Source organism: Megalobrama amblycephala, linkage group LG5 (genome assembly GCF_018812025.1).
Source record: "Megalobrama amblycephala isolate DHTTF-2021 linkage group LG5, ASM1881202v1, whole genome shotgun sequence".
In the NCBI taxonomy this organism is placed as follows: Eukaryota; Metazoa; Chordata; class Actinopteri; order Cypriniformes; family Xenocyprididae; genus Megalobrama; species Megalobrama amblycephala.
In genome coordinates this window covers 4,457,154-4,529,242 of record NC_063048.1, presented here as the reverse complement: position 1 = coordinate 4,529,242, position 72,089 = coordinate 4,457,154, and the positions used below count along the sequence as shown (strand labels likewise).

General features: G+C 39.5%; 2 protein-coding genes across 2 annotated transcripts; both read right to left on the bottom strand.

The window, feature by feature from the left end:
- Nucleotides 1-33,956: 33,956 nt before the first annotated feature.
- LOC125268131 (ribonuclease inhibitor-like) lies at nt 33,957-51,311 on the bottom strand. Its single transcript, XM_048190241.1, has 5 exons — nt 50,745-51,311; nt 50,198-50,371; nt 39,071-39,244; nt 36,990-37,163; nt 33,957-35,504 (listed from the first exon to the last, which is right to left on the bottom strand). The coding sequence occupies exons 2-5, from the start codon at nt 50,365-50,367 to the stop codon at nt 35,498-35,500; spliced, it is 525 nt and encodes a 174-aa protein (XP_048046198.1). The 5' UTR covers nt 50,368-50,371; nt 50,745-51,311; the 3' UTR covers nt 33,957-35,497.
- Nucleotides 40,973-43,280, bottom strand: LOC125268129. Its single transcript, XM_048190239.1, has 2 exons — nt 41,739-43,280; nt 40,973-41,466 (listed from the first exon to the last, which is right to left on the bottom strand). The coding sequence occupies exon 1, from the start codon at nt 42,399-42,401 to the stop codon at nt 41,754-41,756; it is 648 nt and encodes a 215-aa protein (XP_048046196.1). The 5' UTR covers nt 42,402-43,280; the 3' UTR covers nt 40,973-41,466; nt 41,739-41,753.
- Nucleotides 51,312-72,089: the final 20,778 nt, after the last annotated feature.

Below are 72,089 nucleotides of genomic sequence, written 5' to 3'. Positions count from 1 at the left end.
CAGAAAAAGTCCATGAGGGCACAGTCCGGTAGATCAGATAGGTAGGCAATATCCAAAAATTTCTGAATATGTGCCTCGAGGGTACAATCACCTTGACGCAGGCTGACGAGACACCATGCCGGGTCCATGCTGAGGCTGGACATGCTCAGAAAAGCTGCTGGATCTTGGTTGGCGAAGTCTTCTGTAACGAAGGCGGGACTCAGAGTGAGATCCAAATGCAGCGTTTATTAGAAGTAAGAGTGGTCGTACAGGCAGGGTCAAAACAGAAACAAACAGGAACAGTGAGGAACAGGCAGAGTTGTAGTCAGGGTACAGGCAAGGATCGAGGCAGGCAGCAATGGGTCGTAAAACAGGAATCAGGCAGGAACAGTAACAAACGGGTAAACAGGGATATAACGCTCGGAAATGTCACACTGGGTAAACAAGACTTCGCGGTGAGGTGGTGTGTGTATGAGTCTTTTATAGTCCAGGTAATGTGTGGCAGCTGGGTGTGGTGATTAGTGTGGAGTGATTGTGAAGTGAGTGCAGGTGATGAGCAATGGAGGATCATGGGAAATGTAGTCCGGGATGTGACAGGAACAGACGTGATCGTGACAATAATATATTCATATATTATATTAATTGACAATTAATATTAAACTTTGCTTTTAAATTGATATAACACATGAATTAATATATAAAGCTTTTAAAGGTCCCGTTCTTCGTGATCCCATGTTTCAAACTTTAGTTAGTGTGTAATGTTGTTGTTAGAGTATAAATAAAATCTGTAAAATTTTAAAGCTCAAAGTTCAATGCCAAGCAAGATATTTTATTTAACAGAAGTCGCCTACATCGAACGGCCAGTTTGGACTACATCCCTCTACTTCCTTCTTTAATGACGTCACTAAAACAGTTTTTTGACTAACCTCCGCCCACAGGAATACACAAGAGTTGCGTTTGTAGAGTGTGTTTGTCGCCATGTCGTCGAAACGCTGTTATTTTCATCCCACAGTCCAATCACCGGGTCTGATTCCGGCTCAAATTGATAGGGTAAAATTAAAGACATGTTTACAATAACACTGAGCGTATGCATCTCCACGTTATGGTAAGAGGCGTGACCTTTCCGGGCACGGTGCGCTCAGAGCTGTCGAATCACAACACAGGAACCGCTGGCACAATCAGAACTCGTTACGTATTTCTGAAGGAGGGACTTCATAGAACAAGGAAGTCATCAGCCCGTTTTTATGACAGTGGAAACAGCGGTATACAGATAAGTAAATTATGTGAAAAATACTGTTTTTTTACACGCGAAACATGAACACATGTTATATTGCACACTATAAACACAATCAAAGCTTCAAAAAAACACGAAAAACGGGACCTTTAAACAAATTAAGCTTATGTGTACTTATTTAAGCTCACTGTGAAACTCTTATATTAGGCCTACAATGTAAAAAATGAATGTAATTTTAATGGTAAAATATTGTAAAAACGCTACGGGAAAGAAAAAAAAAAGTTAACAGGTTAATAATACGTTCCCATAGTATATACAGGGAAAAACTGTAAAAGCTCTAACCAGACATTTTATGTAATTTTCACAGTAAAATGCTGTAAATTTTACAATTTTTAGAAGTAAAAAAGAACAAATCAATGTATAATTTACAGTCAAAAGCTGTAAACTGATATAATATTATGTGACACTCCATTTGAAAGTATTCTGTTTCAATAATCATGTTTCTTAATAGTTTTTGTTATCAGTTATGTACATTAGGGTTTTATGTTACATCTTCTGTTGTTTAATGAATGTTTATTGCATTATTTAAGTATTGTGGGTTACCATGATGGTATTTTGCGTTTGCTTGAATGACTCTGTTCTTTATATTTCTCGTGGAAAAGCTACTTGTGATGAACTCTGATTCTTCATGTGGCTTTCTCTTTTACCACCTCATTATTATGGTGGTTGTCAGTATATGTTAAAGTACAAAACAGATTTTAGTAGTAGTGTGCATTGTTCGATTTACAGGTTTACATTCAAATTTTATTGTTTGAAAATTACATTTTTATACTGTAAAATATACAGTTCGTTCTGTAAATGTGTTTACAGTTTTTCTGTATTTTTTACAAAATTATTCTGGTAACCACAGCTGCTAAAATTATTTTGTAAAAACTACTGAATTTTTTTACAGTGTATATGTAACCCAGAGTGATTACAAATAGAAACAAGATTAAGAAAAAAAATGGTAAGCCAGAGGAGTTACTAAAAATAAAAGAAAAAGAAAAAAAAAGTAAATTAATAACTAAATGCATAAATGCAAAGTTAAAACTTTTCATAAATGATCAAAAACAGTGTTTTCTTTTTTTGTTATTTTTCTTGTTATTTTGTTATGTTGAGAATGTAAAATTAATGTACATAGTTGAATGTTATGTTGCCTTTAAGAGAATGTGAGGTGGAGTTCACTGTCGACCTATCAGGAGAGAGACAACGTGAAGCAAGCGGATGACGTCACCAGCGCGCGAGAGAGGAAGAGAGAGAGGAGCTGGAAACAGGAAGATCGGCGGAGATCATTCTGACTGAAAATATTAGTAATTTCAAACCGAAACCAGATAAAACATCTAGAAAGATATTGATTTTTTTTAACTGAGCTTTATTTTGTTTCTTGAGTGATTTTGAGTTATTTTTGAGTGTTTTTCAACGTGAACACGGCGATGACGCAGTTTGAGCTCATCACCACAAGGAACATGGCGAGCCTCCCAGCGAATCTTGATTACGACGAAATCGTCGAGCGATTTCAGTAGATTCTCTGCAAGTTTTCTCCGGACGGAGGAAAACAATCTTTGAGTGAACAGACATTGAACTCTCTTTTCTTCCTATATGAGATATTCTGTTCAATACGACAGAAGAAGGCCTGGATCATTACATCTAACGTCTCATTCAGTTTTGGTTGATTGTTCAACACAACGGTAGGCCTGGATTATTGCATCTAACGTCTCAATCGGGTATGTACGATTGGTGTTCTTTTTGAATTCAGAGACATTACTGAATTTATTGGTGTTTGAACTGTTTACACATTAACAGTTGAACTGTATTTTTTTTTTATTATTTGTTTAATTATTCTATACCTGTATTTTAATTTGAAGAAAATATTTATTGGGTGAAATAGTTGAAATGCAAGTTGTTTTTTTGCTAAATTGTCTATTTGAATATCACATTCAAATTGAAAGTACAGAGTATTTAACCCATTGAAATAGACCATTGTAGGTTAAACTATAAGGAATATATTGAACTAGAAGTAATATACTACAAGACTAAATTTCAAAAAGATTTAAAAGGAATTAATCCTAAAAGGAAAAGAGATTAAAGAAGGATAAATAACAGATCATTCTAATAAGGAAACATACTCAGAGCCCAGTTTATTTATTTTCTTGCATTTATTGTCAATCAGTAATTTCATTGTTATTTTGTTGATCATCAATCTTTTCCATAGTTTCTGCTTTTACCTGAAAGAGAAACAGTTTTGTTAATTCATTTCATTTATCATTTGCTTTGATATAAATTTTATCTATATAATTTGAATTTACCTTTGTTGGCTGTCTGTTCTTTCAATCTCTCACCACTGCTCCTTATGAACCTAGAGGTACTGGTCCATGTTTCCTCTTGTTTAACTCACCTGGGTGTCCATTCAGCCGCGGTGTCCTGGTGACCTGAAGGAGGCGCTACAGTTTGGCGAGCCAGCCAGGAGTAGTGAGTAGAGAGATATCTTAATAACAGAACAGACACAATTAAAGAGACATTGGACTGTAAGAATGGAAGTCATTGATCAAGAGAATGTTAAGGTTCCAAACTCACTTATTGTGAGTGGTATTACAAATACCGAGAGAGATAACGATCTGACTGAGCATCTCAGTAAATATGGATGCATTGGCAGGATTGTTCGCATTGACAACCCTGAGTCCCCATATCACAAAAATGTGATAATTGAGTATGAGAGTGGGAGTGCACTGAAGAGCTTAGAGCCTCAGCTGCCATTCATTTTTGAAAGCCCACATCAGCCCAATCTCAAGTATGAGATTAAAGCTTTGTCCAGTATTTATGTGCAAACAGTCACTAGTAGCGCTACCAAGGGCTATATGGAGGAATTGAAGCGCATTGCAAAGCTGAGTGGTAAATCTTTTGAGGTACTCTTAAATGAGGAGCTTTCAAAATGCAGAGAACCTGTATCTCAAAATGAAGATGAATCTGGAAGAACTGTCCAACCACCTACTAATGCGAATGCCATGCCAGAGATCCAAACGGATTTTCCCAGGGTCAGTCCAGCTCAAGGGAACCGTGAAACACTCACTGATTCTGCATTTGTTCCATTAACCAGAATGCCTATTCCTAATGTGAATCCCCCAGAAGTACAGCGTGTTGTAGTTGAGCATATTGTGAAGAGTGAAGATGCTGCTTCTCACATGCATGCTCCTCTCAAACTTAAGTTCTTTTCTGGAAGGTCCCCTTGTCCAGGGAATGAGGTGGATTATGATACATGGCACAACAGCGTTGAACTCATGCTACAAGATCCTGCTGTTTCTGATCTAGTCAGATCACAAAAAATTCTTGACAGCCTTTTGCCTCCAGCAGCAGACATTGTGCGGACACTGGGTTCACATGCTACACCCAGAGCATATCTTGATTGATTAGATTCAGCTTTTGGAACCGTGGAAGACGGCGATGAGTTGTTTGCTAAATTCTTGAACACTCTGCAGGACGCTGGAGAGAGACCATCCCAGTTCTTACAACGTCTGCAAGTAGCTTTGACACTAGCCATAAGAAGAGGTGGTGTGTCCTCTAGTGAGGCTGATCGACATTTGCTGAGACAGTTCTGTAGGGGTTGTTGGGACAATGCCCTAATTTCAGAGCTTCAGCTTGAACAAAAGAAAACGGATCCCCCTCCTTTCTCAGAACTTTTGCTGCTGTTGCGTACAGCCGAAGACAAACAAAGCACAAAAGAGTTCCGTATGAGAAAGCATCTTGGTACATATCCAAGCAGCGCACTACATCTTACTCCTTGTATGCTTCCTCGGATGAGGTGGTGTCAGCTCAAACTTCAGTTTCTGACTTGAAGAAACAAATTTCAGTGCTTCAGGGACAGGTTGAGAGTTTAAAGAAGGCCAAAGAGCAAACCAAGGATTCTCATGAGAGTATGGTTCGTGATTTGCAAAAACAAGTAGCAGAGTTGCAAAGTCAGATTGTTGCTGTTAAGCCAACCAAGTCTGCAAATGTTAAACATGCTGCAAAGATGACCAAATCACAGTCTGTGCAAACAAACCTAAGTGAACTTTCCCACAGCTTTTCTTTTAAGCAGACTAAACCTAAACCATGGTACTGCTTCCGCTGTGGCGAGGATGGCCACATTGTCTCTACTTGTGATAATGCTGCAAATCCTGCTCTGGTAGCATCCAAAAGGAAGCTTCTGAAAGAAAGACAGGCTACCTGGGAGACTACTCGGGGGTCATGCCGTCCTGCCCCTTTAAACTAGAACCAGCTCCAGTTATGGGACAAACGGGGGCTGAGAAATGTATCAGGGGTCCCGATGATTATAAAAGCAGAAGCTCCAATTGGCACGTTCGCACTAGAAACAAACCATTTGTTCTTCCCAAAGGATTAGTTGGGGCAAAGTGCACAGCTGAAGTCATTATTGCAGGGCAAAATTGCAATTGTCTTCTCGATACAGGCTCACAGGTGACCACTGTTTCGCAGCCATATTATGAGAAGAATCTGTCCCACTTGGAAATTAAACCTCTTGAACATCTTCTTGAGGTGGAAGCAGCAAATGGTCAACTCGTACCTTACCTTGGGTATATTGAAATCGATGTTGTGTTCCCCAAGGATTTCTTTGGAGCAGAGACCAAAATTTCCACTCTTGCTTTGGTCACTGCTGATATCAGTGGTAGTGCGCAATCTTCTGTACTTATAGGCACAAACACTCTTGACTTAGCCTATGAGAGTCAATCTGAGTCAGAAATTCTGTCATCTTGTCAGACCTTACCTTATGGGTTCAGAGCTATTCTGAATGTACTTGGACACAGATTGAAGCAAAAGTCCAATAGCATTATTGGGTCTGTGCGAATTCTGGGTACAAAGCCTGAAGTTGTTCCCGCTGGATGAACTCTTGTTCTTGAAGGCTCAATCAGTACACGGGAGCTGTCTTCTGATAAATGGGTCTTAATGTAATCTCCTACTGAGTCTTCTTTGCCAGGAGGTCTTTTGTGTGCCTCTTGTCTTGTCACATTTCCTTCTAAGACAGCTCGGAAAATCCCAGTGATCCTGAAAAATGAAACGGAGCATGACATTTTAGTTCCTGCAAAAAGTGTCATTGCAGAATTACATTCTCTGCAAAGTGTGATCACGAAAGAAGTAGAAGCGGACAGTGGCAATCATATGAAAGCTGCCCGGCCTTTCGCTATTGATTTCGGTGATTCACCAATACCTGAGGAGTGGAAGGACAGGATTTCACAAAAACTATGGTCAATGCCAGAAGTTTTTGCCCTTCATGATCTTGACTTTGGTAGAACTGATAAGGTGACACATCATATAAGGCTACATGATGAAACCCCGTTCAAACATAGGGCTCGACCAATACACCCTCAGGATTATGATGCAGTTCGCAAGCATCTGCAGGAGTTACTAGATGCTGGTGTCATTCGGGAATCGGAGTCCTCTTTTTCCTCACCCATCGTAGTCGTTCGGAAGAAAAATGGGGATGTCCGACTTTGCATCGATTATCGTAAACTCAATCTGCAAACCATCAAAGATGCTTATGCTCTGCCAAACTTAGAGGAGACTTTTTCTGCTCTCACTGGTTCTCGTTGGTTTTCCGTTCTTGATCTCAAGTCTGGTTACTACCAGATTGAGGTAGAGGAGTCAGATAAGCATAAGACCGCTTTTGTCTGCCCTCTCGGATTTTGGGAGTTCAACAGAATGCCACAGGGGGTCACAAATGCTCCCAGTACTTTTCAAAGACTCATGGAGAGGTGCATGAGTGATATCCATCTGAAAGAGGTTGTTGTTTTTATCGACGATTTGATAGTGTTTTCGGACACATTGGAAGAACACGAGCGCAGGTTATTGAGGGTGTTGCAACGACTGAAAGAGTATGGATTAAAGCTCTCTCCAGAAAAATGTAAATTTTTCCAAGCTTCAGTAAAGTATCTGGGACATATTGTGTCTAGCAATGGTGTGGAGACAGATCCTGAAAAAGTCGAGGTGCTGAAATCTTGGCCAGTCCCAAAGAACCTGAAAGAACTACGTTCATTCTTGGGGTTCTCAGGGTATTACAGGAGGTTTATCCGAGATTATGCCATGATTGTGAAGCCTTTGAATGATTTGACATCTGGGTATCCACCACTCTGAAAGGGCTGTAAAGTCAAAGAAAGGAAAGACTACCATGACCCCAAAGAGCCCTTTGGGAGCCGTTGGTCTGTGAGTTGTCAGCAGGCATTTGAGGCTATCATTGAAGCACTTACTACTGCTCCAGTGCTTGGTTTCGCTGATCCGAAACTTCCATATGTCCTCCACACAGACGCAAGCACTGTAGGGTTAGGAGCAGCCTTATATCAAGAGCAAGATGGCCAATTGAAAGTAATTGCCTATGCCAGTCGTGGTCTTTCTCGCAGTGAGGCCCATTACCCAGCTCACAAACTGGAGTTTTTGGCCCTTAAGTGGGCGGTCACCGAGAAGTTCAATGATTATCTGTACGGTAACCAGTTCACCGTTGTTACCGACAGTAATCCGTTGACATACATATTGACCTCAGCGAAGCTGGATTCTACGAGCTACAGATGGCTCTCAGCTCTTTCAACTTTTTCTTTCAAATTACAGTACAGAGCTGGGAAACAGAATCTGGATGCTGATAGTCTGTCCAGACTTCCTCAGGGTGGATGGAGAAATGATGTCACGTCTCAGAAGGAGCAAGAGCGAATCCGTCAATTCACTTTGAATCACTTGCTTGATGATGTTCGCACTATTCCTGCTGAGGTTATTCAGGCCATATGCGACAAGCACATTGTCCATCACAGTTCAGTTGATTGTGGTGATCTTCCTTTTGCTTTGGTTGAATTCCTTGCTATGCATGTTAATGCAATACCATGCAGTTTTGATCAGAATCAGGGTTGTGATAATCTTCCTGAAGTCCCAACATTTGGAGAGAATGATTTGATGGAAAAGCAAAGATCTGACCCCATCATCCGTGAGATAATTCACCAATTAGAGACTGGTGAAACAATTCCTCCTCCTGTAAGGAAAGAACTTCCTACCCTTCCATTGCTGATGAGGGAGTTAAAGAAGCTGGAGCTGCATAACGGAATCCTCTATCGGAGAAGACAGGAGGGAGAGCAGATTCAATATCAGTTGGTTCTTCCTGAATCTTTGCGTGGATTGGTTCTTACCTTTACACGATGAGATGGGACATTTGGGCATTGAACGCACACTGGATCTTGCAAGGTCAAGGTTCTATTGGCCTAGAATGGTTGCAGATGTGGAGAGAAAAATCAGAACATGCCCCAGATGTGTGTGTCATAAGTCCTTACCTGAGAAAGCTGCTCCTTTGGTCAATATCCAAGTGACTCGTCCCCTTGAACTGGTGTGCATGGACTATTTGTCTGTTGAGCCAGATTCCAAGAATACCAAGGATGTGCTAGTTATCACTGATTTCTTTACCAAGTATGCGGTTGCTGTTCCTACTTCCAATCAGAAGTCGCGTACTGTGGCTAAAGCTCTTTGGGAGAATTTCATAGTTCCTTATGGGATCCCCGAAAAGTTACATAGCGACCAGGGAGCTGACTTTGAGTCAAAGACTATTAAAGAGCTTTGTCAACTGATGGGAATTCACAAGATCAGAACAACCCCGTACCACCCCAGGGGGAATCCGGTTGAACGATTCAATCGTACTCTCCTAAGTATGCTTGGTACACTTAAAGAGTGTGATAAGGTGCATTGGAGTAGTTTTGTGAAGCCCCTTGTACACGCGTACAACTGTACCAAACATGATTCTACTGGGTTTACCCCATATGAATTAATGTTTGGGAGGCGGCCGCGCTTGCCTATAGACTTGGTTTTTGATGTTCCTCAGAACAGAGAGCAGTTTAAGACACATTCACAATATGTGCGTGATTTGAAGTCTAGGTTGCAAGGAACTTATGACTTAGCAATGAGAAATGCTGCTAAAGTTGGAGAGAGGAACAAAACTCGTTTTGACAAGCATGTTCTTGAATCTACTCTGCATATTGGAGATAGGGTTCTAGTTAGGAATGTACGCCTAAGGGGTAAACATAAACTGGCGGACAAGTGGGAATCACTTGTATATGTTGTTGTGAACAGGGCAGGTGATCTTCCTGTATACACTGTTAAGCCAGAAGGTAAAGATGGTCCTTCGAGAACTCTTCATAGAGATCTTTTACTACCTTGTGAATTGTTGCAGTTACCTGAAGAGGTAGTCCAGGTCCCGTAAGCGTCCGCCAACTCGTAGAAATCCGAGCAATGAGGTACAAGAGCAGCCAAAATCTGACTCTGATGATGATAGCTGTTTGGAACTGCTGTACCGAGATCCTGTAAACTGCACAAATACCAGATTCATTGAGGTCTATGAAACTGAAAAAGGGTCACAGAATGATGTTCCCCCAATATCTGTAGTTCAGGACTCTGTTGATAACATTCCAACTGAGGATTTACCTGTCCAGTCATCTGGGCCAGAGCATTCTACAATTGAAAGTGTACCTACCTTGAATTACTTACCTGTTGATGATCCAGAGATAAATGAAAATTTACCTTCAGTTGCTTCTGACACGCCCACCGGTCAGAGCAAACCTGTAAAAGAAACAGAAAAGGTCTGTGAGCATGAATCTGCACAAGAGCAAAATGAAAATGATGGAAATTTCATCAGGAAGTCTAATAGAGTTAGACAGAAACCACGGGTGTTTACTTACCCCGAATTGGGTAATCCTTTGGTTTCAATAGTACAGTCTCTATTCCAGAGTCTTAGTACAGCTGTGACTGACTCTATTATGGAAAGCAGTTATACCAATTCACCTGAACCTGTGGTAACACAACCTGTTAGTTGCATGCACAGGGACGTGCATAGAGTTAACGGGGGAGGGTGTAACCCAGAGTGATTACAAATAGAAACAAGATTAAGAAAAAAAATGGTAAGCCAGAGGAGTTACTAAAAATAAAAGAAAAAGAAAAAAAAAGTAAATTAATAACTAAATGCATAAATGCAAAGTTAAAACTTTTCATAAATGATCAAAAACAGTGTTTTCTTTTTTTGTTATATTTCTTGTTATTTTGTTATGTTGAGAATGTAAAATTAATGTACATAGTTGAATGTTATGTTGCCTTTAAGAGAATGTGAGGTGGAGTTCACTGTCGACCTATCAGGAGAGAGACAACGTGAAGCAAGCGGATGACGTCACCAGCGCGCGAGAGAGGAGCTGGAAACAGGAAGATCGGCGGAGATCATTCTGACTGAAAATATCAGTAATTTCAAATCGAAACCAGATAAAACACCTAGAAAGATATTGATTTTTCTTTGAACTGAACTTTATTTTGTTTCTTGAGTGATTTTGAGTTATTTTTGAGTGTTTTTCAACGTGAACACGGCGATGACGCAGTTTGAGCTCATCACCACAAGGAACATGGCGAGCCTCCCAGCGAATCTTGATTACGACGAAATCGTCGAGCGATTTCAGTAGATTCTCTGCAAGTTTTCTCCGGACGGAGGAAAACAATCTGTGAGTGAACAGACATTGAACTCTCTTTTCTTCCTATATGAGATATTCTGTTCAATACGACAGAAGAAGGCCTGGATCATTACATCTAACGTCTCATTCAGTTTTGGTTGATTGTTCAACACAACGGTAGGCCTGGATTATTGCATCTAACGTCTCAATCGGGTATGGACGATTGGTGTTCTTTTTGAATTCAGAGACATTACTGAATTTATTGGTGTTTGAACTGTTTACACATTAACAGTTGAACTGTATTTTTTTTATTATTTGTTTAATTATTCTATACCTGTATTTTAATTTGAAGAAAAGATTTATAGGGTGAAATAGTTGAAATGCAAGTTGTTGTTTTTTTGCTAAATTGTCTATTTGAATATCACATTCAAATTGAAAGTACAGAGTATTTAACCCATTGAAATAGACCATTGTAGGTTTCAGTTTAGGAACTTAAAATCTAAAACGGTTCAAATAAATAATTAGAACACTAAAAGATAAATAGGAGAAAGAGAATTTACATTAGTAATACTAAATATACTAAACTATAAGGAATATATTGAACTAGAAGTAATATACTACAAGACTAAATTTCAAAAAGATTTAAAAGGAATTAATCCTAAAAGGAAAAGAGATTAAAGAAGGATAGATAACAGATCATTCTAATAAGGAAACATACTCAGAGACCAGTTTATTTATTTTCTTGCATTTATTGTCAATCAGTAATTTCATTGTTATTTTGTTGATCATCAATCTTTTCCATAGTTTCTGCTTTTACCTGAAAGAGAAACAGTTTTGTTAATTCATTTCATTTATCATTTGCTTTGATATAAATTTTATCTATATAATTTGAATTTACCTTTGTTGGCTGTCTGTTCTTTCAATCTCTCACCACTGCTCCTTATGAACCTAGAGGTACTGGTCCATGTTTCCTCTTGTTTAACTCACCTGGGTGTCCATTCAGCCGCGGTGTCCTGGTGACCTGAAGGAGGCGCTACATATAAATTATGAGGCATATTTGTTTGATTGGCATGCATTGATATAGTCAGATATTTTCTTTCACTTGCCTTCTCAATCTTTCACTGCAGCAGCAGTGTTTATTCCTGCATTGTAAATGCATTTGATTTCATTTTTAATCTTAATCTTCATAAGATACGTGAATTACACGGCTCTCTCATGAGAAGTGAATTAAACGGACACTCTGCATGTTGCGTGTGATTGGCTGTTTGCTGCACGTGTCACACTTAGTCTAGTTTGTTCAGCTAACTTCATGCAACAGGCCACTGAAGTGAATCGCTTTAATCCAACCTGCAAAAAGCCAACCTGCAGCTCCAAACAACTCAACCGCACGCACAACAACAGGAAACGGACCAGTAGACCAGTGTTGAATTTTTTTTGTCATGAGAGTTACGGTGGTTTTCCCTCTCGGTCTCATACTCACACGTCCCAGAAAACACGCCATATGCAAAACCACACTGACTAATACAGTAGCTTCTACATGTACCTGAGAGCATTCTGAAAGAATGATTGAGTTATCAACATGTCAGTTTAGTAAGATTTTAACAGCTAATGACATATTCAGACTGACTTTCTACTGTTTAGTGTCAATCACCATCTAATTCAGTAAGTTAAGCACAGGTTTGATCAGCTGGCAGCAGCAGTATTAACAATGAACTTTTGTGCAGTTCTGTCAGCAAAACATTCATTCATTATAGAAAATTATGAACTGAATTATGACACATAATTAGCAAATCAAATGATTTGCTCTCATCATCAGATCGTGGTTGTATCTCTCTATTAGTGTTACTAGATCTCAGTGCTGCTTTTGACACTATCGACCACAATATTCTTTTGAATAGACTTGAAAATTGTTGGCATTAGTGGAATTGCATTGGCATGGTTCAGATCATACTTATCTGACCATTATCAGTTTGTAGTAGTAAAGGAAGAGAGGTCATATCAATCACAAGTTCAATATGGAGTACCGCAAGGCTCAGTACTAGGACCGTTGCTTTTCACTCTGTACATGCTAACCTTGGGAGATATCATTAGGAAGCATGGCGTTAGTTTTCATTGTTACGCTGATGATACTCAGCTCTATATTTCTTTGCGCCCTGACAAAACTTACCAATTCACAAAATTAACAGAATGTATAGCTGATATAAAAAATTGGATGACAAGTAATTTCAAACACGGCATTGGCTTCCTGTTAAACATCGTATAGATTTTAAAATCATGCTGCTTACTTACAAAGCACTAAATGGTTTATCTCCCCAGTACCTGAGCGAGCTCTTAATGCATTATAGTCCTTTACGTTTATTGCGATCTCAGAATTCAGGCCAGCTGATAATATCTAGAATATCAAAATCAACCGCAAGCGGTAGATCCTTCTATTTGGCACCTAAACTCTGGAACAATCTTCCTAGCATTGTTCGGGATGCAGACACACTCTGTCAGTTTAAATCTAGACTAAAAACGCATTCTTTAACCTGGCATACACATAACTCATTATCAATTTATATTTTCATATCCATTAAAGGATTGTTAGGCTGCATAAATTAGGTCAGCCAGAACCGGGAACACTTCCTATAACACCAGAAGAAGGCATCTACGCTATTAGTCTCTCTGTTTATCCCGAAGTTTACTGTAGTCAGCTGGATCCGGGCCGTATCCAGGTGAGATCGAGCACCTACGCCTTGACATGACCACAACGCAGCCCTGAAGTATCAGCAGAGATTGAGTCGACTAGATCATCCATTGTGAAGGCCTCACAACACGACAGCCAGTGGCACAGTTCCTCAACAAACCGTCCATACCGGCGTGATGAATATGATCCTCAACTGGATTCAACTAGAATAAATGCGATCCCATCGGTCTTATGATAGCTGTCTGAATCGTAACAAAGCACTGTTCGCCAGAGGAGAACTGGCCCCCCGACTGAGCCTGGTTTCTCCTAAGGTTTTTTTCTCCATTTTTAACACCTGATGTCACCTGTTGGAGTTTGGGTTCCTTGCCGCTGTCGCCTTTGGCTTACTTAGTTGGGGACACTTGACATTTGACTTGACATTTGACTTGACATTTGATATTCAACAGTGCTTTGATCTGCCTGCATTGACACTATTGTATGTGAACTGAACTGTGCTGGATGATGACATCACTGTTTACTCCAGTGCTGATATAGATAAAATTAACTAAATTAATAACTATTGATTCTTACAACCGAATGAATCAATACTGAAATTACTGAAATGACACTATTTTCTTTAAGAGCAGCCAAAATTATACACCACTTATCACTGTAAAGCCGCTTTGACACAATCTGCATTGTAAAAAGCGCTATAAAAATAAAGGTGACTTGATTTGACAAAAAGTGGTTCACATCTCCTCAAGCACACTTTTGAACACAGGCTATGTGCTGTATCAGCTTAAATGCAGGAGAAACATCCAGGAACTGCTACAAGACAAATAAGCTTCAAATAAGAAAAAACAAACAAGGTTAATTTACCCTTTAAGCTCCAGTTTATCCAGCAAAGTGCTATAGCAAGGATTTTTTTTAGATAGATGGAGAGAAAGAATAGAAATAGAAAAAAGAAAGTGTTATTAAAGCTACAAGCAGTGATGAAAGGGCCCTCGCACCCGACTCACCGCCACCCGGTGCCCTCAGGAAAAGTTACACCATGAACGTGCAGTGTTCATGTTTCACTCGTTTCACTTGAAACAATCCTCTCAACAGAAGGGGCCTCCCCTTGTGCTCAAAAAGAGCCCCGCCATCACGCCGCACACGCCACAATTAACAGGGCTTGGGGCAAAAAATGCCACAGAAATTAATAAAATGCTACCAACATTTTATATAAAGATATATAGGGCAACAAATGTCCCTGTATGAGTTCTTGTTTTTAATATTTATAATAACCTATTATATAAAGAGTGCTGATTCATCATCTTCAATATATACTGAAATATAAAGAAAACATGATCATCAGAGCTGCCATTATGATCTCAGAACATCACCTTACATTTAATGAAATATAATATAGTTTCAGACATCCACACATCATTTCTTCTGATGTTCATGGTCTCAGCTCATGTTTGATCATATCTGATGCTTCAGATGGACACTTTACAGATCTGTGTGGATCAACAGAGACTGAATGAAGAAACTTCTGATTATCTTCAGTTTAAATATGGACAGATCAAACAACCACATACAACAATAAAACTCAGCAAGAAAATAATAAAGATGATGACTTGTTGCCAGCTGCAGTGTATGTAAATGGTTTACGTTAATTATCACTCAGAATACCAATATTGGAGCAATATTAATTTTTCCTCAGTATAATTTAAAATTTCTAATTTAAAAACCTTATACTCTCGTTCAGAATTGCTTTGTGTGGTTGTTCTGTGTTTTTGTATGTGTGGAATTATCATATCAGGGATCATTTATCACAATATTAATCAGAGCAACATTTGCAGAATTAACAGATGGACAAATTAAATGGCATATATATTTCATAAACAGATGATTCCCTCAATCATTTACTGTTTGAATTATGATTGATGGTTTTCACAGTTTGGTCTTACATTATTAAAGCTTCTCCATGTGACAATCTTCACAAAGGTCATTCTTTTCACTTGTTTGTCTCTTCATTTATTTAATCAAAAAATCCATCTGATTTAAACAATAAATAAAAAGAAAACAAACTATTAATATCTGAACAGATTAATATCTGTTCTCTCATGAAGAAATAAAGATCTTAATGGAAAGTTAAAAGTATTGATTTCTGTATAGGACACAGAGTATTGAATTAGTCATTCAGAGAAACGTCAATATCTGGCAGCTCTGACTCAGCAAGCAGTGTTGTATATAGTATAAAGCTTCATATTCAGCAACAATAGCAGCTCAAAAGATATATAAAAATATTGAAAACTGATGAGTATTTTTTAAAGCTTTTAAAATAAGAATTTTCACTGGAAAATGTCATCTGAACAGGTTGCAGGTTTTTAGGTTCTTTTAAGTCTTATCTAAATTCATATCATTTATATAGCAATCCTTATTAAAACTATTACAGTATTAATATTGTTACAAGAATAATAAACATATAATAATATTACCTAGCCTATAGTCAAGTATTAATAAATTGTGATGCAACAGAGAGAACGTACCCAAAGTATAGATGGCAAAACGTTTCAGACAAAATACCCCAGACCTCACTAATGTTCAAACCCTGCTCTCGTTTAGAGGGAATCTACAGATGCTTTGTTTTAGCTGTATCACTGCTGTCTGTCACCAGAACAGAAGAGTCAGTAGTTCATGCAGCTTATAGTTTTGTGGAAACAACCCAAAATATTGGGGAAATAGCGTAGAGAAATAGTGAAAGGAGCTTGTTCATAATCTGTCTCTTTCAAAAGGGTAATCTGGTCTTTCATGACATCACCAGCAATCCGCCTCTTCCTCACATTCTCGCTCAAGGTATTTGTCCCTTTCAGTTATGAACAACACAGCAATTCTGCCTTACCCTTTACTCAGTGATTATATGACTGAAATGAATTATTTTATTTATAATGTCTTAAAATATATGTAATGCAAGTCATATTCTATAGTTTAATTTAAAGGGACTGGATTGTTTTGGGGTGCACTTATAATGTTAGTATGCTTTTTACATCAAAAATTGTCATAATTTAGAAAAAAGCTATTTTTTCCTACTCTGATTTGAACGCTCTGTTTTAAGGGGCGTGTCTGATGTGAGAATAAAGTGTAAACACCCCCTGCTGTGATTGGCTGACATCTTTGCATATGAAAAAAGTATTACTCTTTCAAAAACTTTTAGCATGTTTTTACTATTATAGCTCTCAAGGTTAACTAATCGTGAAAAGTGCTGCATTACATTTAGATCTATGGCATCATATTTAGATCGTGGCATGAAAGGTTGCAGATATGAACACTGTAGTCGATCACAGACATGTTGTTGAGCTCATGAAAGCGGTGATCTCATCATTGCAACTCAATTTCTGCACACTAACAAATGCTTTCAACATAACTAACAGTGCAAACATGTTGTAACTAAGAGATTCATTGAATAAAATGTGAGTTTTGGCGCGAGTCCAGAACTTAGTCACTGATCAACTCACACTGTTTGAGTGACAGCTCCAGTTATTGTAAACACTCCCTTTACAATCGCTGAAGCTGTCAATCAAACAGTGTGAGTTGATTCTCTTATGAATTTTGAGGTTGTTTGACCCTTGAATTATTTAAAGACAAAAATATGTGGTATACATTCTAATAATAGAGTGTTGAATTAGTGTCAAACAGTCTACAATTTAATGCAAAATATTTAAAAAGGTCCACCATATAATGTTATAAAAAATGAATGTGTCATTAAAGACACTTTTACATAATGCTGGGGTAAAAGACACAACTCATGCTATATGAGGGAATCACATTAATCTATTATTATGAGAGTCACACACTCAGTGTCTTACTGTCACACATTTACTCTGTTACTCTTCTGAGAGACGCTGGTTAAACCGGTTCTTCTGCTGTTCTACACTTGTTCATGTGTGTTTACCTTGAGTAAAGTTCTTCACATCCAGCTCTCTTCTGTCTGACACACACGCACACACACACACACACACACACACACACACACACACACACAAAATCTTATCATATGTAATGATCTATTTCATGAATTTCATGAAGCTGATTATAGACTGATCCTGTAATATAATCTAAACCAGATGAGCTTCATATGTGACACATGATGATCCTGATTCAGCATCAGATCAGGTCTCTGATTTCACAGTCTCTGAATCTGAAACTAAAGGCCTTTGAGTTTCAAATCTCAAATCTACTTCTGACATCTAGTGGAGAAAGATGGAAACTGCACTGAATATTCTGTGTGTTATTATAAATATAAAACACATACTGAGACATATTCGTGTACAATGCCTTAAATGTATTTTAAACTAGTGACATTCTTTCAGGTTAATTCAGTGAATGTCATTCAGTTATCAACTCAAATAATAATGAGATTTTACATTTTGTGTTGAAATGACAGAACTTATAGCAAACTTATAAGTGTCTATCTTACCATAGTTTGTGTTGCATAATTTAGTTCCAGTTCTACACTGGGAGGCCATGTATCTATGAGTGTTAGGAGGTGTGGATGGCCTCTTGAGGTTTCTGCATGTTGTGTATCATGGCTCAATGTGGGACCAGACACCCTTGTGGAATCTGACCCTGATAATAGCAGCTGTCAGTCCTGAAAGAGAAACAGACACAGAAAAACAAATTGCATTAAGATAGATGGTGCCATCTTAATTGTTCTTGAATGGTCTTATCCAGACAGTTGTTGCAGATGGCTTTAATCTGTTAAGATTTTATGCCATTAGAAGAAACTTTGTTTTAAATTACAGAGACATAGATCATTATTATGATTATGTTTCTGTAAACAATAAAGGCCAGATAAAACTGAATGTTAATGGTCAGATCTGACTGCTGGTGTTTAAGCATTGTCAGAGAATCGTGCACCTTGAGTTGCTATTGCAGCTGTGCTTACACAGTCTGTTGTGTTGTGACCCCTGGTCTCCTGGGGGAATCTCACACTCCCCAGATCTGTGATTAAGGCACCAGATCACCTTTTGTGATGTTGTGCTGTTTGTTTAGCAATTGATATTTATGGTGTCATTCAAATACTTGACCATTTGGACCTCTGTGGAAAGACAGAGTTTCTGCCTGATATTAATATTGCACACAACTTTAATTACATGTCCAGTAAAATAACTTCCCTGATCAGATCCCATATGATCTAGCGCTCCCAGAGAGGAATTTGCTCACACTTGTCCACTCAAAACTTGTACCTCCCCTTGTCACTGAGTTACAGATCAATAGAATGTAATTTAAATCCTGTTTTAATCTTGAATGGATTTAGCCTATTCAAGATATGACAATCAGGTTGATTGTTTTAGTTGTTAAATACTGGGCATTATAATTTTTCTCATTGAAAATTCTTGCACAGATAGAAGATAAAGAAGCTGTTTCCCATTAGTTTGATTTTTGCTTCCGTTTTTCTTTCTTAATAATTTATTTAATGCAATTGTGAAGCACATTGTAGCCTTATGCCGATTCTGTACACGGTGTAACTGCAGCTATATGGAAGATAGCTGAGTGTTCCACTTAGGAGACAAACAAATTCAACATAGACACACATGCAACTTGAAATTGTTGTACAATTTCAGTACTAGTTATTCCAACTTACACAAGACACATGGTCTAGAATGCATAGCATCTACAACCTTAAGTGTCACGCATCACTTACAGTAAAGCAGTCATGTGTTTTAAAGAATAAACTCAACTAGTCTAGGTGCACATAGTAGCACAAACAACTAGAATGTGTGTTCTATGAGAACAATGTGTCTAACACAATTACAAATTTGAACAGTTCCATTGATCCCTTACAATTCTTCCAGCACTGATAGTGTTCCCAACTTCTATCTACATTCTAGTTCCTTCTTACTACATTCTACACAATTATTCACTAAAAATAGTTTATTTTTCCATGTAGTAGAAGCTTATTTTACGCACTGAATGTCGTGCTAAATAAATAAAATTACAGGTTTAAAAAACACATTTTTATGTGAGGATCGATCCTTTCGATAGAACATCAGTGTCGAAATTTCTCGATCGATCTATAAGTATCATCATCAACGAGCAGCGGGGTTTATCTAACGTCACTTCCCATCTGCTAGAACAACTGTTTATCAACATAACATACTGCAGCTTTCTGTGATTAATTCATTTGCCAATTATCAATCAGTCCTCCAATAACATTAATGAAGCACCATAGATTAAAAAAAGCTCCACAAACACAAATATAACGTTAGAATACAGAAACAATGTTTTTAATGACCACACCTGAAGAAATATTATGGCTTACAGTACCAACCGGACAGAATCAGACGCAGGATTTTTGGAAAATGCTCTATCCATGGGTTTCAAAGACGTCACTTCCGCTATTCCCGCCGCCATATTTGTGTCCGAGATGGCAACTAACACAGCAGCGCTTCATTGTACTGATGATCATCTTTAGCTTCAGCGCGAGCGCTCAGCAACACAAAACATTATTCTCTATGATTGTGGCTGTCATATTAAAAACATTATAATTGTATACACTATTGTACTAAAATATTGTGAATTCTAGTTGCTGTGTTTCGGCGTGTTGTTACAGGAAGAACAAATTCACGACACGAGCTATTCTGACTACGTTACTAGATCAAGTTCATGCGTGCATAATTTTGTGCAAATATAAGTTGTTATTTTATGTTTATCTTGTATAAATATATATGAACTACCCTATATAAGATGTGTTCCTTTGAGTTAATTAACCTGACTTAATCATTGCTGTTTGAGCTGCGCACGCTGAAGCTGAAGAGAATCAAAACCCATAAACAAGGTTAATTAACTCAACTGAACACATCCTATAGAAAATAATTCAGATATTTATACAAAATAAAAATAATATTACAACTAGTACTACTATTTGCACAAAATCAGGCACAGATGAACTTGAAGTAACGTAGTCAAAAAAGGAACTCCGAAACACAGCAAATAACCCCAAAGAATTCACAACGTTAAGTTATATTACAAGTATGATTATAATATCATGTATAAGAAGACAGTCCCAGTCATATTAATGTTTTGCCTTACTTTTTGACCGCTCGCGCTAAAAATATCGATGATCATCAGCTCTGCAGGTTATTTACCTCAACGAAACACATTCTTTATGAAATTAATCAGATATTTATACTTAATAAATTTAATATTACGAGTTTTATCTGCACAAAATGATACGAATGCACAAGTGAAGCTTGAACTAAGTTATGTAATCTGTTTAACTCCATTAGACGCGCTATTCCCACAACAACACGTTGAAACAACAACGTAGAGAATTCACAACATTTTATTACAATAGTGTTCTCGTTATATTGTTATGTAAATGACAGTCCCAGCAGTTATTAATGTTGTGCATTGCTGTTTGGCTGCCAGTGGTGTAGTCTCTTCTGAATGAAGCCAACAAGTCCGCCGATCTAACTCTTTTGGGATCAAATAAATTTGTAGTTCTGACGACTGTTAAAACGGCTAACAGCACCACATATCCCAGACATATTGTAAACTTGTTGTGAACCTTCTGAGAGTGTTTCGTTGGCCTTCTTCTTGTAGTTGTGGCTGCTGTCACCATAGACTTAAACAGGGTGTGCAGCTGTGACCGGACACAAATATGGCGGCGATAAAATACAGTGATGTTGTAATTAAGATTTGGTTTTCCTGCTCAGACAAAAACTGAGATCAAGCGCCCTGCAATAAAGTAATAAAACTCATCTGGAGAGAAGATCAGCAAAGGACAATGCCTTGCCCTAACCCCCCACACACACACACACACACACACACACACACACACACACACACACACACACACACACACACACACACAAACACAAACACACCTTCCCTTTCCCCCTGATTCAAGTCACTGAAAGTTTTTTTCCTTTCATGTTTGGTATCATTTTAAAGGTCTCAGTGCGATTGGTAAAATGATCAAAATTTCACATCAGTCACTTGTATTATGCAGAAGATTGAAAACTAAGGAGAATTCTGTCCTCCTTTTGGGGATTGAAACACCCACTCCACCCACTTCCCCCAAAACAGGTGTTGGTATAATAAATATTTACAAACCTTTTGTTCTGGCCTGTATATAAGGTAAAGTGCAAAGCAGTCAGGGGGGAACCTTTGTAGCCAGAAGCCCCCGTGCAGAAGTGTCTGAAGACATTCACACATCACTATGTGTATATGCATTTCTTTGATTAATTGATGTTATGCATTTATTATTTCTGAATTGGCTTTTAATTGTCTAACTGTAATGTAATTGGCATGATACATTTTTACTTGACAAATAAAATATTATATTTGGTTTATTCTGTATTATTTTTACTTCATTATTTCTAGTAGATTAAAGCAAAGGTATTACCACAAATCTGTGTTCAGGATTGATCATACGGAAGGTTTAATAGATGGAGTATGGGGCACATCAATTAAGTCTATTTCGATTTCTGACTATCGCTGCCTTAAATAAGTTGCAGTTTTCGTAAATATATAAAAACTATGCTTTTTGTTACGAGTAAGCAGAGCGCAACCGACTTAAAGGTAGATATTTACCCTGCATCCAATGTTTAAGGTCAGAACTGACGAGTTTGTGTCCGGGAAGAGCATTCAGTCGGCCGAAGTGACTTTGCTAAAGTGATACCGGGACCAGAGTGAATGAATAATTGAAGATATAAGGCAATCAGAATAATCAAAAATCTAAATTAATGCATAACCAATGATTAATTTCTAATTGGAAACACAACCTAAGAATAAGAATCATTTAAAATTGGAGTCAGATTAAACGAGTGAAATTAAGTGAACTTCACAGAGTCGCTGAAAAGGCATAGCCTACATGTGTTAACCTTCGCCCAGGCCGTCGGATTCCGTTTTTGGGCCGATGCGGGGTTCCTTGCAATGTCACATGAAACCCATCGCTTCTGTTCTGTGGGGATTGTTGACATTGAGGAAATTATCGCCCCCTGCTGGTACTCCAGCTTCATATCTGCGTGTCATTTTCACGCCCAGAGAAAGCAGATAGTGACGCTGACACACTTCCTCTAGTGGACCAGTGTGTGTATTACACGCTTTGGCGTGATTGAGGCTGTTAGACAGGTGGCGCTGTCTAAAGTACAACACCTGTTCTCCAACTATCATATTCAACAGAAAGTGCTGAGCAAAATGAATAACAAAATGAGGATTTGAGCCGATGGCTGTTGTGTCGACGAGGCCTTCACAGGCGGTTTGTCTCTAGAGCTCGTCTAGTTGTTATGGTCTCTGCTGACACTCAGGGCTGAATACATATAATGTCATTAGTAATCTTAAGCATTACAGTTTTTTAAGTGCATATGTTTGATAAATGTTGTTGCCAGAGTTCATGCAGCAGTTTAAAATATCTGTAAAAAGTTTTGCTGTCAGATTCCAACTCAGACAGCAAATGACAGCTGACCCAGCTGTGGTCCACGTCTCCCACATTCTTCTGGCCCTCATATCACAAGGAATGATAGTTTTCAGTTGATCTATTTAATAGACAGACAGACAGAGAATCCCAATACAGTATATACTCCATTCAACTATTCTCACTGAACTGATTCATTGTTACATTGTTGAGCCTGTCAGGATTTCGGCAACAGAGTCTGAGAAATGGAGAATTCAAATCAACAGTTTTATTTGATAACTAACTCTCCACCAGCAGGACAAAAGGGGAATCTGTTAAACAGGCAGAGCTCAAAACCAGAAATCTTTCCAAACAAAACATCATTCCAAGAGAGAGAGAGCGTGGTCCTACAGGCAGTCGGTCAGTAACACGCAGCAGAAACATAACTTTAATTATAAAATAATTAATTAATAATAAATTATTTTAAAAATTAATTGCATGCATCACTAGTTCATAGCATTGATATAGCTGCACTAGACCAGCAGGGACACTCCAGACACAAATAAAACACTGTTCACTAGATTTGTGAATTACCTTGTCTATTTGTGTAAAATAAAGAAAAGTCTGATTTTTATTTTCTTTCAAAACACACAAAACCACATTGAATTAGAAACCACTAAAAACAGACGTATATTTCATATGTCATGTGAGGGATAATCCATGGCTAGCTGTGCCTTAAACAATTTTAATGCACAACGAAGAGACAAAGAACCACTCGACGAGATTTAGTCTCAGAAGAAGAAGCTCAAGCCAACATAATGAAGACAGATTTCTCCCTTGAAGTTCGACAGTTGACGGAATGTATTAATGAAATATTAATAAAGTGTCTGTAATGTATTAATGAAATATTAATAAAGTGTCTGTAATGTATTAATGAAATATTAATAAAGTGTCTGTAATGTATTAATGTGTTCAGGTAAAAAAACAACAACTGAAAACTCATTTTTTAGTTCTTGAAAGATAAAAGATTTTTATTAATTACAGAAACGAATAGTTGAAGGGCTGATCACAGTGTTTAGAAGAGTCAGCGGGTCACGACTTTTGGTTGAATCAGTACAAATGGATCAGCAGGGGGTGCTATTCTCAAAGGAAAATACAGGGAGGAAATTGTTCACAATGAGATTAATAACAAGGGAAGGTGGCTAATACTGATACTAGAGGATTCACATAAGCAATATATTATATCATAGTATTTATGATACTAATCTCAAACCTACAAATCTGCTGTTACTTCATGAATTAGAAGAACAAACTACAGACCTGTCAAATAAATGAATGAATGAATGGCAAAATTATATTTGATGGTGATTTTAATTTGGTCCCACATAATAACTTAGATAGATGTCCTTAATGTTCAACCTTAATGTTATGAAGCGACGAGAATACTTTTTTTGCTGAACAAAGTAGTTATTTTTGATTTGTTTTTGCACACAAAAGTATACTCGTCACTTCATAACATTGAAGGGTTCATAACACACACAGTTTCTGCCAATCTCATGTTAGTTGAGTTCCTATAGAGTAGTATTGCATCCTTCATATCTGAAGAGTCTTTTATCAGATTTATAAAGACAGATACGCTGTACCGATTCTTTCTGAAAACAGCTGAGCTCCTGGAGGCGAAGCTAAAGAGTGACGAGCACATGCAGCTTTTGCCTAGAGATTGTCTGCTATCAACGGTCAGCTAAACTAATGTACTTAAACACACACAATACACCATCACATTATCCCTGGATAACTTTTGATTCACTATACGTTCATGTTGTTTACATTATATGCACTTATGTGCCGATTGCCAACAAAACTTGATGCAGCTTTACTGACCACCTGTGGTTTGACTCATGACCGGGATCATTATCGCTAAGACCGCTCCATCTTTCAGTTTCAAACGATCTGTAAATCCAGCATCGAACTGGACCTTGTTTATGAAACCATAAGCATTGATCCTGAGGGCTCAAGCAGCCACGGAAAACACGAGATATTCTCCATTCATTTTAACCATTAAAAAATTGATTGCAACTTTCAGACACGACTTTATCCTTATTTTGATAGTTAATTTGAGGCGGTTTCTATGGTTATTTTAAAGACAAATATCTCGAGCGCATCAATGTAATGCGTGAGCACAAATCTCTCAGCTGTTCCCTTAACGCTGGTTCTTCAGGAGGCAAGGTTATCTTTCCTTCTCAGCCAAAAACACTTCTTTGGTTACATTGCTGATTTCGTGGTCTAAAAACAAAGTAACAAATCTTTCTCGAGCAAGTCCTGTGCAGCGCTGCTGATTAATGAAGCATGTTGATGGGTGTGCTCTTTCTCTCTCGCTCTGGTTGGTGTGTGTGCGCTCTTTCAGGAGAAGTGCCCAACTGCCCATACAAGCAATTTCGCCCTTTATGACATCATACAGGGCCACACTCGAAAAAAACTTTCAGAAACTTATACGAACCCTGCAGGAGTGTATTTGGCACTGAAATACTCCATCATACGTCATGAGAATCCAACTCTTTAACAGTGTAAATAAGTCAGAATGCATGAAATAGTATTAGACATCCCCATTAAGGCCGAATCACTGCAGTCACGTTGACTATTTTAACAATGTCTTTAGTAGCTTTCTGGACCTTGAATGACAGTAATTACGTTGCTTTCTATGAGGGTAAAAAAAACCTTGTATTTCATCAAAAATATCTTCATTTGTGTTCTGAAGATGAACAAAAGTTTTACAGGTGTGGAACGACACGAGGGTGAGTAATTAATAACAAATTCAAACCCTTTCATAAATTACGCATAAATGACACTTTCACAGATGATTGACCAACAACTTTGTATTCTAGCTCTGAAATACAGTACTCCTTAATGGAGTCTTTTTAGAAAAATTGGATAATAACCTCTAACCTCAGTATAACAAACAATTCAAGTATCATTTAAAATTGTTCACATAATATATCCTGTGAAAGACACATTAGAGCATTTTCATCTGGATATAGATCACAAATGCTCTTTTTGTAATTGTGAAAGTGAGTCTATTGTGCATTTATTTTTTCAATGTCCCTGTTCATCTTTCTTTTGGCATGAAATGTCACAAATGAATTGCAACCTAGTCTTACATGTCATCTGTTTAACTTCATTCAAATCAATTTGACTTTTCTAAAAGAAAATATGTATTATCGATATATATATATATATATATATATATATATATATATATATGGCCCGTCTTGTCTCACCCTTCATTAACACGCAACTCAGAATACGGATGATCACAGTATTTATTTGTCCTGCACAGAGCAGTAGAAGAAAGAGAAACAAGTGAGTAAAGTTGCTTCAGCTCCATCTGTACGAGACATTTCACTAGTTCGGGAGCACATGGAATGACGCACATGGAAAGATTCGGTTCATTAAAAACGGAAATAAAACTATCAAATACACAAAAATATGAACAGAAAACACACTCTATAAGTCAACTAGTGTTCAATGTGTGCAATCCCCTTCATACATCGTCTAACATTCAACATGAAACTTATATTTTTAACTTTTAATACGGAGCTGCAGCAGAAACGACTCACCCACAGCAGTTCTCTCTAGCTCTGCTGCAGATTGTTCGAACTCGGTGGGCTATAGCGCCACCAGCGCAACCAATAGGAAGCGTGAACACATTACAGCAGGATTTATTTAAAGAACCCTTGAACTATGATATTTATCCCGTTACATACACCCCCCTTAAATCCTGCTTAATGTGGAAATACCATAACAAGAAAAACCAGCAGTGAAGAAAGATAAAGAGAAAAACAGATATGGAACTCACACTTCATGTTTCCAATTAATAAAGAAGAGAAGAAAAACTGCGCACTGAGTAGGATTATCTGTCAATCAAAAGATTCTTCCATAAGAAGTACCTACAAACAAGGGTGGCGCCTAACCCCAGTCTGAAAGTAGACTAAAGAGATGCCTGTTACACCTCAAAATTTCATAACGTAATAACTCATTTGATTTCTAATCTCTGTATCAATCAGCTTCTTTTTTGTGTTCCCCACTTTGCATGAAATCAAATGTAACATTTTATGTGAAAATGCTTTTAACTAAATAAACAAAAGAACTCACTGTAGAGTCTGGACTGTCTATGTGTTGTTTGTTCATTTCACAAATCAGTCTTTTAGTAGGCTTAATGACTCTGCCAAATCTAGTTTGAGTTACGACAGCCTCAACATGTCTTGGCTGTGTGCACACCACAGGTTCCTTTATGACGTCATTTGTGAACTGCTCTCTTTGAGTCGAGTCAGAATCTTGACCTTTCACTTCAGGTAAATCAACATCACTTGTTACATTTTGATCACTTCTTTCGACATCAATTTCCATTCTGACATCACTTCGGTCATTCAGGTTCCCAGCACCAGCACTTGCAGAGTCCAGCATCACTGACACACAATCTGACGCATCAAGTGAATCTGTATGGATTGTATGAACATCCTCTTCAGCAAAATCATTAGGATTACTTAATATCCAGTTTGCAGTTCTGTCGTCATGGTCAATTCCATCTCCTTGAACTTCAATTTCATCATTCACATCATTGTCCTTTTGATCTGATTCCTGAGGTTCATCAACTGGTAGGAAGTTCACAGGTAACAAAAGATTTCTATGGACCACTCTCACTTTGTCTGAGTTGATTTCTCGAATCCTGTAAACATTGATATCAGGACACACAGCAATGACTTCATACGGAGATGAATCCCATTTGTCAGAAACTTTTCTTCTACCTTTTTCACCTCTGTTCGCAACCAACACTCTATCTCCGACAGCCAGAGGACAGCCCTTCACCTTTCTGTTGTAAAGTCTGCCATGTCGTTCCTGTTCTTTCAGAGTGTGCATCCTTGCTATGTGTGCTGCTTCACGCAAATCTTTCTTCAGCTTGGACACAAAATCTTTGTAATCCACCACATTCTCATTTGAAAGCACATTTTGAAACAGAATGTCAATTGGGAGACGAGGAACTCTGCCAAACATAAGAAAGAATGGTGCAAAACCTGTTGTCTCATGTTCAGTGCAGTTGTAACAGAAGGTAAGTTGCTGCAACATCTGCGGCCATTTTGCCTTTGCTTTAGGAGGCAATGTCCTGATCATGCTACCAAGAGTCCTATTGAACCTCTCAGCAATGCCGTTCCCCATTGGGTGGTACGGTGTTGTGTGGGACTTGTCTACACCTGCCATGGTCAATAGTTCCTTGATTAGCTTGCTCTCGAAATTCGCCCCCTGGTCAGAATGAATTCTTTTGGGGAAACCATAAACTAGAAAGAAGTCATTCCAGAGTCTTTTTGCAACTTGTTTGGCCGACTGATTCTGGCATGGAAACGCATGGGCCATTTTTGTAAAATGATCCGTCACAATCAGCACATCTACAGACTTTCCTTCTTTGACCTCTGCCGACCAAAAGTCGATGCAGACCAGCTCGAGCGGCTCAGATGTTCGGATACTTTCTAAAGGAGCACAAGCATTGGGTTCTGAGGTTTTACCAACCACACATCGATGACAATTCTTCACATAATCATCAATATCTTTTTTCATTCCAATCCAGAAGAATCTTTGTCTCGCCAATGACAGTGTCCTGCTACGTCCTTGATGACCTGCCGTATCATGGATTCCATGGAGAACTTGCGCTTTTAATGAAGCAGGTACAACAAACAGGTAGATTTTCTTGTTTAGCTTTGGATCTCTTTTCACCTTATACAGCACACCATCACGGACAACAAGTTTATCATGGTGTTTCAACAGTTTCCGCACACTTGTGGATTCCTTTGTTTGTTCTCTCTTAGATGGTTTCCGACGTCTTTCAATATAGTACAGAATCCGACACAAGGTGCTGTCCTTCTCCTGTTCATTCACGATGTTGCTGTGCTGCAAAGGAGGGCTAAACTGTTGTGGTTGTGAGATGGCTGGCACTGACCCCAATACTTCACTCAAACCCCCAGTAGTGTGTGCTGCTAACACCGCAGAAACTTCCTGGCTCCCAGAAGAACCTGAAGGCAAGAGTGTATCACTGGTTGGGTCACATGAACCTTTGCCATCCTTCTGCACCACCTGATGGTTACTTGTGCACTTGAAAGCATCTTGGACAGTGTCGTCAACTATACCACTGACATCCTTCAAGAGAGATAAGTACGGTTCAGTGATAAGGCGATGTCCTATGCAAGACTGGACAAATGGCTCACGGCTCAAAGCATCCGCAACAACATTTTTTGTTCCTGGGACGTACTTCAGATCAAAACTGTAGGAAGCAAGTTTTGCCACCCATCGCTGCTCACATGCATCGAGTCGGGGTTTAGTCAGGATATATGTAAGAGGATTATTGTCGGTCCATGCCGTAAAGTGCCGTCCTCTCAGCCAGTGGCTAAACTTTTCACAGATAGCCCACTTTAAGGCAAAGAACTCTAATCTGTGAGCTGGATAGTTCATTTGTGAGCGAGACAGAGTTCTACTTGCAAAGGCTACAGGTCTGGCAATTTCTTCACCTGGCAGAACCTGCGACAATACAGCTCCCACTCCATCGAAAGATGCATCAACAGCCAAAATGAAAGGTCGTTCAAAGTCTGGATGAGCCAGCGTCACATTTTTAGTAAGTTCTAGTTTTAGGGTGTGCAAAGCTTCTTCACAATCAGCCGTCCAGTCAGCGGGGGAAAGTTTGAGGTAACTAATTTTCTTTCTTGGTCTATGTCCTTTTGTGACAGGAGTCCGTTTGACTGAGCCTGATGTCAACTTGAATAAAGGCTTAGCTTTTGCTGAACATCCTTCAATAAAATGTTGATAGTACAGAACCATTCCAAGAAAGGACCTGATCTTTTTTTGACATGGTGTTTTTCCATCAGGTTCCATCAAATCAGAAGCTTGAATATTGTTAATTGCCTCAACTTTACCAGGATCAGTCTTAATCCCTTCTTCACACACAATGTGCCCAAGAAATTTCACAGATCGTCGCAAGAAACAACATTTCTTTGGAGCCAACTTCAGGTTGTGATGTGACAAGCGCAAGAGAACCATTTCGAGACGTTGGAGGGCTACAGACTCAGAAGAGGCAAACACCATCAAATCATCAAGGTAACAGAGAACGCTGCTAAAATTCTCATCTCCAAAGATAGACATCATCATTCTCATGAAAGTGGCTGGGCTATTAGAAAGACCCTGAGGAAGCCTATTGTACTCATGGAGTCCAAATGGTGAAGAGAATGCAGTGTACTTTTTATGTTCTTCTTCTAGGGGAACATTATAATACCCTGAGGTAAGATCCATGGTTGAGAAGAAGGTGTTTCCTCCCAATGCAGCTAACACATCGGACTGGTGTGGCAAAGGGTAGGCGTCTCTGACAGTCCTCGCGTTTAACCATCTAAAATCAGTGCAGATCCTGAGATCGCCATTTTTCTTCCAAACTAGTACGAGAGGGGAAGCATAGTCACTATGTGACTTGCGAATGATTCCTTTCTCCTCCATCTCATTTAACGCTGTCCTCAGTTTAGCATACTGGCTCGGTGGTATACGCCTATATGGGAAACGGAAGGGTCTGTCATCAGTTAAGTTAATTCGATGGACAACGCCTTTAGCTTCTCCGCACTCCATTTTGTCTCTTGAGAAAACTGACTCGTACTTCTCAATGATGTGCAACAACTTGTCTTTCCAGTGGGATGACACTTCACATGACTCTAAATCAAGTTCACCAAGGTTCAAATCATTCAAGACACGCTTCATCTCTTTGCTGGATCTGTGTGGTAAGGGTTCCTCAGTACACTGCAGATTAGACTGAATTTGTTTCGGCAGCGGCAAATCTTGCACAGCAATACACGGTGACACGTCAGCTATTTTTGCATTTCTCTTCAACACAACACGGTGATTAGTGGGGTTGATGACTTTCAAGGGGATAGAACCATCTCCCCATAGTGGTGTTATGACCCTCCCGACCAATATCTGTCTAGGTCTTGATTTGGACTCGGTCGGTTCTACAATGACAGTGCTTCCCACTGACAAAACAGAAGACTGAGGTAGCTTACCCCAAACTAGATGTTCAGTTTGTGGCTCTAACGTCACACTCCTTTGTAACTTTACAGTACCGATTTTCTCAGGTATGGATTCGCCTCTCCATCTTTCTGCATTTGAGAAAAGAGATAGAAACATACAGCACTCATCACTCTCATTGTTACTTGACTTAGACATGAGCCTCCAGTAACCGTCAGTTTCTCTCAGTTGCATCAGAAGTCTCTTTATAACGTTTGTGCCCAAAATCATCTCTTCGGTCTGCCCAGGCACAACTAAAGCAGGAATTATCATGGGGCAGCCGTACACTGTAGCTTTAAGATCATAGACTGCAGTAGGGGCAACACGATGGCCACCACAACCAACAATGACAATATCTTGTGCTGACTGGCTTGTCATATCTGGAATACTTTTCAACAACCTTTCTTCAGCAGACTCGCTAATTGTACATGCCATTGATCCACTATCAATTAAAGCTTTAAGGGTGATATCATTCTCAACTGAGACAGATGTGTAAAACAAGCTATCAGCTTTGGGAACTCTCTGTACACCTTGGAAGATGACTGTTTTGTCTGAAGTTACATCACTGAACATTTGACATAAAGACTCATAATCCATTCCATCTTCAAAACTGGATATGGGAGATTCACTCTCAAGATCTACGTGATCCTCCCTCACACGTAGATCACTTAGTTTGACTGCTGGTTGACTGAGGAAGCATTCTTCCTTTCCTGTGGACACCGGAATCTGGGATGGTCAGGCGAAAAACACTGGAAACAGAGCCTTTTGTCTCTACAGTGAGTAAAAGCAGAATGTGAGGTGTCCTTGCACACTAAGCATGGTGTATCATTCAAGCCTGGAATTCTAGACATGGTGCTTCTCTTTCTATACTCCTTGCTCGCCTGCGCATTACCACTATTATTCATCAGAACTCTCTCCAGCATATCGATCACTTTTTCCAGAGCCATGTTTTCTGACTGTTTTGACTGAAGTGAATCCTGTTCAGCTTTCACTGGGAATGGGCTAGGACTTACACACATTTCATTCATAGCGATTTTCTTTTCACATTCAATCTGTCTATTTCCTTGTCCAGCAGCTCTGAGACATTTCTCTGAATGATACTCGTTCAGGATCTCTTGTACTTCATGAGCTGTCCATTTATCAATGGTTTTTGAACGAAATGTCAGCGCTAGATCTGAGTTTGGACAATTCCTAATGAACATGCGTGTGACTTCGATCAGTTGGTTGTCTAGCACCTTTCCTTGTTGTTTCAGACACTCAGCTGTGATGTCAGCAGTATGGTTCAGGCGTAACCAGTAATCAAAGGGATCCTCTTGAGGTTCTGGAAGAGTGGTGTAGAAATCTTGCAAAGGGACAGGAGAATACTGTTGGCAACTGAAATGCTTCCGTAATAGGGTGTAGATTGCAACAGGATTTGTTCTGATATCTAATCCGCTAGACAACATCCCCACTTTAACAACATCTTTGGCTTTGCCTCTCAAGTGGATTAAAATTTCTTCACCCTTGCTCTTCAGTAGGCAGGAACCCCTTTCTTATGAAGTTTTTCATGAGCTCCACCCACTCATCGAGTGTAACAGTGTCTGATGCGTCACCTCTGAAAATTGGAGGATCTTTAACTTCTCTCTGACGCACTACTTGAATCTGCGATGCACTTGACATGGAGCTCTGGTCAGGCGTGTATCTACTATTGTGGTTATATTGCGTATGCTTGGATGTAACTTCTGTTTGACTGTGCAAATTCAAATGTGCAAGTATACTGTCCGCCAGTTGCAGGCCTACTTGCTGCACTATGTTACCCATCTGACTCATCATATCACTGGTAAGGACTGGAGTTGATGTACTAATAGGCTGCGTATTTACAGAACTGCTTAAATTTACATGAGCTGCGTTCTCATTGACATTTGGGGCAGGAAATGCGTTCGCTTCTAACCCATTGTTGGCACCACACATAACAGAGCTAGGACTAATGTCTGGAAAGGGAATTGGTGTCGCTAACAGACCTCTCCCTCGACCAACACTAACTGGAGTTTCTAGATACTGAGATCCAGTCAACCTTGTGTTTTCCATAATCAACTAATAGGTGTAAAAAAATTTAAAAAAGAGGAAAAGAGAGAGAAAAAAAAATGTGTACACTATATTCTATTATGATACCTGGAGTCAATAAAAATATTAAACCACTTCAAAGTGTCCATTCAAAAGTCTCTTCCCAGGTATTCGTTTTCTAAAAGTCCAGGGATAACTAATAAAATCTTAGCTGAAGGTCCCGTGCAGTGAAGAATGACGACAGGCCCGCCGGTCCGACGTTGGATGATCTTCGACCACCTTGATTGAAGTCCTGAGTCACGGCACCAATGTGACCCTCTTTGGTTTTTTCTCTGGCCCGTCTTGTCTCACCCTTCATTAACACGCAACTCAGAATACGGATGATCACAGTATTTATTTGTCCTGCACAGAGCAGTAGAAGAAAGAGAAACAAGTGAGTAAAGTTGCTTCAGCTCCATCTGTACGAGACATTTCACCACAGCAGTTCTCTCTAGCTCTGCTGTATACCAATATAACAATAAACAATTTGGCTTCTTAGATTTAATGCTTTGTGATCGTATAGTAGTTTTCAATATCAGATAATAATATGCATAGACAGAAATATTATAATATATTAAATATAAGATATAATAATCATCCACTTTATATTAAACAGAATGAAATTAATAGAAATAACATTTTTTTCCATAAAACAACATGTTCTACAAAATAGTAAATTCGTAAATACAAAAACAATTACCTGCACAGAGCAGTAGAAGAAAGAGAAACAAGTGAGTAAAGTTGCTTCAGCTCCATCTGTACGAGACATTTCACTAGTTCGGGAGCACATGGAATGACGCACATGGAAAGATTCGGTTCATTAAAAACGGAAATAAAACTATCAAATACACAAAAATATGAACAGAAAACACACTCTATAAGTCAACTAGTGTTCAATGTGTGCAATCCCCTTCATACATACATCGTCTAACATTCAACATGAAACTTATATTTTTAACTTTTAATACGGAGCTGCAGCAGAAACGACTCACCCACAGCAGTTCTCTCTAAGCTCTGCTGCAGATTGTTCGAACTCTGTGGGCTATAGCGCCACCAGCGCAACCAATAGGAAGCGTGAACACATTACAGCAGGATTTATTTAAAGAACCCTTGAACTATGATATTTATCCCGTTACATATATATATATATATATATATATGTGTAATGAAGGGTCAGTGGAGAGTGGATCCTTTTGCAGTTCAGTTTGTATTTATTCCCAGTTCATACTTTATTCTATGACAATCATTTATTTTGATAATATATGCCAAAGCTTGCCTATTTCTCCCCCCAAATTTTATTCAGACTCATTTATTCAAATTGTGTAAGTGAAATGACACGTGAAAGACTTTTTTATGTATAATAATAATAATTTACATTGTTTTATACGCTTTTCATAGCGCAAACTGATTTATTACATGAAACTCCAAAAATAGCTGCGTCGTCTGGGACGCAAAGGCAGTTTTTCCACCTTTTGACCACAAGATGTCGTTAGTGTGCACCGTGTTGAAAAGCTTCGAGTAACGAACCTTTTTACGATACACTTGAGGGGAAAGCTTCACAAAGCGTCATTTCGCCATCACTAAATAACAGAATAGCAGTCCACAGAATAACGCTCAGAAATGATCACAACAGCAAATCAAGACTTCGCGATGGGTGTGAGTGTATGTGTGTCTTAAATAGTGTGTGTGTGATGCAGTGCAGGTGCGAGCGTAATCAGTCCCAGGAATGAGGGCCTATGGGAGTTGGAGTCCGAATTGTAGTGAGTCAATATTCAGGCGATGGCTCCCTCCAGCGGTCCGGAGGATGAACCGTGGGAGCCACATTCATGACAATATATTTGTCTCACTGCACATGGTTCAAATCGGAGAATTTTAAGATGAATTCAATCTCAGTCTGTTTCACAAGATTTTGTCTTCATTTTGTTTCATCATAAACATAACATCTGCTTTTATATCGTTTGACATGTATGAAAATGTATATAAACCGATCAAATTATTTCAAGACTTAAAGGAGTCTGTTTTCTCTCATGTTTACAACTTAATTGTCTTTCTCTGGTCTCTCTTTAATCTGTTGCTCATACAGTTTCTTTCACAGATTTACATTCACTCTTCTATATCTATCGCTCCAGTCCAGACTCATCACTACACTAGTGACTGATCTCCACCTGTCAAACTAACATGGAGCGTTTATTGAATTCCAGTATTTTATTATTGATGGACTTTGATGATGGATCCTCCCTCTCTCTGTGCTCGACAGACGCGGATCATTTGGGACCAGGTGACTCCCATGATCACTCGTCGCTCCTGATCGGTGACCAAGTGGAAGAGGATACAGTATCTTTGTTAGTCTGATTTTCCTCAAGCGTTTGCAGGTCTAAAGTAAAGGAAGCTGTCGGGAAGTGGAGCCGTTTTCTTTGCTCTTTCACTGCCACCTCATCAGGTCTGTCAGAGGATCGTTGAAATCTAAATGAATCTTAATTTATAACAGTGAAGTCACTGTATCTTCAGTCTGTTGATTCTGTTGACTGTGAGTCTCTGTAGTGGATCCTTATTCACCATCAGATGATCATGAGGAGATCAGACTGTCATGTCCTAAAATAAAACACAAACAGTCACATGTGCAGAATGAAACATTACATCTGTCACATCTTTTCCTAAGAAAACTAGATAAGCTTTATCAATTCATTCTCACACATGATAATATAGCTTCTATCTGATGCTCAAAGTCACTTTACAAAATCAAGAGGTCATGAAAGGTCACTTTCACACAACGGACAGCTGATCCAGAACCAGCAGAAATGATCATTACACTCCACTACAAATTTAAGATTTTGTAACTTATAATGTAATAACTGCACATAATGTAATAAGTATTACATTATTATTGTAAGAAATTGTTCATAATGTAAAGATTTTATCAAAACATTATAAAATCTTGAGCTCATAATGTAATAATTTTTACATTATGAAAAATGTATTACATTATAAACTCACCATATTATCATAACTGTAACAGCTTTTAAAACATAAAAAAAATTGTATTCTCTTTTTTAAAAAATAATTCCAGTCTTAAACTACCTGAAAAATGCAACAGATTGTAATATTTATCCAATTATTATGATTATTATAATATTTTTATTAAACATAAAGCATTGGTATTCTCTTACAGTACATTTTAAAATCTAAATCCAATCTTAACCTGCCTACAAAATCCACCAGGTGTGTGTGTGTGTGTGTGTGTGTGTGTGTGTGTGTGTGTGTGTGTGTGTGTGTGTGTGTGTGTGTGAGATAGATCACGTTATCTGCTTCAGCCAATCGCAGCACAGAATACAATTTTAGCAAATATTTCTTCACTTTAATACAAGTTTCAGCAAAACAAATCCTGAATGTACATCAGAGGACATGTTGAAAAATACAGTATAACTTACAATCATGTACAGTGGTTATAAAGAGTCTCCACACCTCTGTTAAAACAGTTTGGTTTGGTCAACATGCCCTCTGATGAAGAAATGTTTGCTAAACTTGTTCTCTGTGCTGTGATTGGCTGAAGCAGATAATGTGATTTTATGTTTTTAAAGCTGTTATAATTATGACAATATGACAATGTGTTTGGTGAGTTTATAATGTAATAATTTTCTCATAATGTTAAAAAAAGGTTATTACATTGAGCTCAAGATTTCATAACATTTTGAGAAAATTGTTACATTATGAACATTTTATTACAATAATAATATAATACTTATTACATTATGAGTTTCTACAAACCCAAACATCAGATTATCACACACACAGAGACAGTTAAAGGATAAAAGCTGGAAATAACATTAATATTATTTTCACAATCAGTCACAACACTATGAGCAGAATTAAACTCAATTTAAACAGTTTAAAGTTCAGAGACCTACAGAAACTGAAGCTGAATTTAAGACTCATTATCTGATGATCTCAGACACAATATTCACACACATGTGCTGTTACTGAACCTGGTACAGTTTCCTTTTATTTCTAGTGAGTAAAACAGACATTTAAACTTTATATGAAAATATGATGATGAAAATTGTTAAAAACTATTGTTACAGCCGTATCTCCAGTTTATAATGTGGGTCATTCTCCAGATCAGAGAGCAGCTTCACTCCCGAGTCTCCTAGATAATTTTCAGACAGATCCAGTTGTCTCAGGTGTGAGGGGTTTGATCTCAGAGCTGAAGCCAGAGCAGCACAACCTTCATTTGTGACACCACAATCCCACAGCCTGTAGAGAACAATGACACACTCTTCACTCTCTCAGATCAGATCAACACACATTAAGCCTCCAAATCTACAAATCTTAACATAACCAGTTAATAAATAAATAAATAAATATCATAATGCTGACAATATGAAATAAATACTCATTTTGTCATAAAATACATCAGTTTGGTTTAAGGGATAGAAAATACAGTTTAAACAGTATAAAAAATAAAATCATTATTTCTCTTAAGTCACCATAAAACATTGAAACCCAATGTGTGTGTGTGTGTGTGTGTGTGAGTGCGTTTATTGACATATCAGGACATTAATGTGTATAATGACATGGGTATGACATAAGTATTACAAAAAGAGGTGATTTATGAGGACATTACTCCATGTCCCCACTTTTCAAAAGGCTTATAAATCACACAGAATGAGTTTTTGTGAGAAAGTAAAAGTGTGCACAGTTTCCTGTGATGGAAAGGTTTAGGGTTAGGGGTAGTGTAGGGGGAGAGAAAATACAGTTTGTACAGTATAAAAACCATTACGCCTATGGCATGTCCCCACAATTCACAAAAACAAACGTGTGTGTGTGTGTGTGTGTGTGTGTGTGTGTGTGTGTGTGTGTGTGTGTGTGTGTGTGTGTGTGTGTGTGTGTGTGTGTGTGAGAGAGAGAGAGATTAATGTATTTGTAAACATTTTAAGGAACTCTTGATACTAATGTAATTAATGTCCAATAAAGGCTGTATTAAAGCACTTAATGATATTTTCAGTCTTTCCGTGACCTAATCTAAAGTGAAAACTCTTTATGGTTAATACGTTTTTAACAAAACATTATCTAACTCTTTACATATGAGCTAATTAAACAATAACAATGAATGAAGAACTAATTTTCCGCATATAGTCTGTTAATGTATTAACTACAGTTTATAAACTATTAATTAACAATGTAAGAGCCATTATGTCTGTAATTCTGTTTTTTGACCACTGGGTGGAGTATTGGCCTTATCTATAGGCTAGTTATATAGTTGTACATTAGATTACAATTTCTGTAGCTTCCTGTTTAAACCTACATGAAAAACTTGAAAAGCAGTTTCATTTATATGTTTGTTGTGATGTATTTATTTTTGCTATTACTCATAATTTGATTATTTGTTACTATTTTATTACTTATTGTTTATTTGTCTAACAATATTTAAAATTTAATTGAGTTAATCTGGTAGTTTTTGGTGTCATAACCATATTTATTAAGGTTACATGTATGAAAAACAACAAAAGCAATAACTAGGCTTATTTTATAGGCCCATTTTCTTTTCTTTTACTTTATTAATTTTTTGTTGTGGGGCAAGTGAAAATTTGAACCACTGGCCCGACTGGGGAATCAATTTGTCTGATAGCATTATTATTATTATTATTATTATTATTATTCAAGATTTATATAGATATATTGTTATTGTGAATTATTTTGGTCATTATTTTAATCATGCAGTGAAAGATCTGATATGGTGACAGCCCTGGTTCAGGTGAACCCCACAAAACTTTCCTCTTTTCAGCTGCAGATACACATTTTGAGGCAATGATCACACTTTTGAAAGGTTGGTCTGTTTGCTCAAGCATTACAAGATAAGTTGAATTACACCAAACATTTGTGATTTAAAAACCCTCTTCCCTGTAACCTGTGTCTGTTGTCTGGTTTGTAGTTTGTTAGGTTTATTTAACTGTTAGTTTTACTTTCTTTTGCAGGATAATAATATATTTAGATCTAAATTTTATTTTTTTAAATTTTCTTTTTTGCCGGCAGGATCAGGTTCAAGCAGGAATCTGTCACTGAACTGCCGGATGGGGTTTACGCCAAAGGATATTTTTTTATGCACTATCTACATATTAATCCTTATTCACTTCAAGTCTTTATGGTAGAGATGATCTTACCACAGATCCTCCAGTTTACAGAGAGGATTCTCCAGTACAGCAGAAATCATCTTCACTCCAGAGTCTCCTAGTTTATTCCCAGACAGAATCAGTTCTCTCAGGTGTGAGGGGTTTGATTTCAGAGCTGAAACCAGAGCAGCACAACCTTCATCTGTGACACCACAATACATCAACCTGTAGAGAGCAATGACACACTCTTCACTCTCTCAGATCAGATCAACAAGGAATTTCTCATGATCACATTCAAACTAACAGTGTGATGATAAGGTGAGAGAGACATGCAGCATCACAGCAGACGCTTTATATTTATATTTTTATAAATGAATAAGGTCAGTTTCCTCTGAATCACCCAAATACATTTTCAGTAACACTTTCTATGAAGCCTGTGTTTATAATGCATTATAATGATATTCTTAATGCATTATAATACATGAATAATGCCTTATAAACAACCTTATAATATGCTGCATCATCTTATAAATAATCATAATAATAGTAACAATATGATATAATACTTGACTATTTGTGGTTATAACTTTTAATAGTATGAAGCATTATAACACCAGATGAAGCCTGCATTCATAATGCATCATAAGGGTAATCTTAATGCATCATAATGCACACATAATGCCTTATAAAAACGTATAATGTTGCATCATCTAATGAATATTCATAACAACAGTAATAATACTTAACTCTCTGTGGTTATAAATAAGAGTATGATTATTTATAATACACAATGAACATAATTTTATCCACTTAAGTTTCATATTTTAATTTCCCAAGTCTCATATTGTTACGGTACAGATGGCACGGAGGCAGAAGTAAAAGCAAGTAAGGTAGTTTATTGTAATTCAGCAGTGAGCAGGTGAGTAAATGGTTGATAGATAGTTCAATGGGAAGATAGGGGATTGATACTGTCCTTTGTTGCTTGTAGATGGAAGTCGTGGTTGATGAAATGGAGAATGGCAGACGAGGAATACTCACACACACGGAGGGAAGGCTGGAGACGCTGGAGAGACTGGGATCGCTGGTAGCAGGTAAGTAGCAGGTTGGAGTCCTTTAGGTAAGTATACATTAGTCTGTATGACAAACGAGACCGGACAACTACTGTGTGTGTGAGTGTGGGTAATATAGTGCTGGTGATTATGGGAATGATGACGTGCAGGTGGCGGTGATTAGAACTCCGGTGATTGAGTGCGTGGGTATTGCAGGGGGGTGGAGCCTGACTCTGTCTGTGACACATATCTTGACATTGTTGACTGAAGATCTGCACAGTATAATACTGCATCTTATGAGTGTAATTTTACTGCTTAAAGTGACTTGAGCGACGCCTACTGAAAAGGAGAGAGTGTGCTGCATCGATTGAGATATTGTCATTCCAGCTGGAAAGTTTGGATAATTCAGACGATGAGACGACACGTGTATCTCACATCACCACACGCATGTGTCATGCTGCTCTCGTGAGAAGAAGAGAGGAAATTGTTGAATAAAGTCGTTATTTTTGTTTTTGCCGCACAAAGTATTCTCGTCGCTTCATAACATTAAGGTTGAACCACTGTAGTCACATGACTGTTTTAAATATGTCTTTATACCTTTCTGGACATTGAAAGTGTAAATTAACTTACTGTCAATGGAGGCCTCACTAAGCCATCGGATTTCATCAAAGATATTTTAATTTGTGTTCTGAAGATGAACGAAGGTCTTACAGGTGTAGAACGACATGAGGGTGAGTAATTAATGACATCATTTTCATTTTTGGGTGAACTAACCCTTTAACCCTCTGGGGTCTGAGGATTTTTGGGGCCCTGGAGAAGTTTTGACATGCCCTGACATTTGTGCTTTTTTCAGTTGTTCATAAACATATTAATAACAAAAGTATCATTACACTGTATTCAGCACAAACTAGGCTACAGTAATATGTGAGGAACATGTATGTACATGTTTGTGTTTTTGGTTATTGAAAAAACAAAAAACTTAAGTCACTGAAATAAGGCCAAAAATATATATTAATACAGTTTTGTCCATTATATCAATGGTATCATGATACAGTGATTCTGAAAAAGCCTACTCTATTCATTGCCGCACAATTTGATGTAGACCTGTGTGTAACAGAAGAGGCAAAAAGTGTTTGTTCACAGTATTTGTATTTATTCAAGACATTGTGATGTCTGTTTCAAAAAAGTCTTGCAAAGTGCCTGAAAACATGACATTTCTGGACTTCTGGAAATAACTGAAATACATAAACAAATAATGAATGCAAAAAATAAATGAATACACATTTCAGTTCTTAACACAGAAGTTCACCCTCTGCAGCAGCTCAGGTGACAACAGCACCTCTAGGGTCATCATGGCCACCAAGGCAAGCCCCCATTGCCCCTGGGCTTCTTCATCTCCTGCGGTACACATAAAAACAGAGCAAAAATAGTGTTATTAGCCTTCAAAAATCTGTATTGTTTTAAACCCAATACATATTCATATTTCATATAGCCCATTCATAAAATCAAAATGCTGCATTAGAGATCAATTTGGCTTAAGAGCTTCCTACAGGAAATGAGTATAGCCTATATATATTTGCTTCGTTAAATACAATACACAGTAAACTAACTGCATCAGATTTGTGAACACACATAAGACTACACAGAACACATACGACTAGTGTACTCACCAAATAGTTGATTGTCTATCTGCAATACTTCTGCCCTTTCCTGGCTGCATCCAATAGTTTTTTGTTTCTAAGGAACTTCTTGTACATATCTGTGCAGGGAAAGGTGAAATTGACACAAACTTGGAGCTCAGCCTTGACGCTGTCCACATCCAGACGATTCCTCTCATTTCTCCATGCAGATGTCATCATTGAAAAGACTCGTTCTGTGTGTGCATTGCTGCATGGGATGTAGAAAATATAGGCACTGATCTTCCTGAGATTCACAAGTGGTTCATCTGCTTTGGAAAACAGTTTCAGATATCGCTCCTCACTGTGGCAACCTTCCCTTTCCGGAGAGGTGAAGGAAGCTTTCACCATGGCATATTCCTCATACAGTCCATCCATATCAATGTCTTTCAGATCGCAGGCCTGGACAGCATCACTGTATTCTTCATATGACACAGCAGTTGTGAGGTCAAGCTTTGCCACTTTGCTATGAAAGCTGTTCTCAGAGAAGTCATATCTTTCACTTATGTATTTCTTGGCTCTTTCATAGAAACCAAGAAAATCCTCCACACATTTATTTGCCAGGTAAGGGGGTAGCTGCTTGAGTCTGCTGTTCACAGTAAAGCCAAAGAACCTGTCCGTCATCCTTCTCTCAAGTTTCTGTTTCAGTTCAGTCATTACCTTAAACACACGTTATGCTGAACGATTTGGCCTCAAGTGCTTCAATGGTGTCTGAGAAGACTTTAAGAATGTGACTGAGGAAAAGAAAATATGTCTCAGACACTTCAATGCTTTCCTCTCCAAAACATTTCCACAAAAACTGGGAGCATTGCTCCTCACCTTCACTCTGAAAGTAGCTGGTCAGGGGCTTCCAATACTTCAGTATTCTGTCAATAGATGGAAGCAGGACAACCACCTTGTGATGAAATGCCGTAGCAGGTTGCATTCTTCCACTTCCACAAACTTACAGAATTCCTTCAACTGTGCTGTTCTGCTTGCTGACATGCTAAAATGGCTGTAAACCTTGAGCACAGCATTTTCAACATCAAAATCCAGGCTGCCTGCTGCATATCTTGTTGCATTGTGTAGGATATGGGCTAAACAATTTGCAGGTAGCACATCCTTCTGAGCCAATTTCAATTTCTGATAAACACTGTTGTATTTTCCATAGTTGACACTGGCATTGTCTGCTGCATATGCAGACATGTTTTTCACATCAAGACCAGACATCTCCAGTTTAGCCAGCAGCTAGTTTGTTATAGCCTCTGAAGTTTTGTTGCTGTCACTATAAAAATCTAACAGTGCATGTTGCACACCTTCCTCAAAGCGCAAATATCTCAGTACAATAGGGAAAAACTTGGTCGTACCTCTGTTTGATGCATCCGTTGCCACTGAAAAAGGCAGATTGTTTAATTTGATGTAATCTGAATGTATATACAGAGTAGGGCGCTAGGACATTCTCACACAAAGCCTTAGCTTTTGTTTTCCCACAGGTCATCCCCTTAGCTGTAGATGAGTCACTAAAGATCTCTCTGTCCACTTTCACTCCACAGTCGACACTCCTGTATGACTGTGATGATGCTTGACTGCATGATAGACTTTATAAAGCTCTGCAGTGGAGATTTTGTCATCTTGAGGTGATGATACTTCTCGAAAAAATGACCTCAGGGAAGACGTACCTGCAGCTCGTCGGTTACTTCTATGTTTTTCCGTGCTGGCATGTTGGTCAATGGCGGCTTTCCTTTGACTACTAACGTCCACTTCACAGCGACACAGTGTGCAAAATCCATGAAAAGCGTCTCTGCTGCTTTTTGCTATAAATTCATGCTCTTTTGTCCATTCCGGATTAAACGAGGTCTGACGTTTCGGCATGTTAACGTGATGATATGACGTAGCCAGCATGTGGAGGCTTGTTTACGTTTTTAACCAATGATATATCAGATATTTATTTGACACCGCTTTCAGCCAATCGTTTGTTTGACCAGAGATCTTACGGCATTAGACGCTATGCAGCTGCGTCCTAATAAAGATTCTAGAGCGGGTTTTTTAGGCTGATTCAACTCTAAAAAGGAGGACAAATGAGTGTCCGGCTTGAGGCTGTGCCGGACTCCGGACAGGGGGCTTAAAATCCGGACTGTCCGGCCAAAATCCGGATGTATGGCCACCCTATTTTTGAGTCTCTTTCACACTGGTAAGAAAAAAACCGCGGTGGTATCGCTGGCAATACCTCAGACATCAGAGTGTTAACCCTCTGGAGTCTGAGGCTGATTTGGGGCCTGGAGAAGTTTTGACATGCCCTGACATTTGTGCTTTTTTCAGTTGTTCATAAACATATTAATGGAAAAAAGTGACATTACACTGTATTCAGCACAAACTAGGCTACAATAATATGTGAGGAACATGTATGTACATGTTTGTGTTTTTGAAGGAATAACATTTATGCGTGGTTATTGAAAAAACAAAAAACTTAAGTCACTGAAATAAGGCCAAAAAAAGTATAGTAAATCTGTGTTTACAATACTTTAGGGTATTGGAGGTTGTATGCTGCCTACTCCTTCATATAAAACAATATATTGATTTAGTTTTTGTAAGACACTTTTTGCCAAGAAACACAGTATGCGTGGAGGCGTGAATCACCACTGAATAATGGGCCATTCTCACCTGAGAAGACAAAAGAATTGCATAGTAATGAGCTGAAATGACTTGCATATTAATGAGCTGAAATGACTTGCATATTAATGAGGCATTTCAGTCAGGTAGGCTGTGAAAAAAACCTTCTGTGATGTCTCAAGCTCATCATGATATATGAAATATACAGAAAAATATTATTACAATATAAAGTAATGGTTTTATATTATACTTTAAAATATAATGTATTTCTGTGATGCAAAGAGTCTGAATATAGGCTTTTAGTTTAAAAGCATGCACATTTGGAGAAATATTCCATATGCATATGGATTCTCATATGCTTATGTCAATTTTCTATACAGAGGAGTTATATTTATTTAATATTCATTGTCATTACTATGAGCGCTGGTGTTTTCAATTCATACTTGAAGTCAGAGGGCGCTCTCTGTGCATTTTTAGTCCACAAATTCATCTAAAAGAAGAAGAGGCTATTCCATGAATGGAGTTTCCAATTCATACTGCAGCCGGAGGGCGCTAAAGAAACAAAAACTCATCTAAAATTCATCTATAGAAGAAAAGAAAACAGGAACTAAACTGCATGTCTTCTAGAGCTGGCTAACCATGACTTTTACATCCAGATAAACAATTTTCAAGACAATAAATACACGATTGAGACGATGAATGCATGTATTGCCTGAATTTGCGTCTGAATAGCGCTGGCTCCATGGGCGTGGCCGCATTAGCGGATAATGAGCTGAATCACGGACTTCTGACATGGCTCTCTTTTCATACAGATTACATAAACACAGAAGGTTTGTTTTCGATTTGACTTACATGATTTAAAACCTGACATCTTAACGTTTTTTTAGACATGAATGTAATTTTTCTGTGATTAGTATTCACTAAGTTACAGTTCATTTTCTGAGAACTATCAGATTGGACTTCGTTCAGAGGGAGAGGAGAAATCACGCATCATGTTAGTTTTCTTTATTTTACAAAAAGCACAACATTTTGTTTTTACTCTGAGTGTATACAAATAAAAGAAGATATTCTATAGTTTCAATTGATATATTACTTATGTCTCTATGACAAAAAATGACGGAGTATTTTAAGTCTGTTTTGCTGCAATGTGAAAAAAACCTGCAAAACGCGCCGGCGCGTTTTCAGACCTCAGAGAGTTAAGGACTTTACACTTGCTTGACTAAATGAAGAAAATGACTTTGACTTGAGATCCAATGACTTGAGAATGACTTCATATCAACTAAAGTAATTAAATAGATTTTTATCAAAATAAGCTACAGAAGATCAGGGTTTGCTCAATCACGTGACGCTGCACAAGCACAGAAAAACATACAGCGGGTGAGAGCGCTAAATACAGAGGGAAGAAGAAAATCTCCCAACATTGTTTCTGTTGGATATAAACACTTCGAAAAAGACAATATTTATAAAAGGAGATTTCCAGCATAAAAACTGTCAAGGGATATTGATCGAACACGACCATCACAACCTCCAACTTCACAAAGGTAAGCCATGTAAGCTAACCTGTTGTTAGTTAATTTGACTAAATCTAGAGAGAAAAAAATGGTCAAAACAGCATGTCTTTATTCAACATTATTTTTTCAACTGTAGCTTAAGGTTGTCAGTATATTAAAATGCTAATTAATGATGTTTTATAATTAACGTAATGTAAATTTGCTGACATTTGGCACGTTTTATTTTAAATCATTGTGCTTTAATGCCAAATATTTCACTCTTTCTAATGACGGAAAACAATACACAAAACTGTTAATGATATACCAGTGATTTATTGATGTTCCTGTAAAAAACAGGGTCAGACATTATTACAAATGACACCAGAATTAATAAAATGCACCCACAATTCAAGATATAGTGGCCCCAAAACGGCCTTAGTATGAGCTTTTTATATTTAACATATGATATTTAAGCAATATTTCCAGAATATTAGCACGGCTGCTAATGTGATATTAATTTTATACAATAGTTCAGTGAACTAAAAGTTAAATGTTTTTGCTCTATTTCTCACAACGACAATATCTCAAACAAGCCACAGCAAAAGAGGCATGTGTCTCTGCAGCACCAACACACAGTGGTGTTTCATTACTGAATGAATCCAGAGTTTTGAACGAATCAGTTCAGTGATTCAGTGATTCAGTCACTTGCTTCGTTCCAGAATGAATCTGCCGCTTTGAATGAATCAGTTGAATGAATGCTTCTATGACTCATTCATTAAGACAGTGATTTACTGCCACCTACTGGCTGTTTTAATTTCATAATTTCAGTTACTGTTGCTTTGTCCGACAAGCCATGGCGCTGTCACGCCACACAGAGTGAAAACTACATCGCGGAGCAAAGAGGACACTGACAACACGTCGACAGACAAGACAGCAGGTTACTTATAATATTAAACAAAGTCCCAGCTTTCAAAACGTGTAGTTTAAAAAATAAATAAATAAAACAATAAAAACCGTTTTGTGGCTCTTTAATGTGTCGTGACAGATCGCTGTAGCTCCTCAGCTCAAGAGGCTCGTAAACCGATCATCTACTAGTTCATTTATAGCATCAAATAAACATGAATGAACATCAGAAGGAATGTTGTTTCAAATGCAGAAAGACGTCAATACACACCATTTTTCAAGTTTAAGTCCACCGAGGTTAATCTTCTAACTCCTGACTGCTTTGTCAGACAAAATGGCGGATTCGGCGTTCTGATTGGTTAGATTGCTTGTCATCAAACTCCCGGCGAAGGGTCAATTAAAAGTATAATAAATAATCCCCCCCCCCCCCCCCATCTAATTTTTTTCTATATTCAAAATTCTATATTTAAAAAATAATAATCTCAACATTTTTAATGCTGTTGTAATTGCAGTGTAAATGCATTCACCTTTAAGATCCCTTAAAAAAAATCCCTTTTGGTTTGAAAATGTTTAAAAATGTCCCTGAAAATCAGTTTAAGGAGTCAAATATTAGCTCTTAAAGGTCCCGTTTTTCGTGGTTTTTTGAAGCTTTGATTGTGTTTATAGTGTGCAATATAACATGTGTTCATGTTTCGTGTGTAAAAAAACACAGTATTTTTCACATAATTTACTTATCTGTATACTGTTGTTTCCACTGTCATAAAAACGGGCTGATGACTTCCTTGTTCTATGAAGTCCCTCCTTCAGAAATACGTAACGAGTTCTGATTGTGCCAGCGGTTCCTGTGTTGTGATTCAACAGCTCTGAGCGCACCGTGCCCGGAAAAGTCACGCCTCTTACCATAACGTGGAGATGCACGCGCTCAGTGTTATTGTAAACATGTCTTTAATTTTACCCTATCAATTTGAGCCGGAATCAGACCCGGTGATTGGACTGCGGGATGAAAATAACAGCGTTTCGACGACATGGCGACAAACACACTCTACAAACGCAACTCTTGTGTATTCCTGTGGGCGGAGGTTAGTCAAAAAACTGTTTTAGTGACGTCATTAAAGAAGGAAGTAGAGGGATGTAGTCCAAACTGGCCGTTCGATGTAGGCGACTTCTGTTAAATAAAATATCTCGCTTGGCATTGAACTTTGAGCTTTAAAATTTTACAGATTTTATTTATACTCTAACAACAACATTACACACTAACTAAAGTTTGAAACATGGGATCACGAAGAACGGGACCTTTAATGTAAAGTTAATTTCTGTCACTTCCCTGCCGGTGATATTCCATAAAATATATTTAAGTAAAGATACATAAAATGACATTTACTAATAAACCAATATAATTAATGCATCACACTTGTGAATTCACCTTCAAGATTTTACGTATTATTGTTATAATAATAATTCATATTAAGATCAATTATTTTACTAATTGATTTTAATCAGTGTTTTGATTAAATTGATGATAATCATGATATTTAAAAATGAAGTATCATCATTATGTTAATTAGGTGTGTCACAATATACCGGTATTCGTGATAACCATAATATTTAAAATGATGAATAGTACACATATGATAATGACACGTAAATAAATAATCCAGCGCCAGTATCTGATCAAGGACCACGGTTTCAGCTAAAAATCTTCCTTACTCTTTTCTACTGCAGAAAAACAGTCACCTTCATCTCTGATGGTCTGAGGGTGAGTAGATCAACAGCAGATCTTCATTTTGGGGTGAACTATCCCTTTAAGTCTCTTTCCTTCTGGATTAAACATTGTCAAAAGTTATCAACCAATCAGAATAGACCTCCTGACTGATGAAAATGCTACAGGAAATCTTATTGGCTGTAAGTGAAATGCACCAGAAAGTCTTCGAAAAATCAAAGGTGGCTCTTAAATTTCTTTACAATGTTAGAAATGTTTCAGAATGAGGCATTTGTATGATTTGTACATATAAATAACCAAGTTTGTCTAACTGCATCACTACATTGTACAGACATTACAGGTCAAACCCCTCTGATGTTCGATTTATTTAAATAAACAACATATTATATTCTCTTAAGACACACTGCATATAAAAATAAGTGTTGTCATTTTCCTCAACTGAATTGAGTTAATTTGTTTTAATTTAATGTTTACTTGTCTTTTTTGTAAATTCAATTCAGTTTGAAATCAATCTTTCTTGTGCTGCATGTAAACTATTGCAACAAAGTTACTCTATTGTAAAGACAAATACACAGAGTGAAAAAATGTGTAAGTGAGATTATATGATAATTAATACATGTTTAAATATGTAAACAAAAGCCTAAATTAAGATCTGTTCATCATATAAAGTGGACGTGTCTCTTCTGAAGACTTGAATTAAACCACTCCATTCAAATGGATTACTGTTACAACGAGTCTTGTGCTTTTTGAAGATTTAAAATAATGATGGCCTTGACAAAATGGATATACAAAAATTGAGATATTAAAATATCTATATGGCAGTATACAGTATGTTGTGGTTTTCCCCATGGTATTGAAAATGATACTGAATATTGATATTTTTCAAGGTATCGTATTGAAGTTAGAAACTCCAGTATCATGAACACTAATTCAAAAAGGTAAAACTTTACTATTTTCTACAGAGATCTATGATTTGATTAAATATATATTAGTACAGTAATTCATTAAATATCGCCAGCTAAAAAGTAACCAGTAACTAGTACTCTGAGTAGTTTTTGAGAAGAATACTTTGTACTTTTACTTCAGTACTTTTTGACACCAGTAATTTTACTTGTAATTAAGTATTCAGCAATGTAACAGTACTTGTATTTAAGGACAGATTTTCAGTACTGACAGAAGGAAGTTATTTCAAACTGGTATGCGATGGTGTGATTGTTCAATAAATAAATAAATTAAAGATCAATTTGACTGATAGCATGTTTTTTTCGAAATATTTTGTTATCGTGATTTATTTTGGTCACATTATTCATATAAAAATTATTCAGGTGAACCACACAAAACTTCCCTCTTTTCAGCTGCAGATACACATTTTGAGGCAATGATCACACTTTTGAAAGGTTGGTCTGTTTGCTCTAGCATTACAAGATAAGCTGATTTACACCAAACATTTGTGATTTAAAAAACCCTCTTCACTGTAACCTGTGTCTGTTGTCTGGTTTGTAGTTTGTTCGGTTTATTTAACTGTTAGTTTTACTTTCTTTTACAGGATAATAATATATTTAGATCTAAATTTTCTTTTTTTTCAGGAAGACTCCTCACTCTTTCCTTCTACTGCCGGCAGGATCTGACGGTTCAAGCAGGAATCTGTCACTGAACCGCCGGATGGGGTTTACGCCAAAGGATATTTAGTATGAACTATCTACATATTAATCCTTATTCACTTCGAGTCTTTATGATAGAGATGATCTTACCTCAGATACTCCAGTTTACAGTGAGGATTCTCCAGTACAGCAGAAAACAGCTTCACTCCCGAGTCTCCTAGTTTATTCCCAGACAGATGCAGTTCTCTCAGGTGTGAGGGGTTTGATCTCAGAGCTGAAGCCAGAGCAGCACAACCTTCATCTGTGACACCACAATACATCAACCTGTAGAGAACAATGACACACTCTTCACTCTCTCAGAAGCCCATATATGTTTTAAAGATAACTAATACAGCATCTCTGCATGATATAATGTAGCTAATATTCATCTAATCATGTTCACACTAACAGTGTTATAGATGGAGACAGACAATATCATGTGAATTTAATGAGATTCCTCTTCAGTTATCACAAATTAACATTCTTCATTTTGCTTCTTTCTGCACCTCTTTTTTTCATCATCATGTTTATTGATAGAGTTTATTTGTTTTTGTACTATTTATTATTGCATTAGTTTAGTTTTGGTCTCACTATGAACTATTTAAAAATATGTCTCTCTGAGCACCAGATCATGTGACTATCAGAGAAATGATCTTACCTCAGTTCCTCCAGTTTACAGTGAGGATTCTCCAGTACAGCAGAAATTATCTTCACTCCCGAGTCTCCTAGTTTATTCCTAGTCAGATTCAGTAGTCTCAGGTGTGAGGGGTTTGATCTCAGAGCTGAAGCCAGAGCAGCACAACCTTCATCTGTGACACCACAATCCCACAACCTGTAGAGAACAATGACATACTCTTCACTTTCTCAGATCAGATCAACAGAGACTTCATTATTAAAAAAGAAACAAAAAACAAAAGCACAAATCCCCATGTTTGATTTGAGTTTTACTATGTTTGTGTGTGTGTGAGTGAGAGGGAAAACTAATATAAAAATATAATAAATTATGTTAACAAATGATCATTTTAAATAGTATGGAAAGATGATCACAGAAAAAAGATGGATGTGACGGTCATTAAGGATGAATTCATGTTCTTCATGTATCAAAGTCCTGACTGTGAGAGTTTGTGTTTACAGTGTTTTTCAATTTCTAACATAATTTTATCCAATCTGTATCACAGTTTCAAATCTCTAAACACAATTAACACAACGTCCGTCTGTTGTGACCTTACCATTAACACAATTCATGTCTTTTTCACACAAAATGCAGTCAATTAACACGTTTCTGAAAGGTTTAAATTTTCTCTTCATACAAGTTTACCCCATACAAAAATCATGGATCTTTCTGATCTTATTTACAAATGCTTAAACACAGCATGACAGAAATGAAGACCGAATGTAACAATCTTTAAATATAGTATAAACTTCTACTTCTGCAACAACAGCAGCTCAAAAGTATTGAAAAAAATATATAAAACAAATACTGAAACAATTGATAAGCATTTTTAATTAGCAGATCACTGAAATATTGAGAAATAGTAGATTTCACAGTTGTTAAAACACATTTCTTGAAACCATCACTTATTTTCTCAAAACATTAAACACAAACACAAATCTTCCAACTAATTTCACAAAACATCTGACTCTTATGGCAAAATCAAACAAAGCTTTCAGATCGTACACACATTAGGCAATATATAAACACTACAGATCATTCATTAGACGCTACCAAAGCCACTGCAACCTTTAGCCAAAAGCGTAACGGCTAATGCTAAAGCAGGGAAGGAAACCAGAGGCTGTTTTTTGAATGGATGTCAATGGATGAGAGGCTTCACTGTGCTGATTAAACAGCTTTTGTGGGGAAATAGCTAATCATTTAATTAATTGACAGCCTGTTTGCTAATCTTCAGCATGTTTTACACTAAACAATACTTTCAATGGGAACTATATGTAGATTTTAGCTTGATACAAATGTATTTTAAGAGAAGGCAGACTAGGGAATATTGTGACTGATGTTACTGCCATTGCACGATAGGCTGAGAGGAGCCGCACGTGATTACAGTTTTTTCAAACTGCTTACACACAAAATCTTTTCATGTCACACTATTTTTGAAACTTGACACTCAAACAGCAAAACCACACACCGAATCTGCAAAACCACACACTAATTCTTGGCCTTTGACTCATTTTTCAATTTCATAAAACACTTTTTGCAAAACACAACACACAATTCTCTATGTAAGAGAATCTAACAGGAAGTATCTTGATTTCCTTTTTCAAACTCAACCAATCAAAATGCCATACTAATTCATCAGTGCCTCACACTAACTCCTCACATGCACAAACACTTATTGCTTTACTTAACACCAACCAATCATGGCTTTAGAATAGGCCTATAATTAGGCCAAAGGTCAAGTTATGGGTTTTGAACAACGTTTCTGTTGTATACTTGCTTCCATATTCATCATTTCTAAACCCTATTGAGGATTTTTTTTTCTCCACATGGTGTTGGAAAGTCCATGATCATTGCCCTATGTCAAAATAACACTTCTCCAGGCAATGGAGGAGGCATGTGGAGACACCGACCCTGCTTCCATTCCACAGGCATAATGGTTTTATACTGTACAAACTGTATATTATATCCCCCTACACTAACCCTACCACTAGACCTACCCATGACAGAAAACATTCTGCTATTTTAGATGTTCATAAATACAGTGAATGGGAGGGGACATGTTCGGTTCACTTAGTTTTTGTGGCCATGACATAGTAACTCGTGGGAATGTGATAATAACTCGTGGCCACGAGATCATTTTGTCGAGGTAACGACATCCTTATGTCGTGGTCACGTGATGTAAAGTCGTGGCCTCGAGATCATATGGTGAGGGAACGATATATTTTTCTCGTGGCCACGAGTTAAATGTGTAAACAATTAATCAATTTGATAACAAACTTCATTTAATAATAAAATAATATGTAAGAACATTAAATAATAAAGGCCTAGAAGAAAACATTTATCCATCCCATCTCACAGCCTTTTAATCTGATCGTGACTTTATTATAAATATTATTATTATTATTATTATTATTATTATTACTACTATGCCTATTAAACCTAAATAAAATTATGAACAAAATTAAGTTTTTGTCTAGGCTATATCAGTGAATGGATTATTATTATTTTTTTTTTTTTGTTAGCTTAAATATTCTTTTAACATGTAACCAATTAATAGTAATTATTCGAACTTCATTCAAATGCTGTCATGGGCACGATTGAGGGTCTACAACTGATAACAGACGCTCATTTATCCTATCTTCACATAGGCTACAGTCAATACAGTCATAAAGTCACATTTTATTGGCATGATCTGGCATTTAAAGTATGGCTGCTTCCAGGGGCACAGGAGACATTTTCAAAGCGAGGGGGTCCAAACTGTGTTTCGGGGAGGGGGGTGTTGTTGTTATATTGTCTATCCCATGGTCTTTCCGCGCTCATGGGCAAAGGAGTCCATAAACTATAAATCCTCATGAATACTTCAGTCAAGCCAGCTCGCGCGTCAACCTGAGAGATCAGCCTCCTTACCTTAAAGTGTCAAATTTCTCGGTTTCTGAATGGACGGTTTGGCTTGATTGACAAACGCTAACGTTCGGGCATGATTTAGCTATATACCATCGACCTGTCCTAAACGTTAGCACACTTTGATCGATGGTTCGTGAGGATTTATAGTTTATGGACTGTTTTGATTTCGGTAATTACATCTTGAAAGGCAAAAGCATTGATGGCATCTATAAAAGAGATATCTGATATAGAAACGAAAGTGATATTGCCTCATCCAGTGGAGGACGCACGAGAGGAGATCTGTGCGTTTAATTGGTATGTGTATTCTGTAATTTACAATGCTTATCAGTTGTCACGACTCCTGGGTGATTTGATGGTGCGTGTGTGTGTATGTTTATTTACTTACCTGTTGGTGGCGGTTCCTCGTGTGTGCACTAGCCCCTCCCACTCGTTTCGGTAAGTGTTCACCTGTTGTGTCTCATTAGCTGTTTTTCTTTAAGTAGCACGCTGTCTTGTCCTTCGTCGCGCGCTCATTGTCTTGGTTGGTCACAGTCACGCTGTCTGGTCCAGTAATTCATTTTCTCTCAGTTTCTGTCTCTGATTCAGTCACCGGCATCTGGAGGTTTGTCTTTGCCCGGAGTTCACACGTCTGTGAGTGTTCGTGAACTTGACCTCGAGTTAACCCTGCCTTGTTTCCCGGTGAAGCTGGTGCGCTTTGTCTTTAGGCGAGATCCAGTCTCCTCCGGGTTCCGGTGAGCTGTCTCTTTCATTGCTTGTGTGAATCACATCTTCAGTCATCTGTCGTGTAAGGATTTCTCTCCGGTCACCGACCAGAGTGGATTACATTGCTGGACGCCGCGTGTGGTCTTTCACCTGTGAACTGTGACTGTTGTGCTCTGTCTGACCCTCTCTCTATCTCTTCAAAATAAACATTGTGAACTTGCATTTGACTCCGAGACTTCTTCTGACAGAATGAGCGCGCCAGAGATGGAGTCAGCGAGTTCGGAGGGTTCGGATTCCGTGCAGACCGCACTTCATCAGCAGGGAGCAGCAATTGAACGGCATTCGTCAATGTTGAGTGCAGCTGCCAGAGACTTTCGTCTCCTGTCTGAACAATTTACAGAGCTCAGTACCCGGGTTGAGCAGGTTGTTTCTCCGCTCAGTGAGTGTCTTTCCTCTGTACCCGCTGAGACTACATTTGCAGACCGCAAGCCACACGCGGCGACACCTCCGTCCTTCGATGGCGACCCCAACACCTGTCGGGACTTCCTGCAGCAGTGTGCCCTTGTTTTCGCTCTCCAGCCCTGGCGTTTCGCCGCTTCTACTACTAGGGTGGCTTACGTTTTAACACTACTCACCGGTAGAGCGAGACAGTGGGGAATGGCTGCATGGGGGGCCAGGGCTTCATGCACGATGTCGTTTGAGGCTCTCGAGACGGAGATGCTGAGTTTGTTTGATCGATCGCTTCGCGGGGACATGGCAGCAGCCGAGCTGGTGAGGCTGCAGCAACGGACCTCTTCCGTCACAGACTATGCCATCGCGTTCAAAACGCTGGCTATTACCTGCGGCTGGAATGACGCGGCACTTCGGGCTCAGTTTCTCGAAGGTCTCAATCCTGCCATCCAGGACGAGGTCGCCGCAAGGGACCCCCCAGCATCTCTCGAGACGGCGATCGACCTGGCGTTGAGGATCGAGACTCGCCACCGTCAACGAGACCTCCGCCGATCATTTCGACATCTCGCCGTCTCTGAGTCGGAGGAAACCACCGCATCGTCATCTCTCCAAGCGGAGGAGCCCATGCAACTGGGCAAGCTCCGCCTTACCGCTACTGAGAAACAGCGTCGTCTGTCCTGTGGATTGTGCCTGTATTGTGGTAAGGCGGGGCACATCGCTGCTGCATGTCCGGTAAAAGGTACTGCCCGCCGATGACTTTGGAAGTTTCGGTGGGCGTGTCGTCATTAAAGTCTCCCGTAAGCTGCACTACACTACCTGTAATAGTGAACTTTAAACTGACTTCTTTTCATTCACAGGCGTTGTTGGATTCTGGTGCGGAGGCAAGCTTTCTAGATGCCGCTTTGGCCGCATCGTGGGATATTCCTTTTATCCCTCTGTCTTCCTCTCTCTCCGCCTGGACTTTAAAGGGTCAGCATATGGCTGTTATCACCCATCGCACACCCCCTGTGAGTTTGTTTGTCTCTGGCAATCATCGTGAGGAGATCGAATTTTATTTATTAGAGGATTCTCAATCACCAGTCATTTTAGGTCATGACTGGCTGACCAAACATAATCCTCACGTTGATTGGCAGAACGGTGTTGTGTTGTCTTGGAAGTCTTCGTGTCATGTTTCATGTCTTGGTCCTGCTCCTTCTCCTGTCGTCTGTTCTTCTTCTCAGGTTCCGGACGTTGATCTCTCGGGGTTCCGGCGGAGTACTCCGATCTGTATCAGGTGTTCAGTAAGGCTCGGGCTACTTCCCTACCTCCTCACCGGTCATATGATTGCGAAATCAAACTTCTCTCAGGTACTTCTCCGCCTAAGGGTCGTATATTTTCCCTTTCTAAACCGGAAAGAGAGGCTATGGATAAGTACATCAATGAAGCTTTAAATGCCGGTCTCATTCGCCGCTCCTCGTCTCCAGCTGGTGCTGGATTTTTCTTTGTTAAAAAGAAAGACGGGTCTCTTCGTCCGTGCATTGATTACAGAGGGCTGAACGACATTACTGTTAAGAATAAGTACCCCTTGCCATTAATGTCGTCAGCGTTCGAGTTGTTACAGGGAGCGCACGTGTTTACCAAGTTAGATCTGCGCAACGCTTATCACTTGGTACGCATCAAAGAGGGCGATGAGTGGAAGACAGCTTTTAATACACCATCAGGGCACTGGGAATACTGCGTTTTACCGTTCGGCCTTTGTAACGCACCAGCTGTCTTCCAAACCATGGTCAACGAAGTGCTGGGGGACATGATTAACAAGTTTGTCTTTGTGTATCTCGATGACATTCTCATCTTTTCTCCCTCTATGCAGATACACACCCAGCATGTTCGCCAGGTTTTACAACGGCTTTTAGAGAATCAGCTCTTTGTTAAGGCGGAGAAGTGCGAGTTCCACAAGGAGTCGGTTTCGTTTCTGGGTTTCGTCATAGCCGAGGGAGAAATTCGTCCCGATCCCGCTAAAGTTAAAGCGGTCGCCGAATGGCCAGTGCCCGACACTCGTAAGGAGCTTCAGCGATTTCTGGGTTTCGCCAACTTTTACCGCCGTTTCATCAGAAACTTTGGTCAGATCGCTAAACCTCTTACCGCTCTCACTTCTTCTAAAGTGTGTTTCCATTGGGATAAGGTGCTCAGGTAGCCTTTGATGAATTAAAGTCCCGTTTCATCTCTGCGCCTGTTCTTTCTATTCCCAATCCGGCTAAGCAATTCATAGTGGAAGTGGATGCATCTGATGTCGGGGTAGGCGCCGTTTTATCTCAGCGATCTCCCGTTGACGGGAAAGTGCATCCGTGCGCTTTTTTCTCTCACCGGTTAAACCCAGCGGAACAAATTACGACATAGGTAATCAGGAGCTGCTGGCGGTTAGACTTTCATTGGGTGAGTGGCGTCACTGGTTGGAGGGAACCTCGGAGCCCTTTCTGGTCTGGACGGATCATAAAAATTTGGAATATGTCCGTTCAGCCAGAAGATTAACATCTAGACAGGCTCGCTGGGCACTTTTTTTCGACCGTTTTAACTTCACCCTCTCGTACCGGCCAGGTTCTAAAAACACTAAACCGGGTGCTCTCTCCCGTCTGTTCGAAGGTTCTGAGTCTGAGCGGACCGAAACCATTCTTCCGGAAGGGAGAGTGGTCGGTGCCCTCGTGTGGGGAATCGAACAGCGGGTGAGGGAGGCCAGCCGAGGGGGGGAGGTTCCGGAGGGGTGTCCGGCGGGTCGTCTATGGGTTCCTGAGCGTTTACGTTCCGATGTCATCCGGTGGGGTCATGAATCCAGGTTTGTCGGCCATCCGGGAGTTCGGAGAACGTTGGCTGCCATCCGTCAACTTTTCTGGTGGCCTTCCATGGCTACGGACGTCAGACAGTTTGTATTAGCCTGTTCAGTCTGTGCTCGTAACAAGACTTCTAATCAACCTCCCGCTGGTTTGCTTAAATCTTTGCCCGTGCCCTCCCGCCCCTGGTCTCATATAGCCCTTGATTTTGTCACCGGCTTACCGGCGTCTGATGGTAACACTGTCATATTGACTGTGGTGGATCGTTTCTCTAAAGCGGTTCATTTTATTCCCCTACCTAAACTTCCTTCTGCCAAAGAGATGGCTCAGGTTTTGATTAATCACGTCTTTCGGTTACACGGTATTCCGACTGATGTAGTTTCAGATAGGGGTCCTCAGTTCATCTCTTGTTTTTGGCAGGAGTTTTGTAGACAGATCGGCGCTACAGCCAGCTTGTCTTCTGGTTATCACCCGCAGACCAATGGGCAATGCGAACGGGCTAATCAGGATCTCGGTCGAATGCTTCGCTGTCTGTCGTCACAATATCCGAACTCTTGGTGCCAACAGCTTCCGTGGGTCGAGTATTCTCATAATTCTCTTCCCGTTGCGTCTACTAATATGTCCCCGTTTGAGTTGTCTATCGGTTTTCAACCTCCCCTTTTCCCATCACAGGAGCCCGACGCAGCGGTTCCGTCTGCTTTAGCTTTCGTGCGCAGGTGCAGACGCACTTGGCGGAGAGCTAAATCACTTTTATTACAGAACTCCAGACGAACCAAAGCTGCGGCTGACCGTCACCGGCGACCTCCACCCCGTTATGTGTGTGGACAAAAGGTATGGCTTTCCACCAAGGATTTGCCTCTCCGTGAGCCTTCTCGTAAGCTGGCTCCTCGTTTCATTGGGCCATACAGTATATCTAAGGTCATTAATCCGGTAACGGTAAAGCTTAAGTTACCTCTTACTCTTGGTCGGGTTCACCCTGTTTTTCATGTATCCAGGGTTAAACCTGTGTTTTTTGCCCCTAATAATTCCTCCGCCTCTGCCCCCAACCCCCCCACCCCTCGTCTAGTGGATGGTGCTCCTGCTTATACAGTTAGGAGATTACTAGATTCTCGTCGCAGGGGCAGAGGTTTTCAGTATTTAGTGGACTGGGAGGGTTACGGTCCGGAGGAGAGGTGCTGGGTTCCGGCCCGGGATATACTGGATCCTGGTCTGATCGAGGACTTCCGTCGGCGACAGGGTGAGTCTTCATCGAGCCCGTCCGGTGCCGGTCCTGGGGGGAGGGATACTGTCACGACTCCTGGGTGATTTGATGGTGCGTGTGTGTGTATGTTTATTTACTTACCTGTTGGTGGCGGTTCCTCGTGTGTGCACTAGCCCCTCCCACTCGTTTCGGTAAGTGTTCACCTGTTGTGTCTCATTAGCTGTTTTTCTTTAAGTAGCACGCTGTCTTGTCCTTCGTCGCGCGCTCATTGTCTTGGTTGTCAGGTGAATCGAAGGCGATTCACCTGCGATATGAACGCGATATTGCGTGGCTTTTCAGTGAACTACGGCTCTGTCTATTAAATGCCGCTCCATTTGAAAGCAGGTGATGGCGATTTAGCGGTAATCAGGGAACCGGCTTTCTGACGAAATGCGTGTGACAATCGCATGCGATATATCGCCCAGCCCTAGTCACAGTCACGCTGTCTGGTCCAGTAATTCATTTTCTCTCAGTTTCTGTCTCTGATTCAGTCACCGGCATCTGGAGGTTTGTCTTTGTCCGGAGTTCACACGTCTGTGAGTGTTCGTGAACTTGACCTCGAGTTAACCCTGCCTTGTTTCCCGGTGAAGCTGGTGCGCTTTGTCTTTAGGCGAGATCCAGTCTCCTCCGGGTTCCGGTGAGCTGTCTCTTTCATTGCTTGTGTGAATCACATCTTCAGTCATCTGTCGTGTAAGGATTTCTCTCCGGTCACCGACCAGAGTGGATTACATCGCTGGACGCCGCGTGTGGTCTTTCACCTGTGAACTGTGACTGTTGTGCTCTGTCTGACCCTCTCTCTATCTCTTCAAAATAAACATTGTGAACTTGCATTTGACTCCGAGACTTCTTCTGACATCAGTGGTGTGCACTTTGATCGTGAAAGTGAAAGTGCCTTTTGTGGTCGCATTGCGGTGCTCCCGTGTTCCCGATGTGAACGTGAGCTCCAGTCCATTACAATTTAGAGCGGTTAAGGCCCACTTCATTTCCCGCGTTCCGATGGAATATGCGGGATATTTTTGCAATTTTATGCGATGAAATTGCGGGAACTTGCAAAAACTGCGGTTTGATGAAAAACAGAAAAAAATAAAAGGTGATTCCCCCAACACCCTTTTCTCACTAGGCTACTATTTTAATGTAAAGAGTAATTTCCTATTACTTCCTATGATAAGCAAGCACACTAAATCACAGAATATTTAAGTTCTCGTTCTGTTTTATTTCAGACCTTAATTAACACATGGTTCTAACACATGGTCAAACAAGTTCTGTAGCTTTACAAAAGGAATATGAGTTTGTAGAAAGGCGCTATATAAAATAAACGTATTATTATGAATATCCAACAACTTCTATAAAAATGAATAAATAAAATATTTTTAAAAATGTGTGCTTCTTCCTGCCTGCTTCCGCTGCTGCTTTAACCATCCTTGGCGGTGGCCAAGGTGAAAAGTGGTTTTCCAGCGTCAACACGCAGTTGCACGGAGTGCAAAATATTTTGCCCCCACTGTCATGTAACACACCGGGAAACTGCTTCGCGCGGTCTTTTGCGCTTATTTTTATTGGCAAATGAGAATGATTTGTGTGCTTCATCATGGTTTCATGGTTTGCAGATGATGTTCACGTCGCGTAATTACATCACTTCACAAGGTTCCCATGGCAATAGGGGGAAAATAATGGCGCTTTACTAGTGTGAAGTAAACGCAACATTTTTCACCTTTCTGCTAAGATATATGTGACTTTTATGAAATCATGCTAGCCCCGCATATATTTTGCTTGCTGAAATCGGCAATTTATGCGGCGAAAGTGCGGCGTATTTGAAAAAATGCGACCCCCGCATAAATATGCGGACTTTGGCTGATTATGCATGAAATCAGGCGATCGCATAATCACGTTTTTCTGGAGGGACTGTCCTTTGCCCATGAGCGCGGAAAGACCATGGGAAAGACGCGTTCGGCGCATTCACTTCTTAATTCCGTGCTTTTTCTTAATTGAAAATAAATAGTATAATCTTATCCATTTCTGATAATTCCAGGTTGCTATTGTAGCGCAGGTTGTTTACACATTTAACTCGTGGCCACGAGAAAAATATATCCTTCCCTCACCATATGATCTCGAGACCACGACTTTACATCACGTTTGCAATTTTATGCGATGAAATTGCGGGAACTTGCAAAAACTGCGGTTTGATGAAAAACAGAAAAAAAGAAAAGGTGATTCCCCCAACACCCTTTTCTCACTAGGCTACTATTTTAATGTAAAGAGTAATTTCCTATTACTTCCTATGATAAGCAAGCACACTAAATCACAGAATATTTAAGTTCTCATTCTGTTTTATTTCAGACCTTAATTAACACATGGCTCAAACTTACAAAACATTGAGTCAAACAAGTTCTGTAGCTTTACAAAAGGAATATGAGTTTGTAGAAAGGCGCTATATAAATAAATGTATTATTATGAATATCCAACAACTTCTATAAAAATGAATAAATAAAATATTTTAAAAAATGTGTGCTTCTTCCTGCCTGCTTCCGCTGCTGCTTTAACCATCCTTGGCGGTGGCCAAAGTGAAAGTGGTTTTCCAGCGTCAACACGCAGTTGCACGGAGTGCAAAATATTTTGCCCCCACTGTCATGTAACACACCGGGAAACTGCTTCGCGCGGTCTTTTGCGCTTATTTTTATTGGCAAATGAGAATGATTTGTGTGCTTCATCATGGTTTCATGGTTTGCAGATGATGTTCACGTCGCGTAATTACATCACTTCACAAGGTTCCCATGGCAATAGGGGGAAAATAATGGCGCTTTACTAGTGTGAAGTAAACGCAACATTTTTCACCTTTCTGCTAAGATATATGTGACTTTTATGAAATCATGCTAGCCCCGCATATATTTTGCTTGCTGAAATCGGCAATTTATGCGGCGAAAGTGCGGCGTATTTGAAAAAATGCGACCCCCGCATAAATATGCGGACTTTGGCTGATTATGCATGAAATCAGGCGATCGCATAATCACGTTTTTCTGGAGGGACTGTCCTTTGCCCATGAGCGCGGAAAGACCATGGGAAAGACGCGTTCGGCGCATTCACTTCTTAATTCCGTGCTTTTTCTTAATTGAAAATAAATAGTATAATCTTATCCATTTCTGATAATTCCAGGTTGCTATTGTAGCGCAGGTTGTTTACACATTTAACTCGTGGCCACGAGAAAAATATATCCTTCCCTCACCATATGATCTCGAGACCACGACTTTACATCACGTGACCACGACATAAGGATGTCGTTACCTCGACAAAACGATCTCGTGGCCACGAGTTATCACGTTCCCACTAATTAATATCTTGTGGCCACGACAAAACTAAGTGAACCGAACATGTCCCCTCCCGGTCACTGTACATAAAACCTAATTCTGTATGATTTATGAATAAGCTTGTTTCATAATGGGGACTTTACAGTTTTTGCCTATTGCTTGAACACTAGACCAGGGGTCTTCAACTAAAATTGCTATATATATAAAAAAAAATGCTATATATCAGGTCGGCTTTGTCGAGTTCAGCAGCACTCCCTCCGCAAAACGACATTCATTTTCGCACGTGTGCGCGCCCCGCCCCACCTCATGTTTGCTGCTGGCTGAAAACTTGTGACAACTATTCCCGGGAAAATACAACTGCTATCTGCCGATGAGAAGCGAAAAAGAAAAAAGCCCTAGATGGATCCATCCCGTGCATTTCTTTCAGGTAGCCAGGGCCGGATTAACATAAGGGCTAGGTGGGGCTGAAGCCCCAGGGCCCGCGGATAGAGGGGGCCCGTGATTGGCTGGAGGAAATGAGATTGACAAGTGGTTGATTTGTGTCTAATAAAATAACAAGAAAAAATTATTGGAAAATGTGCCTGACTGATAAATCACCATCCAATCAAAATCACTTTACAATTCGTGCCATGACATCGGGAAATGCCTCTTTGCGTTATGCTATCGCATGTAGACTAGAAAATGGAAAAATTGGCCTTTATTGCTTGTTCAGCCTCGCTGGTGTTCAAAATGATAAAAAAAAAAAAAAAAGTGATAGTGGTGCGCAAAAAAGGAAAAATAAGCTTGAAAGGGAGAAAAGGGATGCTAATCTTACAGCAAAAATTCCTAAACTAACTACTTAAGTTCACATAAAACATCCGAGCCAGTGGAAGACTCCGCGTGCAGCGGCAGCTCACAATTATCTTCACCCAGCGACACCGTCGCCGATCTGCGTGCTTTACACGTTGAAGAAGGTGAGATAGCAGCTGCAGCAAGTTATTATTCTTATAACGAGTTAAGCCCTATTCAGATGGTAATTGTTTCTCATGAAAACGTAAGGTGTTTTCAAAATTTACAGGGACGAGTCGATTGATTTTATTGCCGTTTGAATTCAGAATGTCAGTGTTTTTCTCTCATCATCATCACCCATGTAAAAATCCCGAATTAACTTTCCTACTGTTTTTTGACGAACACAAATGTCGTGTGACTTGTCTTCACTATCTGCCTTTGAAGCACATTCTATCAGTTATGCAAAAATTTTTACTGGCCCCCTTGAAGAGGGGGGGGGGGGGGGGAGGGCGTCTTATGTGAAATAATCCCAGGGCTTTAATATAAATAAGATATTATCACTAACATGCAGATAGAAATGGTAAAACATTTATAGGAATGATAAAACGGCTTTTTAACACAGTCTACATTTGAATTCGAGCGATTCGACTCTTGCTTTGGAATTTCAGAATGACCATAGCATCATTTCAGATGCGATGAGTCAGAAGATTATTCCAGTTATGAATTAATTATTGTCTTTTTTTAAATGCACATTTTATTCCTAATAAATTTACTATAAGTTTCTTCTCTAAATATTTTTCCATCATGTTTTATGTGCATATTATTTCATATAATAAAGAATATCCACCCCAACGAGTGTACGAGTTACATTTATTCACATCTTGTGCAATATCTTAAAATGTGCAGACGTAGATGTTTTTTCAGAAAACCAATATGACTCATTTAAAATTCTTTACTACTTACATTACTGCATGATAAGTTTTCAGAAAGCGAATAGCTACCGGTCCAATACAATAGATCATCGCTAAGACATGGCATTGACCATTTTATGGTCCATTTATTAAGATTCTTAATGATTTTCAGTATATTTAACATATAGACTATAGAAAGTTATTGACAACATTATTTCTATTATACTTAATTTTTCTGAACATGTACACGGGTTCTCTCTCGCGCACAGACGCGCGTGCAAGCCTTTGAACGTATTTAGCTGCAGAAAGACGCGTTTGGCGTGTGCGCTGCGCAGCAGTGGACTTTTGTTTTCAAGCACTCAATTCACTCTGTTGTACAGCATGGGCTGTTGTACAGTACACACACATTGTCCGTGCCATCACAAAAATTGGGCTGCACGTGGATGGGTAGTGCGGTCGTCTGCGAACACTCCTAATGACGAAAATTTCACGATGCGGACGTTGCACGGACGCCCTTAGTATAGCCTATATTTTGGGGTAGGCCGTATCGGGCCCCCAATCCGCCTGGGCCCATATGCACGTGCATACCTTGCATGCCCAGACGCTACGCCACTGGTTCTGGTGCCTCCATCCGTACAACTCAACCTTGACACATTCACATCACATGTTAACACAGCGGTAGAGTTACTCAAGGGACACTGCACTTATTCGCAATCACAAAAGTTCTTTATTTGCATGTGCTTTAAAGCCCTGCCAGTTAAACATGTCATTCGTGTGCTGTTCTGAGATGCGCTTTTTCTGACCCCATACACCCGAAGCGTGCACACACACTTAAGCCTGTCAAACTCTGACTACTGGACTTCATCTTTCGCGTCTGATTGCGCTATAATACTGTCAAATACACAAAAGGTTTAAATAAACACAGTTGGTTATGTCTGAAGTGAGTTGAGAAAATTGGATGCGTGCAGGTCTTAAAGTGACAGCATCCTAGTTAGCATGCGGACCCTTGTCCTTAAAGGGATAGTTCACCCAAAAATTAAAATTCTGTCATCACATACTCACTTTCAAGTTGTTTTAAACCTGAATGAGTTTTTTTCTTCTGTTGAACACAAAAGAAAATATTTTGAAGAATGTGGGTAACCTAACAGTTGCTGGTCCCCATTAATTTCCATAGTAGGAAAAAAAATATAATGTGGAAATCACTGGGGACCATCGTTACCCACATTCTTCAAAATAGTTTATTTTGTGTTAATCAGAGGAAAGAATTATTGTGTCAGCAATATATGCAATACAATTTTAAAATATGTATCATGCACATTAAAAATATTAATCAGCTCTACTTTACTTGTAAATAAGAGGCTGCAGTAACTTATTTCCGCTAATTTCTATATTTTTAAAATAACATCTATCATTTTGAGATAAAATGCAAGATAGAAAACCAGATGGATAAATCTCCATCTGAATGCATGAGTTGCACTGAGGTGCAATGCAAATTGTTAGAACCATGGATTTTAATGATATCATTAAGGATTTCTGCTCTGTTAAAGTTAGAAAAAAGACTATTTAACAGCAAGACCCTATTTATAGTGATAGTTCACCCAAAAAACACTTACTCACCCTCATGATGTTCCAAACATGTATGAGTTTCTTTTTGTGTTAAACACAAAAGAAGATATTTTAAAGAAGGTTGGTAACCAGACAGTTGACGGCACCCACTGACTTTTTTCCTACTATGGAAGTCAATGGGTGCCGTCAACTGTCTGTTCCCTTTCGAAGGGAACTCAACTCTGCGTTGCCACGCTTTGGGGAACGTCACACGTAACTCGGTGTCTGAAAAACCAACTATCCAACAACGCCAATGCTCATTGGCCGGCGACAGCCTATGACGTCATAGGGGCGCGACCCAGATGTATAAAAGTGCGCCCGCGGGAGCAGTCATTATCTTTTCGTCTTTCAGGGACTGCCTGTGTCTTGCCACTGTCTGATTTCTCTAATTTCAAAACTGTGAGTATCTTGAAAACTATGTCTGAGGGCAAAGGTTTTAGGAAGTGTGCGGATCCTTGTCCGAGGTTTCTGACCCCGGAGGATCCTCACACCCTATGCAAACGTTCATGAAATGTGTTTATCTGTGTCCCAGGGAAAAATGTGACACTTGATATGCATATTTTTCTGGGCGTTTTCTGTCTGGAGAGGAGCACGCATACACAGTGCTTGAGGGCACTGCTGTGTGTTTGTCTGTTGTTTACGCTGTTCTCGTTTGTCACTCTTCCCGAGGGAAGAGCTGTCTGCATCATTGCCTGTTGGTTCTGGCCCCTGTTTGTGCTGAGGCTTAACGGTGGCTGCAATCATAGGGCTCGCAGATGAGCTCGTTGGGAAGTTTGAGAAAGTTTTATTAACTTCTTCTTCTCTAACTTCCCCGGGGCGGGCGAGAACGAGTGGATAACGATGACGTTCGTGTTTGACGTCATCGCGTCCGGTGGCGAGCGCTCCTCTGGCTGGTTGTATGCGAGCTGCTGTGTGTTTGCGTTAGGAAAGGGGCCGCGTGCGGTCGGCTCGACGAGCGGTTCCTTTCTGTCTATTAATACGGCAGCTTCCATACTTTCCATTCCTTTTTTGATCTCCGCGTTTGAGATCGGGAAGGCATGGAAAAACCCCTAGCCATTCAGTTTTGTATCTGAACCCAGACAGGCGGGAGGGGGAGGAAGAGAGAGTGAGATGGGTGATCGATTGTAAACACTGTTGCGTTTGTAATCGATTCCCCAGCTATAGGGTAATTTATATCTACCCTCTCCTCTTCTTCACACATATATAATATATATATGTGTGTATGTTTGTATATATGTATGCTTATATACATGTTTGTGTATATATATGTGTATATATGTATGGACATATATCATGCTCAGATGCTTCTTATGGTCAGACTGATGGCTGGGCCCATAGCCATTATTTCTATCAGCCCGCTGTTTCTGTTTGATAGTAAGAGGATCTTTTAGGCTTAAAAGAACCTTAGATTCCATCCTTTCATGTAAAAAAAAGGAGCATTAGGAGTTTTTGGTTTTTGAGCTGCAGGAGGGTCTATATTTTATTCATTTAGAATAAGACCTTATTTTCCTGTATAGGTTTCTGAGCATGTAGTCAAGAAAATTAGGGGATGGGCAGACTGAAGTTGATATTTAAATGTTTAGGTCGGTCTTAATCGGCCGCCTGACATTGTTTGCTTGTGAGCTTCACTTTCTTTCTCTTATCCATGAGATTTGGAGGTGAAGCCCAGGTTTCACTAGGCTTGTGGCCCTGAAAGAAGGCCCGTAGCTTAGCGGCTAGGCTAGAGCTAGGTTAGGTGAGTTATTTACATAACCTTATGTATGCTATCCCTTATTAGGTTGTATAGTTCCTAGTTCTGGCCTCCTCCCGAGGGAGTTGTTAGTCATATGCCCATTATCCCCTATCTAAAATCTGTGCACGTTCAGGATAACACCTTGGAACAGTCAGGCCGGTGGCTGGACCATGATGAAGCTTTTTCTGTAGGCCCACCTTCTGGCTTGATAGTGAAAAGGTTCGTGAGGCTTATGGAACCGGGGATATCATTCTTCTCCTTTGAAAGAACGAGGAAGGAATCTCTGGTCTTCGAGCCGCGGGAAGGTAAGACAAGGTCTGATTTAATCGCTTAAATGTTCGACCTTGTTTTTATTCCTGTATTATTTCCTGAAGGTGTAACAGTAATTATGTTTTGGGTTTTTTGGGCAAAAAAACTGGAGTGTTGAGACTGACTGAGCGAGCCACAGTATGGCTGCTGTTCAGTTTTCTCTCTGTATATTCTGCCGTTCGACTATTGTCAGTATAGTTTGAGCTGGTGCTCATCACTTCAGTTTATGCGTTTGTGGCGGTCCTAACCGGCCGCCCAGCGCGATAGCTGTGATCTTTGCTGTATTTCTTCTCTGAAATTTCGAGGTAGAGATCAGGCTTAGTATAGCGCCTGTTATTTTGAATAGGCCTGTATGTTATTTGGCCAGGCTAGAACTAAGTGTATGTATGGTGTATGTATAAATAATTCCCATATGTATTTTAGTTTTTGGCTTTCTCCTGAGGGAGTGGCTAAATTTTTTGCCCAGATTATCCCATTGCTTATGTAGGTGCAACGATGAGTGTAACAGCTAGGTTTTAGACTGCTTTGCTAGAGACCTGATGCTGTTTCTCAGGTGGTAGGCCCTTATCTTTGCGTAGATAAGTTTATGCTATTAATATTGCTAGGCCCCACTCTCTAGAACATTCATGCTGAGAGAAAAGAATATTTTCTTCCGAGCCACTTGATATTTTCAAGTTTGAGTTGACTTGCCAGCATTTTAGTCTTGTCCTCTAAGGCTTGGAACAGATTTGAGAATCTGTAGCAATGATTTTATTTTTTCTCTCTGTCAAATAGCATGTATTTCAAAGTTTCCTTTGAGTTCTAGACGTTTGCCCTACATTTGGTATGTGAGCTTGTTATGCTGCCACAGGTTGGCACCCGCTTATTATGGTAGGCCTTCTTAAAAAGCGGCCTCTATGTAAGTGCTGGTGAATCCTTTCCCCAGGGTTACTGAGTGCATCACCTGTTGGATTGCATACTCAGGGTAGCTAGATCACTTTTTGAGAAAAGTTAGTATCTGTCAGCTCCCTTTCAGTTATCTGTTTATCAGCTATATTGCATATAACGGTGATTGTAGGCTAGACTGTTCAGCCTCCTTCTAGTTAGCAATAGTTTTATACTGCTGTATAATAGATTTCAGTCTGCTCACATACTGTTTTGGATTTTACACTGCTTCAGGCCCTGCAGCATGTTGTTTGAGGTAGCAGGCTCAACTAGCCTCCCTTAAGCCATGTTGGTTATGTATGGTTCCCTTTAGTCACATAACTTAGGGTACTTTGCCTGTTTGGAAAGTGTAGCCTAGCACAGGTAGCAGTTAGCTTCCCATAGTTATTTGGGTTAGAGCTGGTTCCCTGTAGCTTGGTTCCCTGGAAATTCACGAACTGAAGCCATGTGTCATTGAATCGGCAGGCCCCTTCAGGCCTCCTTTTTAGTTTACATGGTGGCACAGATTGTGTTTTTCTGTGCGGCTTTGGATGAAATGACAGTAGTGAAACCTTACTGAGGTTTGGTTTAGCCTATTGTTGCCTCTCTGAGTCGATGATTCTAGTTGAGCTGAGAGCCACCTAGCGCCTAGGTTGGATCGTTAGGCTCCTGGAAACGGCCACGAGACTTACGCCATGTGTCCTGGAGGATGCTAAGCCTGCGGGCCGCCTTTTTTGGACACACTGGTGTTTGTTTTTGGGTGTATTTCTCTCTGAGAACTAGTCATATACACTTTCGCTGGCCAGGGGCCCAAGTGGTACATTCAACCCCATCTTTTGCGGGTTGTTTACCTGGCTTGGGACCTAAACACTACCACGAGCTGATGCCACGTGTTTGTTGAGGTTATAGGCCTTCCAGGCCTTCCTTAATACGTGTTGGCGTACGCTGTACTCCTCTTGTTTAAAGAGTAAAAAGTGTTTTTTACTGAGTACACTGCTTGTCGGATTGTGTTGGGTGGATTATTAAGGAGCACTGTGCAGCTTTCCTTGGCTGCCATGGAAGTTATCTGTCTCTGTACGTTAGACAGGTGTTCAGAAAGACATTTTACCATAAAACGGGTCGTTTTCTGGAGTGTACTTCTGTTGTCATGTTGTAAGTCCCTCCCGGGCCTCCATGATTATGTGCTCTTGGCATAGTCTACCTGTTAGGTGAGCTCTGCGCTTCCCCCTTGGGGTTGGGTTTGTAATAGTGTTTAGCTCCCTAAGCTGGTTATGATGGTTAGGCCTTCATCAGGCCCCATCTTAAGAATCAGCCCCAGGCTGGTTTGTGCTCCCCTTTCAGGGTTTCAGCGCACAGCCTCCTCAGTGCGTTAATTAAGCACTGGGTAGATCCTAGGTGAGCGGATTATCTCCCCTCGATGTGAGGGTTCATAGCATTCAGCTGAGTTCTGCTCTCCAGGATGCCCGTCTCTACGCGTGGGTCTGAGCTGGTTTCTGCCTTTCTGCAGTCACTCTTACCTATTTTCTTCTTCAAGAATGCATTCTAGAGGCTCTGTATTCAGACAGGGTTGGCCTGGACTAAGTCTGTTCCCCTAGAAGACCAGGTCGGCCTCCCTGGTGGCAATGAGGGTGACCCCGTTCCCCTCATGAGTGGCTGGCCGAGGTTCCCTTTGGTTCCTTGGCCACATTCCCTTAAAGGGACCACTTTTTCCTTCGGGAAAGTGGGTCCCGGACGCCTTAGCGATTTCTTTAGGCTCTATTTGTTGAAAGAGAAAGGTAGAAGCCTTTTGGAAGTTCAGCTTGGGCTGTTGGCCAAACGGAATGCTGTCACTGACAGCCTGGTGTGACCCGAGGGGGAGTTGCTGAGCAGTTCGAGGACTGCTTTGAGACCTTTGTTTCAGCCATATTTTTTGGCAGGCACTCTCCTTAATCATGGCGCGTTGGTATATCGTTCCCCAAAGCGTGGCAACGCAGAGTTGAGTTCCCTTCGAAAGGGAACGTCTCAGGTTACGTATGTAACCATAGTTCCCTGAGAACAGGGAACGAGACTCTGCGTTCCTTTGCCATGCTTCAGGCGGCCTGCTGGGCAGTCCCTTCAAGACGATGGATAATGACTGCTCCCGCGGGCGCACTTTTATACATCCGGGTCGCGCCCCTATGACGTCATAGGCTGTCGCCGGCCAATGAGCATTGGCTTTGTTGGATAGTTGGTTTTTCAGACACAGAGTCACGTGTGACGTTCCCCAAAGTCTCGTTCCCTGTTCTCAGGGAACTATGGTTACATACGTAACCTGAGACGGTTACCAACATGCAACATGTAAGTAATGACAATTTAAATTTTTGGGTGAACTATCTCTTTAAATTATTCTTGGTAAAGTAATCATTGAGGAAGTATGACTGAAGTATGAGAAATGTTTTTGCTGCTTTTGGCAACCTGTTTGTTTGGAGTTCATATCTGGAGTTAATGCATTTGTTTTTAATGTGTTAAATAGCATGGAATATTTAGTGTGCTTGTGCTTATATAAAATGATTTGATAAAATGAGATTTGTAAAAATATAAAAATAATAACAATAATAAAAAAAAAAATCTTGTGGTACAAGCAAGGGCGTAGATTTGGTTTCAACATTGGGGGGGTTGAACGTATGCTGCCTGTTTTTTTTTTTTATTATTATTAAAAAATAATAATCTGTTTTATGTGTAGCTCTATCTATCTATCTATCTATCTATCTATCTATCTATCTATCTATCTATCTATCTATCTATCTATCTATCTATCTATCTATCTATCTATCTATCTATCTATCTATCTTTCATAACTTTATGAAATTTATGTATAATCATTCATCAAATTCTAACATAACTGAGTGATTCTAAAAAGAAAAAAATTATGTTAAATATTGAAACCGCCAGTAGGCGGCAGCGATTCGCTGTTTTTTTGAGTGAGTCACTTAAATCGCTCATTCAGCCAATTCGTTCAAAAGTCAGATTAATTTAGGAAGAAAACAAACACCGATGTCTGAATACTTTTGTCATTGATCATTACAGACAGTATTGAAAAATGAACTAACAAAACACATGGCTGTTTTGGTAACTGGTTACAGTTACACTGATAGTTATGGCTACATTGCAATGGATTAGCCAGCTAAAATATGAGTGTATTACACAACATTCTCATACCTCCTTCTCAGTACATGCTTTATTCTTTTTAATGGACCAGCGGTTTAATATAGTTGGCTGGGCAGCGGTTCTCTTCATTTTTGGTGCTACCCGCGCTCTCTCATTCAAACAGTACAGCACTACTCGCGTTGTTCTGGTGAAAGAGTGACGCGCATTGATTGGGCGTTACCAATCGGTTCAATGGAGGGGGAGAATATTTTTGTCTAATTTATTATGACAAACTCATATTTGAATAGAAACAAAATTATTGTTACAAAATAAATGAATTCTACATATTTTTCATTTGATCTACTGTGATTTTCATGTTGAAATATTGGGGGGGTTGTAACTGAAGCATTTGAATATTGGGGGGGTTACCTCCCCCCCATCCCCCCACAAACTACGCCCCTGGGTACAAGACACCGTGGCATGGCAATCAGATGAAAGGGGGCCCTTGGTGTTGCTATGGCCCCAGGGCCCAATGTGTTCTTAATCTGGGCCTGCTGGTAGCCTATGTATGTTCACAAACGTGAAATTTGTGAACTAT

Bases quoted from the DNA above. Each gene is read 5' to 3' on its own strand.
- LOC125268131 (XM_048190241.1), bottom strand. From the start codon at position 50,367: ATGTATTGTGGTGTCACAGATGAAGGTTGTGCTGCTCTGGCTTCAGCT. The intron at 39,245-50,197 runs GTAAGATCATCT...TGCTCTCTACAG, and splicing joins TGTAAACTGGAGTATCTGAG to GTTGATGTATTGTGGTGTCA. The intron at 37,164-39,070 runs GTAAGATCATCT...TGTTCTCTACAG, and splicing joins TGTAAACTGGAGGATCTGTG to GCTGTGGGATTGTGGTGTCA.
- LOC125268129 (XM_048190239.1), bottom strand. From the start codon at position 42,401: ATGACTGAACTGAAACAGAAACTTGAGAGAAGGATGACGGACAGGTTC.